The sequence below is a fragment of the Pinus tabuliformis genome, chromosome 2_1 (genome assembly GCF_031772625.1).
Source record: "Pinus tabuliformis cultivar Carrire ecotype Pingquan chromosome 2_1, CPIR1, whole genome shotgun sequence".
Taxonomy (NCBI): domain Eukaryota; kingdom Viridiplantae; phylum Streptophyta; class Pinopsida; order Pinales; family Pinaceae; genus Pinus; species Pinus tabuliformis.
The window spans coordinates 532,643,582-532,715,670 of record NC_142299.1 but is presented as its reverse complement, the minus strand read 5'-3'; the positions used below and the strand labels follow the sequence as shown (position 1 = coordinate 532,715,670).

At 36.1% G+C, this 72,089-nt stretch overlaps 1 protein-coding gene and 2 pseudogenes across 1 annotated transcript; 2 read left to right on the top strand and 1 right to left on the bottom strand.

The window, feature by feature from the left end:
- Positions 1-15,707: 15,707 nt before the first annotated feature.
- On the top strand, positions 15,708-16,692 carry LOC149201353 (putative serine/threonine-protein kinase WNK11 pseudogene; annotated as a pseudogene).
- An 8,748-nt stretch (positions 16,693-25,440) lies between these two features.
- Positions 25,441-26,256, bottom strand: LOC149201352 (uncharacterized). Its single transcript, XM_089401255.1, has one exon. It carries the CDS (start codon positions 26,254-26,256, stop codon positions 25,441-25,443), a length of 816 nt encoding a protein of 271 aa, XP_089257381.1.
- A 35,816-nt stretch (positions 26,257-62,072) lies between these two features.
- Positions 62,073-62,934, top strand: LOC149201351 (putative serine/threonine-protein kinase WNK11 pseudogene; annotated as a pseudogene).
- Positions 62,935-72,089: the final 9,155 nt, after the last annotated feature.

Here is a 72,089-nt window from a genome sequence, read left to right as displayed (position 1 = left end):
AAGCATATTAATAAAATAAATACCTTACAATCAATTGCTTTTCCCTGAGTTAGTTGTAATAGTTCCTCTTATCTCACAAGCATATGCATAACCAATTGCAAAGAATAGGAACATGTTTAGTTTTTCAAATTGATAACCTTTACATCATAAATTATTGATATAAAAAATACATCTTTTGCATTTTTTTTAATGAAATAGACTCAAATTTGTATTTTATTAACATATTTTGAAATTAAATTATACATTTTTTGCCTCCATCTATATGAAACCCATGGGGCTTAGGTATGATGTGGATGGATATTTTAAATTGTATACATTGGTTAAATAACATCATACATGCTTTTGTACCTAATATTTTTCATTGAACTTTTTAGATGATTTCCAATTAGATTGACAACTTTAAAATTTTTCACTAGATAGATTGCTAAAACTTCAAAATCATTATTAGTTTGATGGTCTAGACCTCAAGAAAATTGTATTTTATGATTTCCTTGAGGTCCTTGAAGGGTCCCCCTAATCTCATTATCCCCCTACATGCCTCAAAATCTTATAATGTGAAGTTATGCCACATATTTTGACTGAATGAAGTTTCTGGATTTAGATTTGGAGAGGGCAGTACATCCACCCCATCCAAGATCATGACATACATGATACAATAAGCTAATATTGTCGTAGACAAAATTTCTTTACAATTACAATAAAATAAGTAATGAACAAAAAAATCATGCATAAGTTATATCATGAGCTAAGACTCATGAACAATGGGAAAATGTCCTTAGGGGTTTCACCCAATTCCAAATTGACCTAGATCATGTAAAAATTAATATAATTGTATTTCAATAATAAAAAAACGTTACAAGATTAAATGACTTATCCATACTCATCAATACATCCAAGTTATACCATACATATCTTAACAAACAATATATGAATGTACACCTACATCATCGTAAAATACAAATTAACTACGAAAAAAATATGATAACTAGTTTGATAACTAGCATTTTTGTTCAATCTATAAAAATAATATCTTGTTCAATTTATAAAAAATAAATAGAATTGTTTCACATCAACATTAATGATCTTTTCTTTCACTATTCCTTAATTTTTCTAATTTAAAATTATACTTTTCCAACTAATTATATTCATAAAACATCTAAAAACTTATAATAATAATAATATCCCAATAAAATTAAACACACTTATTTGAAAAACAAAAAAACCACTTACATATACTATTACTAAAATTCATAAATTACAAAAATATAAATAAATATTTTCAATTTTAATCATTTAAATAATTTTATAAAAATATACCCTTCAACGCATTGTTAACCATTATCAAACCAAAACAATACAATACGTTGGAAAAGCTCATAACGAAAGAATCACTTTGAATGTGTGATTGTTTTTCCGTTATGGAATATCCAGGCCCGGTAATTATCCAAACAAATATTTTATGAATATGCATCTTTTCCAATACTTTTATGATATAGATTTAAATATATAATTTATTAAAATATATTTATTTTTTTCCCAAATATATATGCAATATATTTTATTTTAGGTTTAGATTAGAAGTGGATATATATTATTTATTTAATATATCTTTTTTTGGTTTATTTAATATATATATATATATATATAATTTTCTATTTCATAATAAAATTATTATTAAATTTAATGTTTATTATATATTAAATTTAATGTTTATTATATATTTTAATTTATGCATGTAAATAAGATTTAGAAATTCAGTATTTATAATTTCTAATTATTATTATTATTTTTTTTTTTTATAATTTTAAATAATATAATAAAAACATTTCCTTTTACCATAATTATTAAAACACATTATTTTGTGTATATGTACGTAGGATTTAGAAATTGGTTACCCAGTATATTATTATTAATTTTTTCTATAAAATTTTAAGTAATATTAAAATAATTTATTTATATGATTAATTAATAATTATTTTATATTTTATATTTTAAAATTTATATAAACCATTTTTAATTTTAATAGATATTATTAAAAAAAGTTATTTTAATTAAAAATATTATTTTTTTCTCCAAATCATAAACCTTTAATATTTCAAAAGAATATTAAAGAAATATGAACATGGAAATAATTAGGGAATTGAAGCAACCTAAATTTTAAAATTAAATTAAATTAATTATAAAAAAATAAAAATAAAATGTGGAACAAAAGTTAGGAAATTTCCCTATTTGCTCTTATGCTTTTTATGAAGAGAAAAGAAAAGTCATCATACTTCTTATTTGTTCTTGTGATATGGGATTTGGAATTAATATATAAAATCGAAATGAAAATAACTCAGGCTTCTTAAGGATTTCTGCTTTACCATGAGTATGACTGTTAACACTGACAAAACAAAAGTTATGATTATCAAATCCAAGAAGGACACTTACGCTAATTTTATGTATGACAATAATAACTTGGAGGAAGTGTATTCTTACAAGTACCTAGGAATTGATATTCATCACAAGCTCAACTGGAACCATAGCATTGAGAAAAGGATTAATGGGGGGTGGAAAGCTTACTTTGGTCTTGAAAATAATTGTAAAATAAAAAACCTTGTAATGTGGGATAAAAAGAAGTTCCTCTTTGAAACTTTAGTCACTCCTGTTATCTTATATGGCTGTGAGGTTTGGGGTTGCAGCATCTCTAGAGAATCATGGAGAAAGATTGAGCAAATCCAGAAGCGTTTTATAACTTATAACCTGAAAATTAAAAGTAATACACCCTATCCTATTCTCCTTATAGAAGCAGGTCTTTCCCCTATTGAGAACCTAGCTATGCTTAGGTTTCTGTTGTACAAGCACAAAATCAGTAACATAGACGATCATAGACTTCCTAAGCTAGCTTTAAATTCTAGCTAAAACCACCTAAGGCTCAATCGAGGGTGGCATAAAGACACAAGGGCCTGGTTAAACTATTGGGAGATCAAAGAAAATGATGCATTGCAAAACATAAATAACATTAAAGATATTGTTTTTTTTTTCTCAATTGGACTAATTCTATTAAGCAAAATATGGTACAAGAGGATACATTCATGAGAAACAGAAAACAAGCAACCGGAAATGATAGGACTATCAACCTCGGTTCCGGAGAAGGTGTAAAACAAACAAGGAGCTACAACATGAGGCTGGGAGCCAGAAGAAACATTGACTTCTACCCTGAGAGGGTAGAGGCCTCAACACGAATCTTTTTCCCTTTCCTTTTTTTAAATTCGAACCAACCATTTTGGGGTGGATGAGCCATAACAATTTGAAGATTGGGGCTCTCGTCAGGGGAGCCCTCCTTTTCTGAATCAGAGGACGCGGACAAATGGCCGCATTTCTGAGCAGTGGCTGTGTCGGAGGAAGGCACCGGACCATCAGTGGAAGGAACCACGAAGTTAGGGGCCTGATTCTGTTCTTCATCACTATCTTCATCTTCAGAGCTGGAGGAATCCGAATCCACAATTGGAGGTGGAGAGCAAGGCGCCCATCGTTTGGATTTGGGCTTGGAGACGTTGGCCTTATTCCTTTTTGCCGGACGAGATGGGCAGGTGTTCTGTAAATGCCCAGATTGGTGGCAATGGCGGCAACAAAATGCGGTATTCTCGTAATCCAATGTCTGGGTCCAGACAAAGTCATTTATCTTGAGATTGATCTGTTTTGGAAGTCCTTTGCTTAAGTCTAACTCCACACATATTCTTGCATATGAGTAGAGACCTTTGGATTCCCGCCATAAATCTCCGCTAATGAAGGTACCCAAGGTATTGCCTATAGCTCTAAAGACACGAGTATTCCATAGGTGGGTCGGTAAGTTTGGAAGCCTGATCCATACAGGGGTCTTGGTAATGACAACAGTAGCTGGATCAAAATCAGGGAACCAAGGAGTCATGAAGAGCCCTGCAGTTCCCATGAACCAAGGACCCTATTCTAAGGCCTTTTCATAATGCTTACTGTTATCAAATAGAACAATGAAGTACCCTTTTGAACAAAAAAGGATCTTACAATGATGTGTCTAGTTTGCATGGATCCATGCATAGAGGTCCTGAGATCGCGGCCACAGTCCATTAAATCTGCAAATGATGGCTCTTTCTGCAAGTTCTTGAAGTTGGGTTGCCAGATCTTCATGGGCGAGTTCAGCAAAAGGAACTTCTTCAATCTTGCCAACCAAGAAGGCCTTAGATTTAAGGGCTTCCAGGGGTTTGGGGTTCTCAGAGTGGACTGCATCTTTGTATGAGAAGGGCCGAGCAGATGATGACTATCCCGCTGCACCTCCTCTCAGACGAAGGGTTACCACCACAGAACTGTTCCTGGAAATGCTATAAGAAGAGAGGGGAAGAGGGTCTTCAAGTTGTTTACCTTGAAAGAGAAGTCATTGAAAGCTTGATGGGATCCCCATCCTGCGTTCTAGATTCAGTTTGAGTTCTTGCACCAGATCTGAAGGTCTGACCCATTGCATGATGGTTCTGCCTGTAGGCTAAGAAATTTGGATCTGAAAGGGATCAGAGATGAGCCTTGACCCCTTGCCAAGGCTTCTTATGCTTCCCAGATCAGATCTGTCGTGGCTATTTCCCATCCGGGGAGTCGGACTTGCAAGATCCTGTCCGATCTGTTTGTTGAGAAATTTCTTGACATCTCGTTTAGGCATTTCGTCAAACAGTTCGCATGCGATTTCAACATCGCCGACAGAAGGAAGCGCTGGGTGATTTTCTTGAAAACCAGAGAAAGCCACTTAACAGCGCCCTGAGTGATCAGACGGGAGGCTGGATCGACGATCCTCAAGAACCAGGTATTGCTGCTCCCTCTGTTATCAGCGGCAGCCGCTGCCGCTCTGACAGCGGCGGGTGCAAGGCGTCCAAGCTGCGGGCGCTCATATGGGGTGCTTGTAGGAATTTACAAGGTAAGTTCCTCAGAAAGAACACCAAAAGGACACCGCTCACAACCAGATCACAGATCAATACACCAGTATTTTTAACGTGGTTAAAACCCTCAAAGAGGGAAACAGTCCACGGCCTGCGCCAACGTGGCTACTACAGGCAATTTATTAATCAAAGAATGAAAATTTACATAAGATTCTCTCATGCACGGATTACCCGAACAATGACCCTCCATGCGCTTTAAATAGAACTCATGGACCAATCGGGTGTCAAGCCACGGATCAAGTGTCGGTAATACCGAGGAGAGAGTGAATCGTCGGATCACTACATATCGTGACCGTCGGATTGTAAGTTACAAAATGTACAACGGTAAAGAAACACACTTTACCTAACTCTATACCTAACTCTACACTAGACCAAGTTGAACTTAACTATATCCTATGTGTCGGAATATCCTAACATCCCCCCTTAAGAACAACTTGGGATAGGATTGAAGGATTTACAAATATGACACAATAGGAGAAGGAAGGAGGCACTAGAGCCTATCCCCCCTTAGTGACAACTTCCTGAACTCCAAGCATATATCGAAGTTTAGTGAACTTCGCCTCTGTGAGAGCCTTTGTGAAGATGTCTGCAACCTGATCATCTGTTGAACAATATTGCACTTCAAGAACATGGTCATGAATGAGCTTTCTGATGAAGTGCATGTGTAGTTCAATGTGTTTGCTGCGCTGATGCTGGACTGGATCTTTGCATAGCTGAATGGCACTTTGATTATCACACCAAAGTGTGGTTGGATGCTGCTGCTCAAAGCCAAACTCTGATAGGATCTGACGAAGCCACAAGGCTTCCTTACTAGCTTCCACGGCACCACGATACTCTGCTTCTGCTGACGAAAGAGAAATGGCAGCCTGTTTCTTACAAGCCCATGTAATAGGTCCTGAACCAAGAGTGAAGACATAACCGACAGTAGACTTCCGATCATCAGGGTCACCAGCCCAATCAGAATCAGTGAAACCAACTAATAGAGGAGCTGCTTTGGCACTGTAATGAATCCCAAACTGTACTGTACCTCGAACATAACGAAGTATTCTTTTAGCTGCTTTCCAATGACTTTCACGGGGTTTTGCATAAAACGAGCAACAAGGCCAACAACAAAGGAAAGGTCAGGACGAGTATGGGTTAAATACAAGAGTTTTCCTACAAGTTGACGGTATAAGGTAGCATCAACTTCAGGAGAAGTACAAGAGACTGAAAGTTTGACTCCAGACTGAAAGGGAGAAGGGGCTGGCTTACAGTCTTCCATGTGAAAATGACGAAGAATATCACAAGCATACTTGGACTGGGAAAGGGAAATACCCTCCTTGGATTGCAAGACTTGAAGACCGAGAAAATAGTGTAAGTGTCCTAAGTCTGTCATTTCAAATTTTTTTTTAAGGCTGGACTTCACATGGTTTATAAGGTTGGGATCACTACCAGTAAGAATAAGATCATCAACATAAAGAACAAGGATGATAAGAGAGTTGCCCACTTTCTTGGTGTAGACAGTATTGTCAGAATAACACCTAGAAAAGCCAGATTCTAAAAGAAAGCTATCCATTTTGGCATACCAAGCCCGAGGAGCTTGCTTGAGACCATAAAGAGATTTCTTAAGTCGACATACAAGGCTGGAGTCTGTTTGGATGAAGCCAATGGGTTGTTCCATATAGATTTCTTCATGCAAGTCCCCATGCAAGAAGGCAGATTTAACATCCATCTGATGGACTTCCCATTTTAAAGAGGCAGCAAGGGAAAGAACAAGGCGGATAGAGTTCATTTTGGCAACAGGGGAGAAGGTTTCAGTGTAGTCAATGCCTTCAACCTGTGAAAAGCCCTTAGCAACAAGACGAGCTTTATTTTTATCAACTTTCCCATCTGGTCCATACTTGGTTCTGTAAACCCATTTACATCTAACAAGTTTGCGTCCCTTTGGTAGAGGAACAAGATCCCATGTATCATTTGTCAACAATGAATGATATTCTTCATTCATAGCTGCTTCCCAATGTGGATGGCCTGAAGCTTCTGCAAAAGTGTCAGGATCATGATTTACTGGAGCTTGAGCCAGTAAAGAAGAGGCTCTTTCAAACTGAGAACGTGTACGTCGCTGATCTGTAGGATCACCGGCAAGATCACCTGCTGCATCCCGAGTAGCACGGACCCATCTTGGAAGTTGAGGATCCTGAGAAGGTGGGGTAGGATTGTCATCCTCACTTTCATCATCTGAAGAAGAAATGTTTTCAAAAGTAGAAGAGATAGGAAGAGGTGGCACATCCGCCGGACTAGGCTCGCAGGCCGATTTATTTTCATCAAATTTTACATCTCTTCTAATGATAACATTTTTGGACTTAAATGGAATAAGTCTATAACCTTTTACATCTTCAGAATATCCAACAAAAGTACATTTCTCACTCTTAGGTTCTAAAGCTTTATGCTTTTCATCTGGAATATGGGCCCATGCTTCACTTCCAAAAACACGAAAGTGACTTACATCTGGTTTAATGGAACTCCAAGCTTCTTCTGGAGTGATATTCTTTAGAACCTTAGTAGGAGTGCGATTTATTATATAATTTGCACAATTAATTGCTTCGGCCCAAAAACTAAGACTGAGTCCTTTAGATTGCAGCATACAATTAGCCATTTCCTTTAAGGTGCGATTTTTCCTTTCAGCTACACCATTTTGTTGTGGAGTGTATGGAACAGTATGTTGCATTTGAATTCCATTTTCGGTGCAAAAGTTGATGAATGTGTTTTTAACATATTCTCCACCATTATCAATTCTTAGCTTAAGAATTTGATGTCCAGATTGTTTTTCAACAAAGGCTTTGAAGGCCAAAAATGTGTTAAATACTTCGCTCTTGAGTTTTAAGAAGTATACCCAAGTGCGTCTGGAGAAATCATCAATGAAAGTTAAGAAATACTTGCAGCCAGAGAATGAAGCAACAGGAAGTGGACCACATAAATCACTGTGCACAAGCTGTAAAGGGGCTGAGGCGTGCCAAGAGGCACGTTTTTCAAAACTGTCCCGATGATGTTTTCCGAGTACACATCCGGAACAAACACCATCTCTGCAAGATACCATAGGAAGACCTGTCACCATATTTTCTTTACATAGATGCTGAAGGGAGCGATAGTTTAAGTGACCAAATCGCTCATGCCAAAGTTTGCTCACTTCATCATTATGAGCAACAAATACTGAGGGAAGATTTGATGACCCAAAGTTGTGAAACTTATACAACCTTGTGGAATCATCAGCAATACCAGTAGCTAGAATCTGTTTAGGATCTCTTAGATCCTTGATTACAACATCATGAGGTGAAAATTCAACAATTTTACCTTCACCTGAATGAGTTATCTGATATACAGATAGAAGGTTGCAGGATAAGGTTGGAACACATAATACATCATTAAACTGACCATTGTCTAGATGAACAGTTCCAGTCCCTACAACATTAAGAGATCTATCATCACCAACATATATATTTTTGGTGTTACAATCATTTAAAGAAGAAAACATGGCTTGGTTTTTGGCCATGTGATAAGAGGCTCCAGAATCAATGAGCCACTCATGAGAATGAGAAGAAGAAGATACATTTAATGCATAACCAGACTGAGATGATTGACAACGACATGCAGAAAGTGCCATTCCTGAAGATGAAGTTGAAGTTGAAGTTGAAGAATGCTCCACATGGATGTTATGTTTCTTCATTGCGGCTTCCAAGGCTTCCATCTTCTTAAAGCATTTAGATTCTAAGTGGCCATCTCGATTACAAAAGTTACAATGTCTATCAGTCTTCTTCCATTTGTTTTTATTGGTCTTATCATTTTGCTGAAATGATCTTTCATTTTGAGGCTGAGTTTGCTTAGGACCCTTGTTTGGTTTAGGACCATTCTTTTTAGGATATGACTTCTTAGGATTCTTTGAATTTGGTTGCTGCTGGGCGGCTAACGCTTTCTTGGAAGAGTTTCCAAGATTAAGAAGACCAAGGTGTAAGAGTTTTTCTTGTTCTCTTATTAAAGAATCACAAAAAGAGTCAAAGGAAGGGGCCTTGTAGTCTTTTCCTTGACAAATGAAAGCTTCCCTTGTAGAATGGAAGGTGGAAACAAATACAGAGTAGGCTGGTCCCAACTTAGTAAGGATGGAATAAATAAGGTTACTATCTTCTTTCTTAACCTTAACACCTTCCAAGAGATATCTAAGGGTCTTGAATTTGGACAAGAAATCTTCAATGCAAGAAAAATTATTAGGATCCAATGTAAGCAACTCATTTTCAAGTTGATGGGCTCTAATTTCATTTTTAATCCCAAAAACTTTAGTGATTTGTTCCAATGCTTCATGAGGAGTCTCAAGTTCTGCAATATGGAATCTAAGATCAGGAGAAATAGACATCCCTATCAAACCACGTGCTTGATCTTGTCTATTTTCCCATTTTGCAGCCTTGTCTTCATCTTTTGGTTTCTTCTCTTGGTCTGTGGCTATTCTGTAGAGACCTTTACTTCTAAGTAAATCTTCCATGTAGGATATCCATTGGAAGTAGTTAGTGCTGTCAAGAATGACTTGGCATGGACTTTCCATTTAAAAAAAAAAACTGAAGCTGAAGATGCTGAAAGTAAGTGTTCCAATGGATAGATCTCGAAAAATTAGGCTGTTTTAAAAAAAACGGCTCTGAAAAAGGCTTCCGAATGAAGAAGTTATGGCTTTTTAAAAAATTGTTGAAGTTGCCGGCAAAGTGCGCGAATGTGCGGAAATGAAAAAATCCGCCCCCACAAAATGGAGACTTGAACCCAAGACCTCTACTCTCTTAAAATAGCTTTGAACCAATTGATCTATACAAAAAATTTGAGAGAGAGAGAGAGAGAGAGAGAGAGGGGGGGGGCCTTGGTTTGCGTGCTTGCCTTGAGAAAGCTCTTTTTCCCTACAAAACACAAAACAAAAAACCCAACATGGACATGCAAAGAAAACGAACCTTATGGCTCGAAGTTAGCTTTAGCAAAAAACTAGATATTTAAAAAAAAAAGAACCTTGCGGCTCAAAGTTAGCTTTAGCCGAAAAACTAAATATTTTTCTCAATGTTTCTGATTTTCCGAGATCACACTAAGGTGCAGGGAAAAGAGCATACGCATGAGAAAAATCCTTCCTTTCTGTTTCTGATTTGCCCAGATCACACAGAGTCGCAGGGCAAAGAGCATACATAGAAATGAAAGGTATAGATCCGGTTAAAAAAAAGCTAAATAAACCGAAACCGAAATAAGCAGAGAGAAAATAACAGTAAACTGCAAATAAACACTGTATACCTCCAGATCTTAAAAAAGACGCAGCTAGGGCTACCGGAAACCTTTTCGCGTGAAACGAAAGGGGTTCCTCACTGGAACAGATGCTCCGAATACAACAGAGCAGTCCTCTCAGCCCGAAAGCAGTCAGAAACAACAGATATAGGAAACAACAGTCGGATGCAGTTCTACCGGCTTCAGATTTGGATCACCAACGGACGCGGCCCTCAAATAGCTTTGATACCATGTAGGAATTTACAGGTTAAGTTCCTCAGAAAGAACACCAAAAGGACACCGCTCACAACCAGATCACAGATCAATACACCAGTATTTTTGACGTGGTTAAAACCCTCAAAGAGGGAGACAGTCCACGGTCTGCGCCAACGTGGCTACTACAGGCAATTTATTAATCAAAGAATGAAAATTTACATAATCTTCTCTCATGCACGGATTACCCAAACAATGACCCTCCATGCGCTTTAAATAGAACTCATGGACCAATCGGGTGTCAAGCCACGGATCAAGTGTCGGTAATACCGAGGAGAGAGTGAACTGTCGGATCACTACATATCGTGACCGTCGGATTGTAAGTTACAAAATGTACAACGATAAAGAAACACACTTTACCTAACTCTATACCTAACTCTACAATAGACCAAGTTGAACTTAACTATATCCTATGTGTCGGAATATCCTAACAGTTCCTGCGGCCCAAGCGGGAGGTGCGAAGCTTGCTGCCTGCGCCACCGCCTTCGAATGGCCGTCGATCCTCCTCCTTCGCCATGTGACCCTGAGAACTGTAGTCGGATGGATCCTTTCCAACATTAAAGATATTGTTACTTCTAAGTTCAAAGAAAAAATGTGGTGTGAGAAAGACTTAGCGGCTAAAAGAAAATTAAGTTATTATAAGAAAGTCATCAACCCCACCCTAGAAGATCAAAAGTATCTCTCTATTTTAACTAGCTCAAAGAAGAAAATTAATATAGCAAAGATTAGAACGAATTCTCATGAGCTTCATAGTGAAACAGGTCGTTGGGCAGTTCCTAAAACGCCATGGACGGAAAGGATTTGCAATATATGTGAGAATAGGAACATCGAGGATGAAAACCACTTCCTCTTAGAGTGCCCCGCGTATAACCACATTAGATCTCAGTTTCACAATCTTTGTTACAATACTGACCTTCCTAGCCTTTTACAATGTCAAAATTATAGTGAGCTCGGGAGGCTTCTCTCCAAGCTTTTTGAGCATATGAATAAAATCTTAAATCAAAATAGATAATTTGTTTCTTTAGGTCCGATAGACCATTATTTGGTCTCAGCGGACGTTAACCATCATCATCATCATCATCATAAATGAAATAGAAAACTTCATCAAATCAATAAACAAACTTACTACTTGTTTTCATTTATATTGGTTTATTATATGTAATTCTTTACAATGAATTTTTCCTTGTGAATTATCATTAATCCCTAAGAAACTTTGATGTATTTGACTCTTATTGTTTATATCTGAGATATTATTTAAATAAATAAATAATTCATGTGTAGTAACTATTTTTTATTTGTTACCTTTTGTTTTTTCCAAATGGAACTATGATCTTATTTATCAAATAAAAATACATTTCTTAAACATACTAAAGTAGAAGGTTTAATTTGACTAGCCAATTCTATATTATCAAAATAGATTGAATTATCTTTCTCACAAAGTTGTAGAGATATGTTCTACATTCTAACCAAATAAAAAGTAGTAAAATTATATAGTTTATTAATCAAATTGTAAATTAAATTAACTTATATTTCACATCTTCAACATTTGTAATGATTAATTTTCTTTAAGAGCTTTCTGTATATTGATGGTTGAAAGCACTTATAACAAGCACCTTAGGAGAGAGATCTACAAAGTCAACTAGATAAACAAGAAGGTCTTATGTATCAAAAATATCCAGAAAGGTGTCCTTAGCCTCTTTTTCCTAATCTTTTGGGAGCCAAAGTATGTTTAACAATGTTCAAGTAAAGTTGTTCTTTTTTCTTGACAACACCATCAAGTTTAGAGTTAGCTTGCTCCCTCTGTTCCTTTGTCTACTAAGTTTCCATGGTAAGTTTGAATTGCATTTCCCTCAGGACCACTAAGTAACCTTCAATACTTTATGTTAATTCCTTAAAGAGATAATGTGAAAAATATAAAAGAATGGATAAATTAATGTCTCTAACCCATTAAAATGGAAGAAACTTCCATATGGGCCATAATCAATGGCCTCACTTGATTAGAAATAGATAGTTGCAAACAAGAGCTAGATAAATAGTCCACAAGACAGAACTATATTTGATCGAAGAGATAAAGAAATCATAAGATGAAATTGAAGTTGATCCAAAAAAGTAGATAAGCGATGGAGAAGATAAAAAAAAACTTCCTCAGTTTATTAATGAATCCAAGAGGCCTTATAGATTTACAAATTCTCCAATTCAAAAACCCTAATCTAGGTATGTATGTCACTAAAAGTTACAAAATAATATAAAATGGATATGCACAAACTCTAGGATAGAAAGAGATGCCTTGCTATGTAACTCACGCGATTAAATGATAGAATAATGTAGGTGCCCCTAGAAGGATGGGACCCCAAGGGGGTGGCACATCTCAAACATTGCATTGCCTAGTTGAGCTGGTTGGTTGAAGGTTGGGCCCTTAAGAGGGTAGCACCCCTTAAACATTGTGTTGCATAGTTGATTTGGTTAGTTAGCTTCATCTTGAATTGAACCGTGCCCCTTAATATCTAGGATTATTGGATGGTTGAATAACTTCTTGGGTTGGATATGTTGACTAATCCCTCTTTGGGCACTGTGTTGGTGGGGATGTCTTTCTTCCTCATAATTCCTCTTAGTTTAAGTGGGAATCATCCTCACTTTCTCTTCATTTTGAAATGGTGTTAGGCTAATGGGATGAAAGGTGCAATGTATGAGGAAACTATTGTTGTGTTGAGTGATTATGATGTTAAGGAATGAATTGCTAGTCCGAAAAATGATGTACTTAGGCTATGAACGCTCCAATGAGATGAAAAATCCTTGGATATAAAACAAAAAAATGCAATGAAGAGAATTTGTGTCAATGAGATAAAAAAATACCGTGTATGTAGGCTATTTGATCAATGTGAGAGTTTTATTTTTACTTAATCTAAAAGCAATGAGCTTGATCAAAGGCTTGGAGAAGTAATATTATCTTTGAAATGTGCAAGAGAAGATGGGGATGAAGGGAGCTCTTCTTTGGCTCAATGGTCTTATGATAATGAGAGTCTCCAACAATCACCACATTACACTACCATATATTCTTTAAGAAAGTGATCCCTAGATACATTGCTAGGGCTTCGACCTCATTATTAGATATATGGCCTAATCCCCAAGTGAATTTTATTTTCTAATTTTCTTGAGGTCCTTGAATGATCCCTCTACACTCATTATCCCCCTGCATGCTTCAACAATCTCACAATGTTAAGCTACATCACATATTTGATTAGATGCAAAGTTGGTTATGTGTTTGCATTTGATTTTATTAAGAGCCCAGATTTAGATATGGACAAGATAATACATCCACTCCATCCAAGATCCTGGCATCCATGCTATTGTAAAGTAATATTGTTGTAGTCAAGCCTTCTTTTTAACTACAATCATATACGAATTTCACAACAAATATTATGCATGAGTACAGTTTTATCATGATCTAAGATTCTTGAAAGGTGGAAAAATATCCTTAGGGATTTCATCCAATTCCAAATCGACCTAGATCATGATTATTTTATTTTTATTTTGTTTATTTATTTATTTTTTATTATCATAGACCTAAACTAATGTGAACTCTCACTTTCTATATCATTATATTTCAATAATTAAAAAAAGTTTGTTACAAGATTAAACGACTTATCCATATCCATCAATACATAGAAGTTATACCATACCTTATCTTAACAAACATTATATGTTTAAATGTATACCTAGGCAATGTACAATACAAATTAACTAAAATTAACCATAAAAAAGTATGACAACTAACATTTTGTTTTACTTTTAAAGAACAAAGAGAGTTGTATCACATCAACATTAATGATCTCTTCTTGTTTTTTTCCACTTTAAGGTTGTGATAAATTCGATTACATTGTTTCATATAACATCTAGAAAATTCTTTGAACTTATAATAATAATGATAACAATAATAATTTATTTTTTAAAATCAAATAGATGTATGAAACTCTTTTCATTGTGAGACAAGGGAGGGGCCTTCACACAATAATTTCACTACTAAAATCTATGAAAATGTAAATAAATATTTTCAATTTTGTAAAAATTTAAAATAATTACACATTTTTCTTTAAATAAAGGCACAATGTAGCTAGTAGATGAAATTGTTTTTTTCACATTGACTTATTTATTATTTAAAATACGTTTTTTAATCCATAAATAAATTCAGCACCCTAAAAATCTCTAAAAACACTCTATTTCTATAAATTAAACAACTTAAACAAATTTTATAAAAAATTCGTCCAAATATTTAATTAAAATTACTAATATATATATATTAAAAAAAACACTATCTCTATATTAAAATAAATTTTATATTTTATTTATTATATATATTAAAAAAAACACTATCTCTATATTAAAATAAATTTTATATTTTATTTATTTATTTTCGGAGCGCAATCTATTCCATCTCTCAGTTAAACTAAACGTCATCTATTTCATCTATTTATTTTATCAAAGCAAATAATTCAATGAAAATCGAAATCTATCCAGGAAGTTGGGAAAAGCTCACGAGTTACTCTGAACGTGTCAATGCTCTTTCAGTTATGGAATATTCAGTCCCCATAATTATCCAAACGGTCAAACGCAACCTCAAGTATATATACACAGTCTGTTATTCACATCCTCAGGGTGCTCTGCCTCTTATCGACGTACATATTTTTTCGGTTAACGAGAACAGACTCAGCGATTTCTGTGGTTACAGATAGACAGGTATGTTTTCTCCATGCTCCTATTTGTTTTTATAAGGTTGCTTTTCTTGATCTGTCTGTTTGGAACTCTGCACTGCAATGGTTCTGCTCAGAGTCTTATTTTTCGAGGATTCTGTTTATCAAAATAGTTTTACGAGATTTCTTTTCTGCCAACAGAATTTGTTTCTGTGTACAACTAGGGTTTTGGATTTCCTGGTTTGATTTAAGATTGCCTGGCAATTTTAATTTTTACACTTCAATTTATTGGGTAGCTTTTCTGAATCTGGCGGCTCTGTTTTTTCAGTACCTCTGGAGCAAAAATGCTGTCAGTGTCGTCAGTAATCCCACTGGAAGCAAAGTCTTCTGCCTTTTCTGTCTGTTCATCTTCCGAATTTAGGGAAAATCTCCATTTCTGTGTCTTCCTATAGCCCTGCAAGGGTTTCTGTTTATTAAATTCAAATTAGAAGAGGAACCTAATTTGGAGTTCTGGGGTTAGGGTTTCCTTTCCTTTACAGGAGGTAGAGAAATGCCTAGTGTAGAATATGACACCTGTGATAAGGACGGGGAACCCTTTGTGGAACTGGACCCCACTGGTAGGTATGGTCGCTATGAAGATTTGCTGGGCCGTGGTGCCATGAAGAAGATTTGCTGGGCCGTGGTGCCATGAAGAAGGTATACCGAGCTTTTGATCAGGAAGAAGGTATTGAGGTTGCTTGGAACAAGGTGCCTCTGCAAAACCTAGATGATGCTTCCATACAGAGGATCTATGCAGAAGTCCGTCTGTTGAAATCTGTGAGGAACAAGAACATAATTATGCTCTACAATGCATGGCTGGATAGAAAGACAAGTCATGTGAATTTCATTACCGAGGTCTGTACCTCAGGTACTCTGAGAGAGTACCGCCAGAAGCACCGTCATGTCTCCATGAAGGCTTTGAAGAATTGGGCACTTCAGATACTGGGAGGATTGCATTATCTTCATAATCATGAGCCTTGTGTAATTCACAGAGATTTAAATTGCAGCAATATTTTTGTGAATGGCAATAGTGGCGTTCTGAAGATTGGGGATCTGGGTCTTGCCACTACACTGGGAAATGATCGTTGTGCACACACTGTCCTCGGTACTCCGGAATTCATGGCCCCAGAATTATATGAGGAGGATTATAATGAGCTTGTAGATATTTATTCTTTCGGCATGTGTTTGCTGGAGATGGTTACTTTAGAAATTCCTTATAGTGAATGCCGTAGCGTTGCTCAAATTTATAAGAAGGTGAGTTGTGATATAAGGCCTGCAGCATTGGAAAAGGTTACAATCAAGAAATGAGACAGTTTATTGAAAAATGCCTGGCGGCAGCACCGGTGAGGCCTTCTGCTGCAGAACTTCTGATGGACCCATTTTTTAAAGGAGTACAAGCATGCAGCCAAGTTGTTTTACTGAACAAGATAGATGGATTTCTGCCTATTTATTTTGCCAATTTACTTTTGAGATCTGCCCATTCTTTCCAGAGTTAATGTGAGGAAAAGTTGTTGTAAATAACAACTAGCAATTGTCCCAAAAGGTACAAAGAGAGGCCGATAGGATTATTAAATTGGAATTGTTGAATTTTTCTAGAAGAGTTAATTGGTTTGTGGAAAATCTTGTTTTATCTATATTACAAGGAACACATTGAATGTCTTATTTCATTTTTGCTATCCTTACTAATATCTTTTCCATGCTTTTTCTTGATCAATTTGATGAAATATTTCATTATACTTTGGTAACATTGACTGGCTAGCTGGACCATGTAACTCTCGCATTTTAATGGACCATGTAACTCTCGCATTTTAATGCAGTAAACGATTTTCGAATCCCCTGGAACTTCATTACTTTGCTCATGATTTATGACCAACCTTGGAACTTCATTACTTTGCTCATGATTTATGATCAACTTTCATCGAACAAAATTATGAAATATTGTGTTTTCTTTTATCAAGGTGGAAAAACCTATCATAATTCAGTTGTCAAACCAGCAATGAGGACAATTATCTTTGGCTGTTAACAATTAACGCATCGCTCTTATTCAAGGAAAACCATGCCCCAACTGGAATAACCTGCTAGTGGTCCGTAAGGGGGCAGACTTTCACACCTGCTAGATGTCTCTGGGTCTTGGGCCTTAGACAAGCAGAAACAGTGTTAGGGCATTGAAACATTGTTATGACAACAATGTGAAACATTTCTTTTTTATCAAACAAAAAAGCAATGAACCTGTTGAAACAAATTGAACCTCTTTTATTAATATATCAAAGCTCAACATGGTATTTACATAGATCTGAACCACCAACCAGCCCATAGTTATACTCAAGAGTGTTTCTCTGGGGCTGTAAGCCATTATAATAAAATTCATCAAGATACAAAAGCTGAAGATTTGAAAGATAACAATCATTTCACCCAACCACCAGTCAGCCTACAATTATACTCAAGTGCATTATAACAAAAATCATCAAAATATCAAAACTCAACCTGTCATTGGTGGAGACTTAAACCTAGATGGAAAAGATAACAATGATAACAATCATTCCACCGAATTAAATAACCACAATCAAGAAAATCCAAAATATTGTTAATCACAGTATCAAATAAAACTCTGATGAATAGATAAATTGGCTCTGGCCCACATTTAAGTCAACTTTATAATAAAACAAAGATGCTTCAAAGCTCAACATGTCTTTGGTAAAGATTTAAATCCACATGGAAAAATAACAATCATTCCACCCAATTAAATAACGACAAATATGTAAATTTAATCAGCCTTACATGATTTATTCGATGGATATAACTATTAACTTAATGTGGATATAACTATTAACTTAATGTGGATATAACTGTTAACTTAATGTGTGATTAAATACTAAATTAATGCATGGAACATAATAGCTGGGTATTCCACACCATGGCAGCACTAGTGCAGTTAAATTGACAGATACACAGAATTAATTGAACACAGGAGCCAACCATGGACTGGTGTGGTCACAGGACTCTGGAAATGAGCCAAAGTTTAGAAATGTACTATGGTTTCCACTTAAAAATTTGTAATCCCGATTATGAGCATGTGGTAGCTTTGCCCAAGGCGCTAGGAGACGGACATATTCCCACCCAAATTAAATTAACCCTTAATACCACAATCCAAAACATTGTTAATGACCGTGTTTGCCCAAGGCGCTAGGAGACGGACATATTCCCACCCAAATTAAATTAACCCTTAATACCACAATCCAAAACATTGTTAATGACCGTGTTTGCCCAAGGCGCTAGGAGACGGACATATTCCCACCCAAATTAAATTAACCCTTAATACCACAATCCAAAACATTGAATTTGATGAATAGATAAATTGGCTGTGGCCCACGCTTTAGTCAACTTTATCGTGAAACAGGGATGCAGATTTTAGCCAAAGCTCCCCCACCATATTTAAAACAGAAAGGAAATTAAGAATGGAGGAGAGAAAACGTTGCAGAAAGCCATGTGCAAAAAGGCGGGTGTTGACAAAGCGGTTGACTAAACATAACTTGGTGGCATGTGCCTGTCTTCACCTTATTTCTAACTGCCCATTCATTTCATCTTTATCTGCATTTAGTGCATATTATCTACTCTCCCTTTTCTGCCTTTATGCACCCATGCCACCTGGAAAGCCAAGCAATAACGACAACGACAATACTCTCCCTTTTCTATTCCTTTGATCTGTCCATCCATCACTGATGATGGTGCACCTTGTTTCTACCCATGATGAATGAAACTCAACTAGCACAAGCATGACATCCTCAACACTCTCTAACAACAAATTTGTCCTAAGGCTCTTTGATGTAGGGGCTTTGAACCCTGGACCTGCAGTAGCAACTGCATCAATCATAGCTTGCCAGGGAATTCACCACTAAAGAAGATTCCCTTTCAAAATGTGCTCTCATTGCAGGAAGGATCTTTGCTGTCACAAGATTTCTCAGGTACTTTGTTCCTGTCTGAAAAATGGGTTCTTTTTTGAGGCACTAGTTTTGTTTTTTTTGGACAGGTTGTTGCTATTTGATCTTCATGACCTCCTCTTTATTGTTTCTCCTGGAAGCATTCAACAACTGTAACAATGTTTTTGATGGTGTGGGGTTCTTTCTACGGAAGACTGTTGTATGCCTGTCCTTTTGGTACTTTTGTAATCTTTTGAAGGGGTAGTGGTTGTTAGAGTCTGGATCACTGAAAGCCTGGAGGCTTAGCCAATGTATACTTTACTTTCTAGCTAGAAATATGAAGTATAAAGATTTGTTTTTCCTTGGAAAACAAAAACATATCTTAACCTCAAAACTAACAGATTACGAATGAGACTGCTATGCTCGCAAGAAGTATGACAAACAATACAATGCAATAACTTGAAAATGCATGGATGGAAGCTTCAATTTATAGTGTTTTCACCTTTGCGGCCTCTTTATCCGTGCCCTGGGAAGGGAGGAAGACTTTTTGGGTCGACTCCCGATTAAATCGGGAGTATAAGGAAAAAATCGCGATTTTTTCCTTTGTGAAAAAGTCGCCAAAAAGTCGGGGGATTAAATCGTTTAGTTCAAAAAATCGTGTTTTTAGGATTAAATCGGGATTTTTTGTAGACTTTTTCCACATTGCATGTGTCATCTATATGATTAAAGTTTTTGTCTCATCCTTTGTCAATGAAAAACACAATTGCCTAATAAACAGACAGTGCTCAGTGTTTCCCAAGTCTAGAATCAAACATAGGTACCTGAAAAGCAGAGAGTTATAGCTCTGTGTTTTTCTTGCCCTATATCAAAAACATCGTCTACCAACTTCAATCGATTTGCCAAGTAGTGAACTTCAAATTATAAAATCAACTTGATCATAAAAACAGAAACATAAAATCATTCTGTAAATTTGAAACCAGAGTTATTAAACACTTTGATTATGAGAAAAGGTTGTTCCAGTGTAAATAGATATAAGTAAAGATAGATATTTATGACATTGCATGCATAGGATCAAACCTACTCTTCATATTTTGTTATTTACGTACCAGTGTATGTAATTATTTAGGTTTCTATTCAACTGAAAAGATGTTCGACTATGTTTTCTGATCTATATAAAATTTCCTTAATTTAATGAAAGATAAAAATCTTGGATGATATAACAGACTGAATGAAAATGCCACATTTCTTTTAACTATTGAAATACAACATAATGCGCTGTTGTTGTGGCCTGTCACTCCAGAATGTAGGTCTAAATATGTTAATGATAAATATGCAATTCAATGCCAAAATACCTTAACCTGTTAGTGAATCCTGATTGTTGGTGTATACACGGTGGATGATGAACAATAGAGAGTCTATTCTCGCTGTGTGTTTGGAAATAGAACCATGAGAGAAACAACATAGTCACTGCATTGGTGGTTTGAGGAATAGATTAAATTAATACATTATATAGTTTATTTCAGTATAGGTAAAGAAGCATCTGAGACAATAAAGCTTATGTAGTCACCAGTGCCACTGATACTAGGAACAAAATTGGTCCAAAAACCATGGACGGGAACAATACAAAGAAACACAGGCATGGCATTTGCGCTTAAAAAATCAGATTAAATTATTACATTGTATTGTTTATTTCAATATCGGTAAAAGAGTAATCCGAGACACAGTACACCCCTTGTAGCCACAACTGATACTATGAACAAAATTGGTCCGAAAACCTTGTACAGATTATTTGATCTTTGAAGTGATTGCACAGATATGCTAGAACTACTAAACACACTGAGGCATAATGCTTATCACGTTAGTAAAAAATGTGTTAACTACTGAATTAGCTACCCATCCAATCATATCAGGTATAATATTATGGCAAAATATATGATATGAAAGGGAAACGAATCAGGGAAAATATAGAGGGGAGAGGAGAATTTTATGCTATAAATTCTCTAGTGATGGATTGCTTCAATAGAGTTAATTAATAAAGCGATTTTTTATGTATTTACGAATTAAAAACCGAGGGATTTTTTATTTTTTATTTTTTTTTTCAGGATGAAAAAACAAACCTACTTTCATCATTAATAATAAAACAAATATATTTTCATCATTTGTAATAGCCAAATATATTTTCATCATTTGTAATAGCCATACCTTTTATGGATGCCAATCCAATCTCCACCTCCGTCCCCAAGCCTACCTCCCACCTCAAATTTCCCAATAGCCAATGCTTTAGCTTCATCATACTAGTCCAAATATGTGTATTTTCCTTCTTTTCCAGAGCCCCTGCATTATGCCAACTAATCATTTAATCAGTTTTTAGATATTTGGCTCTAATAATAAGTTGCCAAATTCCTTCATCTTTTAAATCCTTCCATAGATTTTTCACCAGCAGAGCCCCTGCATTATGCCAACTAATCATTTAGTCAGTTTTTAGATATTTGGCTCTAATAATAAGTTGCCAAATTCCTTCATCGTTTAAATCCTTCCATAGATTTTTCACTAGCAGAGCCACATTGATATGTTTTGGGACTTTGATATCCCAACCGCCATCTTCTATATGTCTTGTCAGCACCTCGAAATGGACCAAGTGAAATTTCTGAGTAATACCATGACCAACCCAATTTTTTTTGTTTATGTATTTATGAATTAAAAACCGAGGGATTTATTTTTTTAATTTTTTTTTCAGGATGAAAAAACAACCTACTTTCATCATTAATAATAAAACAAATATATTTTCATCATTTGTAATAGCCAAATATATTTTCATCATTTGTAATAGCCATACCTTTTATGGATGCCAATCCAATCTCCACCTTCGTCCCCAAGCCTACCTCCCACCTCAAATTTCCCAATAGCCAATGCTTTAGCTTCATCATACTAGTCCAAATATGTGTATTTTCCTTCTTTTCCAGAGCCCCTGCATTATGCCAACTAATCATTTAGTCAGTTTTTAGATATTTGGCTCTAATAATAAGTTGCCAAATTCCTTCATCGTTTAAATCCTTCCATAGATTTTTCACTAGCAGAGCCACATTGAAATGTTTTGGGACTTTGATATCCCAACCGCCATCTTCTATATGTCTTGTCAGCACCTCGAAATGGACCAAGTGAAATTTCTTAGTAATACCATGACCAACCCAATTTTTTTTTGGGCTATTATTGACTAAATATTGTTGATGATCTTTTTGGGAAACTTGAATAAATGCATCCAGTATATGGAGATGTTTAGCATGACCTCTTTAATCAAGATTAGTCTCCCACCCTTCGACAACCACTTGTGAGATCAATGATCTTCTCAAATTTCTTGGTAATCCATAATGACTCTTTACCTCATAACTGTTTGGCTTCAGAAAGAAGCCCAAATAATGAAAGCCATCATCCATATTTATTGATTTGACAGCAAAGATTTTAACAATCTCCAATATCAGTTCATCCTCATGTTTCATAGAAATTAAAGTAGATTTTCCCTTGCTTAATAACAGACCTGATGCCTCCCCGAATCTACTTATAATCTGATAGAAGACTCGCCATTCAGACAATTTAGCCACCCCAACAACTAGAACATCATCAATGAACATAATGTGAGATAATGTGACATTCTGAGATAGTTTGCAGCCTAAAATGTTACCCCTGGAACATGCCTCCAAGATCCTTCTGCTCAAACTTTCAATAACAAGCAAAACTAAAAGGAGAGAAAGTGTGCATCCATGTTTGAGCCCTGTAGAATCCTTAAAAAAATTAGTAGGAATCTCGTTAATAATTACTGCAAAATTCAATGAAGTCACACATGTCATGATCTAATGTACAAGATTGACACCAAATCCTATCCTGTGTCGGATCATCTTCAATAGTTCCCAATCAACACCGTCGTAGGCTTTGATCAAGTCTATCTTCATGATGCTTGCCTCCAATTGAAAAGATTTGATAATGTGGATACACTCTTGAGTGATTGTAGCCACATCATGTATCTGTCAGTTGTCCAAAAAGCCAAATTGTTCTAGAGTCACATGCTTTGATAGAGTTTCTCTGAGCCTGCTGGCAATGATTTTAGAAATCATTTTGTAGGTTGTGTTACATAATGATATGAGTCGAAAGTCAAAAAAGGTTGAGGGTTTCTCAGTATTTGGGATGAGTGCTACGAACATAACATTGGTCACCCCGATATTTTGCATTTTGACCTAGATTCCTCTACCAATTCTATGAGCTCCCTTAACATAATGTCTTGAAAATGTAAGAAGAGCTCCGCCAACCAACCACTTGGTCATGGACTCTTCTACTTTGTCATTGATTTCAGAGTGCCCAACACCTCCTATTCAGTTATTGTCCTCTCCAAATGTGCATTCTCCTCTGCATTTACCATGGAAAAAGATAAATTTATAAACTCTTTCTGGCAATAAAAACAAACTCCTTCTCTGGCCTTATATAAACTACTAAAATAGTGGATCGCTTCCCCTTGAATATCATTTTGTGAAGAAGGTATGCTACCTTCTTCGTCTTTGATGGGAAATATGACATTTTGTTTTTTTCATGTGAGAAACAAATGCATGTGTCATCTATGATTAAAGTTTTCGTCTCTTCCTTTGTCAATGAAAAACACAATTGCCTAATAAACAGACAGTACTCTGTGTTTCCCAGGTCTAGAATCAAACATCGGTACCTAAAAAGCAGAGAGTTATAGCTCTGTGTTTCTCTTTCCCTATATCAAAAACATCGTCTACCAACTTCAATCGATTTTCCAAGTAGTGAACTGCAAATTATAAAATCAACTTGATCATAAAAACAGAAACAGAAAATCATTCTGTAAATTTGAAACCAGAGTTATTAAACACTTTGATTATGAGAAAAGGTTGTTCCAGTGTAAATAGATATAAGTAAAGATAGATATTTATGCCATTGCATGCATAGGATCAAACCTACTCTTCATATTTTGTTATTTACGTACCAGTGTATGTAATTATTTAGGTTTCTATTCAACTGAAAAGATGTTCGACTGTGTTTTCTGATCTATATAAAATTTCCTTAAGCCACATTTCTTTTAACTATTGAAATACAACATAATGTGTTGTTGTTGTGGCCTGTCACTCCAGAATGTAGGTCTAAATATGTTAATGATAAATATGCAATTCAATGCCAAAATACTCTTGATTTATACGTTAACCTGTTAGTGAATCCTGATTCTTGGTGTATACACGGTGGATGATGAACAATAGAGAGTCTCTTCTCGCTGTGTGTTTGGAAATAGAACCATGAGAGAAACAGTATAGTCACTGCATTGGTGCTTTGAGGAATCAGATTAAATTAATACATTATATAGTTTATTTCAGTATAGGTAAAGAAGCATCTGAGACAATAAAGCTTATGTAGTCACCAGTACCACTGATACTAGGAACAAAATTGGTCCAAAAACCATGGACAGGAACAATAGAAAGAAACACAGGCATGGCATTTATGCTTGACAAATCAGATTAAATTATTACATTGTATTGTTTATTTCAATATCAGTAAAAGAGGAATCCGAGACACAGTACACCCCTTGTAGCCACAACTGATACTATGAACAAAATTGGTCCGAAAACCTTGTACAGATTATTTGATCTTTGAAGTGATTGCACAGATATGCTAGAACTACTAAACACACTGAAGCATAATGCTTATCACGTTAGTAAATAATGTGTTAACTACTGAATTAGCTACCCATCCAATCATATCAGGTATAATATTTTGGCAATATATATGATATGAGTTCAGAGGATTGCATTCCTCTCCCAACTGTGTCAACCCATACCAGAATATGCACAAACAACAGAACGACTGGCACCTGGATCAAGAGTTCTTGATCACAAGACAAATTCTCAGTAAATAAATTATATAAGCCCGAAAACACTGGGACAATCCTTGCCTTCTGAAATAAATGGCACGGACCTAAACAAACCTTAGTAATTAACGCCCTTCTGCATCTGATTTTAGGGTAATTTCATGACCCAGTGGTGATTATGAAACAAGGCCTAAAAGTCGAATAATTAGAATTTAGAGATATAAAACATGGTAACTGTAGAGGGCAAGGAGCAAAACCCGCATGCTGGATACTATAAATTTTTATGCAATGGCAGCTGATGATGTTAGCACCAATTATGGTGATAAGGAGAGGGACTGCATTTAGGAGAAGGAAGAGCTAGAGCAGATATTGAAATAAGAGAGCATTAAAGTTTATAATTGATAGCAATAGGGTTTGTGGTTTAGGTGTAGATGTTGGGTTTTCTGTACCTGTTGGATCAGTTATTCTCTCCATCTCCTGCTGAAGATGTTGCGGAGCCGGCTTCCTGCGAGTCTTTGAAGAATCTTCTTGGCACCTGCAACCGCCATCTCTGCGAGCTTTTGCAAATGTTGACATGCTCCAGCTGTGGCAATCTTCTTCCTGCAAGTTTTGCTGGTTGAGAGAGCCAACAATGCAGAAAGGGGTAACTTTTTAGCCACAGTTTGGTTTCTGGGATCCAGCAATTGCACCAGACGGGCCATGCTCTTGTCATCCTTGATGAATTCCTTCCTGTTGGTCTGCACAACGAGAAATGCAGAAAGTGCTTGAGCAGATGCCTCCTGAGATGTGCTTGGCTTGGCTTCCAACATCTTCACCAAAGGGGGAATACACCCTGCTTCACCCAATGCCTTCTTGGTTTCATTGCTGAATGAAAGATTGCAGATAGAGGAAGCAGCCAGTTGCTGGACAGTCGAATGCCCATTTTTCAGAATAGAAGCCAACTGCTTCAGAAACCCTGAAGAAGAAACCAAGGCCTTAGCAGTGCTGACAGAAGCAGAAAGACTATTTATCGCTCTGATGACGAGCTCCTGCGATTTGGGCGTAGTGGGTTCTTCTAAAAGACGTAACAAGGTTTGAATTCTGCCTTCTTTGGCAATCAACTGACACATTTTCTCATCTTGGGAAGCCATTGCATGCAGGCACTCTATTGCATTTTCTTGCGTAGATGGCATACCAGAAGAAACCAGATTGAGCAGAACAGTAATCGCCCCTTCTTTCGCCATCGTTTTCCCTATCTCTTCCACAACGGCCACATTCCTCAGCGCCCTTGCAGCCATGGCCTGTGCAGCCGGGGTTCCCGATTTGCAAATATGAATCAAAACTCAAACCCCACCATAAGCTGCAATTCCCCAAGCATTTTCTGCATTGCTCGTCAGCCCTCCAATGGCCGCCACAGCCTTTTCTTTACACAACGAGCTCCCGGATTCCAGGAGCCGAACCAATGAACCTAAAGCGCCCTCCACAACGAGGATATGCTTGCACCCATCGGTCAAAGAAAGAACAGACACAGCCATGGCCGCAAGCTCCCGAATAACAGCTATATTCGAATCCAACCAATGCACCAAGTAGCCAATATCGCCTTCCCCGGCCACAATAACTGCATTTTTATCATCCTCAGCCAAGAGCTGAACCAGAGATTGCAAAGCATTTCGTTTGAAAAGTCTGTTTCAAATAGGCGTAAAAATCTGCGTTGCCAATCTAGGATCTAGCAAAAATATCCTTGATAAAAAAACATCGCATCTTCTCGCCCAGCACCCCGTCCGGGCATCGAAAGCACTATTGCATTTGAGGATCTCAATACCCCACTTTTTGTCAAAAGATCCAGGTCATGCAAATGCAAGTTCAGTTTAGCGGCCACCATGTCCAGAGCCCTCTGCATCAGAAGCTTCCTGCTGTATGACATCTCACTGCATTGCTCGGCCAAATCTCTAGCCTGCTCGAGACTCGAACGCACGTTGGGCGGTTCCTTGATGAAATCATTTTCTGTCCAGTGAGGAGACAATTCCCTATGGACGCACGCCACATCTCGAGGTCAAGACCTACTGCAAATCGGGTTTCGCTGGATCTTCATGCCACGTGTCAACTTGAAAATGTACCCAAATTCTAGACCATGTGTCAACCTGAGAATAGACCTAAATTTCACGCTACGTGTCAATCTGAGAATGAAAAGGACGACGAAAGGTCTCTTTCAAAAGAAAGGCCTATCGGCCTAATAACACAATGTAGAAGATAAATGAAATTATGTCTATAGATTTATAATGGCTCATTTTGCCACATTATTTTGATATCTCTTAGATTTAGCAATTCGGAAAGATAGATAAATGATTTTAGATGTGTATAGATTTATTGTAGGTTATTTGGCCAGATTTTTTTGCTATCTCTAATATAAAATTATTTGGATTTTATTTTTATTTTTATTTTTTGTGATATGGAAAAGTATTATATCTAGGGTGTTTAAGTAATAAATTTATTGGCATTCAATTATTTTAATTTTGATTGGTTGATAATTTAATTTATTATAAATTTGTCAATTAAAATATTATATGTTGTGTTTAGAATATAATTTTTTAAAATACAGATATTGCATAAATTTTAAAAAATTATTGAAAATCTTGTAGATTATAAGCTCAGATTTTTATATAATGCAATTTAATTCAATATTATAATTATGCATTTGAAAAATGAATCCATTGTTTTGAATCAAGGAATAATCCAAACTTAAAATTAAACATGTAAGAGAGGCTATAGGCTATTTCAACCACCTAATATGAAACATTTAGTAGAAACTCTAAACTATGGCTATGTCTTTGTAGGTAGCAAAAGACTCTTAGAGATTTATGGTGGTGTAAAGTATTAGAATGAGTTAGCATGCAAAGCAAATTTTGAGAAGTGAAATCCATCTCAATGGTGAAAAACATCTCAATGGTTCCAACTGCACACTTGAACTGAGTATTGCATTTAAAGTAATATTTTTGGGACATGGTAAGAATTACTATGTGCCCATTTTATCTTCACAATTATTAGAGTTTCAATTGAATTTAAATTGTAAGTTATTTTTAATTAGATTCTAGTTATTGATAATTTATTCTATTTTTATTACAAGTTTATGTTGATATAATATTTCCCTTTTCATAGTAACATAAGAAAATGATACTTGCTTTCCAAGTATATTTATAAAAGAAATATTTTTAACAATCAATTTCTTTTTATTTGATTAATTGATATATGCCCCCTACATATCACAAACATATACCTAACCCCACCTTTAAATCATCTTTCCATTAATTATCATATGTCGCTATACATATCACAATCATAAGCTTATATACACTTTTAAATCAATTGTTGTTCCCTTAATTAATTGTCATATGCCTTTGTACATATCAGAACCATATACCTAGCCCCACTTTTAAAGAATGGAAACATGGTTCAATTTTGTCAAATTCATATTATAAAATTTCCATATTCAAAATCCATCTTTTGCAATGTGTTCGTTTTGTCTTCCCAAATGATTAGAATTCAATCACACGATTCCAAATGTTTGTTTACTTTATTATATGGTAAATTTAAAAAATTATAAGTTGTTGTTCCCTTAATTAATTGTCATATGCCTTTGTACATATCGGAACCATATACCTAGACCCACTTTTAAAGAATGGAAACATGGTTCAATTTTCTCAAATTCATATTATAAAATTTCCATATTCAAAATGCATCTTTTGCAATGTGTTCATTTTGTCTTCCCAAATGATTAGAATTCAATCACACGATTCCAAATGTTTTTTTACTTTATTATATGGTAAATTAAAAAAATTATAAGTTGTTGTTCCCTTAATTAATTGTCATATGACTTTGTACATATCAGAACCATATACCTAGCCCCACTTTTAAAGAATGGAAACATGGTTCAATTTTCTCAAATTCATATTATAAAATTTCCATATTCAAAATGCATCTTTTGCAATGTGTTCATTTTGTCTTCCCAAATGATTAGAATTCAATCACACGATTCCAAATGTTTTTTTACTTTATTATATGGTAAATTTAAAAAATTATAAGTTGCTAATAATGTTAATATTTATCCTTTTGTTTCTATGCAATGATTTGAATTCAACCAAAAGCTCTGTTAGTTGTGAGAGCCCCCTTATATCACAAGCATATGCATAACCAATTGCAACATATAGGAACATGTTTAATTTTCAAATTGATAGCTTTTACATCATGATGATGATGATGGTTAATATCTGCTGAGACCAAACATTGGTCTATCGGACCTAAAGAAACAATTTATTTATTTTGATTTAAGATTTTATTCCTATGCTCAAAAAGCTTGGAGAGAAGCCTCCCGAGCTCACTATAATTTTGACATTGTAAAAGGCTAGGAAGGTCAGTATCGTAACAAAGATTGTGAAACTAAGATCTAATGTGGTTGTATGCGGAGCACTCTAAGAGGAAGTGGTTTTCATCCTTGATATTCCTATTCTCACATATATGGCAGATCCTTTCCATCCATGGCATTTTAGGAACTGCCCAATGACCTGTTTCACTATGGAGCTCATGAGAATTTGTTCTAATCTTTGGTATATTAATTTTCTTCTTTGAGCTAGTTAAAATAGAGAGATACTTTTGATCTTCTAGGGTGGGGTTGATGACCTTCTTATAATAACTTAATTTTCTTTTAGCCGCTAAATCTTTCTCACACCACATTTTTTCTTTGAACTTAGAAGTAACAATATCTTTAATGTTATTTATGTTTTGCAATGCATCATTCTCGTTGATCTCCCAATAGTTTAACCAGGTCCTTGTGTCTTTATGCCACCCTCGATTAAGCCTTGGGTGGTTTTGGCTGGAATTTAAAGCTAGCTTAGGAAGTCTATGATCGTCTATGTTATTGAGTTTGTGCTTGTACACCAGAAACCTAATCATAGCTATGCTCTCAATAGAGGAAAGACTTGCTTCTATAAGGAGAATAAGATAGGGTGTATTACTTTTAATTTTCAGGTTATAAGTTATAAAACACTTCTGGATTTGCTCAATCTTTCTCCATGATTCTCTGGGGATGTTGCACCCCAAACCTCACAGCCATATAAGATAACAGGAGTGACTAAAGTTTCAAAGGTGAACTTCTTTTTATCCCACATTACGAGGTTTGCTATTTTACAATTATTTTCAAGACCAAAATAAGCTTTCCACCCCCCATTAATCCTTTTCTCAATGCTATGGTTCCAGTTGAGCTTGTGATGAATATCAATTCCTAGGTACTTGTAAGAATACACTTCCTCCAAGTTATTATTGTCATACATAAAATTAGCGTAAGTGTCCTTCTTGGATTTGATAATCATAACTTTTGTTTTTTCAGTGTTAACAGTCATACCCATGGTAGAGCAGAAATCCTTAAGAATTCTGAGTTGCTTATCAAGATCATATGGGCACCTTGCGAAAAGAACAATATCGTCAGCATAGAGAAGAAGGATGACGACTATCGTAGCTAAGATCATGCCATCACATCCTGCTTCCTCTAAATAGCCTTCGAGTTTATCGATGTAAATGGAAAATAGGGTAGGGGAGAGGGGGCAACCTTGTTTAACTCCGATGTTACACTGAATATCTTTCGACCACCCCTCATTGCTATTTAGTTTGGCAATTACATTCTCGTATAACCTTATAGCGGCAGCGCTCAACTCGAGAGGAACCTTTAGCTCTTCTAATCTATTCCAAAGGTTGTATCTAGGAACCGTATCTATCTACATACATTGTTAAAACTTCAAATTAATCTCATAAGTTGCTCATTTCCAAAAACATCTTTTGCATTATTTTTAGTGAAATGGGCTCAAATTTGTATTTTGTGAATGTATTTTGAAATTAAAATATACATTTTTTGCCTCCATCTGTATGCAACCCATCTGGGGCTTAGGTATGATGTGGATGGATGTTTTAAATTGTATACATTGGTTAAAAAAAATCACATATGCTTTCGTACCTAATATTTGTTCATTGAAATTTCTAGATGATTTCCAATTAGATTCATAATGTTAAACTTTTTCTCTACATACATTGTTAAAACTTCAAATTAATCTCATAACCTATTCATCAAACAAAATTTATTTTATGATTTCCTTGAAGTACTTGAATAGTGGCACGTGGCCCAAACCATTGTGGCCGAACTCTTCTTTATACCAAGCACACGAGAGAAAGTCAATTTAAAGCTCCTTTATCTTTCTCGTAGCAACTTTCAATAGCCACCTTATGACCGTGGCATATAACCTCAAACTCAGACCTTGGCACTTTTCTTTACGAGCACACCTTCAAACCTTTCGAGAAGGTTAAAGAATTAGGTCATATGTATATGGCCCACTCTCTCAGTATTTTCGTTGGCCATTCTCTTTATGCCTTCCACGTGAGCCTAAATCTACGTCAACTTGCTTATGTTCTTCTTTCAACCCTTCTGCTTACAGGATCTTAATCATAATGGACCAACTTCGATTATGCTACAGTCTAGCATTATCACCACAATTCTACAGTGAATTCTAATTTCCTAAACAATGTCACTCTGATTAAATTGATTTGTTGGTTATGATCCAAAGGATTTTCGCCCCTATGTACTGTATTTAAATTGTGTTCTCGGTTGCTCTCCCTCCTGAGCTTTAAACAATGGCTCTGCAACCTCTGCGTACTATTGTGCACACACTCTAAGTGCAATCCATCCCAAGCTCAAGTGTAACACCTGTGACACATATACACTTAAGTATAAACTATAAGGCTCTTTTAAACGTAATCAACAAAGGTTTCAACGCATTCAATTCAAAACACTCAAACATAATGGTTTTTTCTATTGACAAACACACATATTCTGTACAAAATTACATGAGACCTCTCATTGGATTGATTTACAATATAATTGGCCCTCTTGGCCTTATGGCCATATTTGGCATTACTTTGCTAGCTCTCTTGACACTCCTCACTCACTTACTTCTTCTACATCATCCCTTTCTTCTCATTTTACATAATTATAAGAAAGAGGATTCTGAACTGCAATTAGTTTAGAGCCACAAAATCCTCAACACAACTCTATTTTAGGATCCTCTAGATCCACAAGCCATCAAAGAGATCTAGCTAAGTCAAAAAAATCTCTCTAACTCACTCAACATTCTCGATATCTCTTCGTAAAAGTAGATCTAATTACAATATTCACAATTTCTCTATATTTCCTTAAGACATAAAAAATACAAATAATTAAACAATGACATTCAATAAGGGAACCAACTTCCTTGTTAAATGGCAGACCCTTAAGTCTAGTCAAAATTCATATTGACTTGGAGGTAAGATGCTCATGCATCATTACTCCTAAGGTGAAAAAAAAATTCATGGTCTCCTGACCACGTGCTTTCATATGCTGATGAAGTCATCTTAGGTTCCAAAATTTAGTTTGTAGATTCCTATCTACTCTATTGATTTTTTGATGGTATGTTGTCTTTAGTTCTATAGCCTTCCACACTTTATGTTGCTGCCCCATTGCTTTGTTGATGCAAAGTTCTTCAATAAATTGCATTTCTTGTTGCCTGTCTTCCTTTGTCTGCAATGCCCTCTCGTGTATGTCTTCCTCAATAGCATCCACAATTCATCAACCAATTTATCAACCTTTGTCTTTGGATTAACTTCACTATTTTCATTGTCTTCAAGATATTTCACATCCTCCTTTATCAAAAGAGTTATACAATTCTTGTCAATCCACTGATACATTTTGTAGTCCTCTCCTCATTTTTTTTAATGCTATTACCTCTAACCCTGTTGTTACAAGTTGAATATGCAGTCTTTGGCTTTTTATCCTCTCCTATAGGAAATTCAAATTCTCATACAATTCAACAATATCACTTTGAATTGTACCTATATCCTCCATGCAATATCTATCACTTGGATTTTCTTCCAGCCATTCCTCCAAAAGTTTTGCTCATCTTCATCTATGTGTTCTTCCTTTGAGATGAGATTTTCAATTAGTATTGAAATATCCTTGAGCATGTCTTCATGAAGTAATTCTCCACCTTTTGATGTTGGCTCATCTTTTACGCTTGTGTAATTTTGATGAGATGATGTTGCTTCATCCTCTAAAATTGATCTAGGTGGCTCTAGAGAAGCGCAAAAATTGAAGTCTTTTGATCTCATCAAAACCAAGAACAAATCGAAAATCTCATTGTCCTGATTCCAACAGTGCAGATGACGCCTCAATCCAACTTAGTATGTGCAAGTTATGGCCAGTCAAATATCTGGTCAAACTAGACCTAATGATAGGGTTTAGTAGAGTGCCAACTAAATTTGGAGCATAGCTAACTTTGGCAGTCTAGCTATATTTGATGACATTTCGCTAAATTTGGTAGTCTAGCTATATTTGATGACATTTCGCTAAATTTGGCAACAAAAAACTACGTGACAAATTCAGTAGACCTACCAACATTGACCCTGCTAGATTTGAAAATAGGAGGCCGGTGGGGATTGAACCTGCGCCAGTCAGCTAGCCGACCTGCCAACGATAGCACCAAAATACACCACCAACAATTAATGATGCCTAATGCCCAATGGTCATACTTTACAAGGAACCAGTGGGAGTTGAACCTAGGCTAGTTGGAAGCAACAAATAAATACAAACCAACGTTATAACAACGATGAAATTACGTGTAGCCATTCTGACGGTTCACTCCAAACGACAGACAAACAATTGACATGGTAAAAAAAAAAATAGTTCTCCAATTTTTTTAAAATGATAGCTAACAATTACGGGCTTTGTTACATGATGAATCCAAACATTAACAAATAATCAACATATTGCTAGCAGACAATTTTTATATTAAGCTTGATGAGGGTTTTACTTAAGAAAAATGGTTATAAAACAAACAAACAGCGGGACTCGACCTCGATTGGGCTGTGAGATAGCTAGGGTGCTTACCATTGGACCGTGGGTAGGAATTTGGTAAGTTCATCCCCCCCCCCCAAGATTTAAACTTTTTTACTTGTCTAGAGCCAGAAGAGGAGGCCACGAGTGGAAACAAAGCATAGTGTGAAATAATGAGCAATGGAACCACGAATAGGTGGAAGTCGGAGACGACGAAAACATGATGCACCGAGTTCCAAAGAAGAACCCTAAGTAGAAGAATATTTTATATTCCTTGGAGGCCCATATTTGTAGGTGTCATAATGGGGTCAAGATTATACTCATCTAAAATGAGTTTTTGCAAGAATTGTGGTGGTGTAGTCCGTTTTGGTATTTGAGTAGCCGATTTTCAAGCCATTGTTAGATTGGGTGGTATAAAGATGCATTATGGCCATTTACTTGTTTTTCTTTTAGAAAAAGGATGGATGTATATTTGTAGGTTCTGGTGATTGTTATATGTTGTAGCAGGGCAATGAGATATGAAGTTTTACAGAAAATTCATCGCTTTAGCATTTTCATGAAAACCAAGGTGGTGCAGTGCTAAAATAGGGTTGACACTTCATCATAAAGTAATCATGTTTATTGCCATTGTTCTTAGAATTGCGAGATGATTTTGATGATGATGAGTATGATTTGATGATGAGTAAGAGGATATGTTTCCACTTATGTGAGAATATCCATTTATGCCACTTTTGTGAGAAGTCATCTCTTTGTCTTGTTAAAGGAGAGAACTTTGTGAGTGAGAGTTCTTTAAAGGAGAGCGTCTCTTTGTAAGAGAGACATCACCACTCTAGATGAGGGATTTATCCTTGTGTTGAGGAAGATCTACCATGTACTCATTATCTTGTTGAGACTAATGAAGTGGCCTCCCTACTATTGAACTAGGGCCCGAAGACATATTCCACATTGGACAAACTTTGTTATCATGTCTTGTGTTATGATTTCATCTTGGTTATTTGATTCATGTTTATTTTGATGGATTGGTGAAGTATTGTTGTTCATGTTTCACATGCAAATATAAGTGTTTGTAAAATGTCTCGCAATGAATTATTCACATTTTTTTTGGATCAAGTGGTATCACAATGGTCTTACCATTTTTCTAGAGATTGTGAATGTCATCATGGGAAAAGGATTGAAGTGAGAAATACTTGAAGAGTTGGAAGAGATTAACCATTGCATTCATGCAAAAAATGCAAAGCTTAGCAGTCTTCTACAAGATACAGAGGAAGAAAACTGGAAATTGGGGCTTATGTTAGAACAAACTGTGGGGTAGCAAATGGGAGAATGTTCGAATACAAAAGGAAATCTTTCCAAAGAAGATGACCAAGCATCACTGATAGGATCAAAGGTAAAATAAACTCCTTATTAGGATTTTATTTCTATTGGAAGCATTGAGATAACTATTTCAGGCACCAACATGAGACTCCTCACAAAGATAGGGTATAAAGGAGGAGGATATAGTAAGGGCGAAGGAATTACTCAACCAATGGAGGTTGTAAGAAGGCCTCAATTTGTAGGATTGAGGTATATTGAAGGAGAGTGTTTAGAGGTAGAAGAAGCAAGAGATTCCTCAAACAAAGAATCCAAGCCATTGTCAATACCATCTTAGAGAAGGGGTGGCACATTACTTTTCGAGAATGGTACCTCCAACAAGAGATCCAAGAAAAGGACAAGGTATAAACCTTCTTCTTGGAATCGCAGCAAGGAAATTCCTAAAAGGTATGATCCCCACATGTATGCTAGTGTTCCATTCAATTATGAGCAGACAAGAAATATTAGGAAAAATTTATGGCGTACAAAACCATGTACATTTTTTGGTTTGAATAATCATGTTGTTACCAAGTGTTGGAAAAGAATGGAAACCAAGAAAAAACTAAGACATGAAGTCCCTTCTCCACATCAAGAGAAAAATAAGGTTAGGAAATTATGGAGGAGGAAGAACCATTGCAACCATTGTAACAAGCATGGACATAATATAGCTACATGTTGCGAGCTCCATCCAGAGTTGTGTCCCAAGAAGCTATATCCAGAGTTGGAATCCCTTTTAAATAGCTTCTCCTGACCACCATTGTAAATCACATGTTGAAAATTTGTTTGTAAAAGTGATGAATGCATAACATCACTTGTCTATGCAACATATTGATACTTTGGCCTTTTACTCAGCTAGCATGGGATAAGGTTTTTGTTGTAAATCAATGTAAACTTGACCATGAGTGTGTCATAAACCCTTGGCAAGTATGGGGTTTTGTTTGGGTCTTGCTTTGGTCTTGTAATTGAATATGTATTAGTAGCTACATGTTTGCATATGGATACAAGTGTTGGTTTCAACACTTCGAGCTCTAAAGTACAAAGGTGAAGGAGAAGAAAGTGTGGCCTTTCAGAGACATTTGTTATGCAGATTAGATTACAGTCATGTTTATAATTTTGGAGTACCAAAATATCCTCAGTGGGAGGAATGATCTAGGTGGCTCTGGAGAACCTCAAAATTGAAGTCTTTGGATCTCATCGAAACTAGGACTAGATTGAAAATCTCGTCATCCTAATTTGAATGGCAAAGACGACACCTCAATTCGACGCCATAAGAGGAAGTTGCGACCAAAACCAGAGCATAGAGTGAAATAGGAAGCAACGGAACTGTGAATAGTTGGAGCTTGGAGACAGTGGAACCATGACGTCCCCAGTTCCAGAGAAAAACCTGAGAAAATAAATCTTTGAGGAATCTTTTAGATTCCCTAGAGGCCCAAATTTGCAAGTGTCAGAATGGGGTCAATTTTATACTCATCTGAACCGATTTTTGACAAGGATCATGATGGCACAATCCATTTTGGCATTTGAGTAGCTGATTTCAAGGCCATCATTAGATTGGGAGGCATAAAGATGCATTGTGACCATTTACTTGTGTTTCTTTCAGAAAAAGAATGTTTGTAGATTTACAAGTTCTGGTGATTATTGTACATTGCAACAGGGCAGCAAGATCTAAATCTTTGCAAGAAATTCATCGCTTTAGCCTTCACATGAAAACTGAGGTGGCACAGTGTTGAAAGAGGGTCATGTTGACACTTTATCAGAAAATAGTCATGTTTATAGCCATTGGTCTCAGAATTGCAAGATGATTTTGATGATGATAAGTGTGACTTGAATCTGACTAGCAGATTCAAGATGACCTGTTGCCAATTATGTGAGAGTGTCCATTTATGCGACTTTTGTGAGAAGTCGTTTCTTTGTCTTATTAAAGGAGAAGACTCTGTGAGTGAGAGTTCTTTTTAGGAGATACATTACCACTCAATATGAGGGATCTATCCTTGTGTTGAGGAAGATCTTCCATGTACTCATGGTCTTGTTGAGACTAATGAAGCAACCTCCCCACTATTTACCCAGGGCCCAAAGACGTAGTTGTAGCAACCTTGGTGAAAATTCCATGTAATAAAAGTTAATAAAGGAAAAAATAATAACCATGGTTGATGGGAGACTTATTCCAAGCTAAATGTTGGGAAAAACATCCTAGTGTGGGTGTTCACTAGTTTATTATGGTTAAGGAAATTGAAAAAGACAATGGATAAGGCTTTGGAAAGGAAAAATGGCATCTTTAGCACATTTATTTATGAAAATATTAGAAATTAGGAGAAAAGGAAGGTGAAAGGTCATAGGTTGCATGTGAGGAGTAAGTTGAAGGAAAATAATGGAAAATGAAGAAAATAGAGGCCTAATTGATAAAAAGGCTTATGAAGATCAGTTTGTAACCTTTTGCCAGTTCAGTTTTGGAGCTCTCTCATTATTCTCTCTCTCTCTCACTCTTGGACAGTTAGAGTTTTCTTGGAGCACATTGGCATTGGATCAAGAAAGGAAAAAGGCAAGAGGAAGCAGAGATCAAGCAACTACAACATTATTCTTTATAGGTATCAATTTGCATGTGTATTTTCCTTGCTAGATTTGGGGTGCATGGTATTGCATGTGGTTTTTTTGCTGTTATGGAATGGGTTTTGCTAGGTGTGACAATGTTTTCAGCTTAGCCTTGCAATTTTCAGATAGGCATGGTGTTATGGGGTTATCATGATTTGGTTGAGATGGATTTCCAGATGGATTCGACACTGAGTGAGGTGGATCTCCGAATGATAGAACACATGGCATAATAGTCCCTAAACCATACTATGGATCACGGTAAATCGACTGGCCTAGTAACCCCTGAGCCTGACTATGGGTTGATGTAAATCCAGGATTGTGTTGCCTCGTTGGGCCTAAGAATCCTTGTCAGTGAATGGTAGGATATATGATAATCCAAGAGGTGGATTTCTCTTCGTTGGGATTAGTAATCCTGGGTTTTGGATTTGTGGTAAAGCTTGGAGAGTAAGTCTCAGTTTAGGGCCTAGTGATTCGGTGTGGATTGTGGTAAAGCCTGAGAGAATAGGAGGTAAGAGAATTCCTCACGATGTAGGTGGAGAGATTCAGTAGCATCCATGCTTGTTTGGCCTAGTGATAAGGTGGAGATCACGGTAAATCCTATTATTTCATGTTTATTATGTTGACCTAGTGATCTGGGATGGATTATGGTAAATCCTAGCTTCTATTGATGAGGGTGAGGTGGTTTAGCCTCAGAATGACCTAGTTGGTTCTTTTGGTTTGAGTCCTACATTCATGCTTGGAATATGGCACGAGGGTGAATTGCTAAAGAGAGATTTGGCTCAACCATTCCATGGTCAGGTGGACCATGGTAGTCCCATCTCGGGTTTGGATTTTTCATCATCATTATAAGGTTATTTCTCCTTGTATTTCTATGAGCATTATACTAGTTTATATGTGGATGATATGGTTGTGTTTTCCTTGGTATTTCTGTTGCTATAATGCTGCTTATGTATATGTTTTATGACAATAGCTATGTATGGATTTCATCATGTTTTTACTTGTAAATGAATGAAAAATGTATCTATGACCTAATAGATGATAAAGCAACAAATGACATAAGGGGACAATGCTTCATAGTGATTCTCAAATAAGTATGAGACTCCTATGCTTAAATCAGTTTATAACACCTATATATTACATATTTGTGATATGTTTGACAAAATGCCTTTCATAGCTAGTAGGGGTCTAGTTAAGGGCTTGTTCAAGTACTTAAGGGCTTGTTCAAGTACTTTCGAAAGATAGATATTTTAGGCTAGTTCTTCCTGTCGCAGATGGAATTCCATTTCGAGTCTAGTTGCAGTTGATCCATCTTGGCAATGTATCTATAGGTTTCTTTTAAATTGAAAAGACGTGCTGAATTTTTGCCCCACCTGATTTTGTCCTCAGCGGAGTCAAGGAGCATTTGTCATTTTTGAAGTTCTGAAGAAAGATCATACCAGGATTGAGGATTACTATGGGGAGCCCAATTCTTTTGATCCAACTAGATTCTCTATTTGTCCTCTTTTCGGATTCCAATATTGGCTTACTTTAGTCTTCCCTATATTTTGCATGTCGGTCTTGATTTGATGGTATTGATCTTGATCCAGTTATGACCTTTGTTTCCAAGCGTCTTCCTAGAAGAGAGCCTTGTTTCCATTGCAAATCTCCCAGAAACTATGTTTTTGAATGCTATCCTTGTTCTCCCAGGCTTGATTCCAAATAATTGACCCTTTGATATTTCCATTTAGCTTGATGATTTTCTCTTGCGAAAGGGAATGGGTGTACTTATCTTTACATAGGATTCCCCAAGGGGAGTTGGAATATAATCCATCTCCATAAGGTTTTGGCACCCAGGGCTTCCCCAAAAGGTCTGTGTATCTTAAACCAAGGCCTCCATAATTTTTAGGCTTGCAAATATTTTACCATGCAAAGAGAGCCCATTTCTACTTAACCTCTCCACCTCTCCATAAGAATTCCTCTACATGTTTTTGATTTTGTTTGAAATCACTTTGGGGGCAGCCAAAGCCAAATACAAGTAGAGCGGGATGGCCTGAAGAACATATTTAACAAGGACAGGATGATTTGCTAGATTGAGAGATCTGAAGGTCCAATTGGCAATTTTTTTCTCCAACTTATTGATCAGGTCTTCCCAAATAGCCTTGGAGAGTAGCATGTCTGTTAGGGGAACCCCTAGGTAGTTGGAGGGGAGGGTGCTAATGGGGAAGTCCAGAAAACTAGTGATGTTTTTGAAGATCGGCAACAGGGTGTTAAAGAAGACCAACTTGGATTTTAGGGTTGATAGTGGTACCGGAGGACACAGAGAAGTCAGAACAAATGGACTTAAAGGAGGATGCTTCTCTGGTTATCGAGAGTCCCATGAGAAGGGTGTCATCCATGAATTGTTGGTGCATGGAGGGGGGAGCATAGGCATAAGGCTGGAGCCCTTAGAGCTTGTTAGAGTGCAAAGCAACATAAATAGAGTGGGTAAGTGATCCGAATTTAAGCAGGAATGCAACAGATTACAGAGATAACCATAAATACAAAGATAAGATAACCATAAAAATAGATATGCCGCGGAAATAATACTTCATTTCATTAATGGAGAATACTGAAATATGCTTACAAATAGAAATAACCCAACTAGGGCGATGGTAGCTTATCTCTGAGAAGAGATGTGTCGGCTACATGCCTTTGAACTTTTTCGAACTGTGTTACAATGAGGCTCGAGGGCCTATTTATTGTTGAGAAACAATGGAAAACCCTTCACATTCCAAAACCTAACCCTAGAAGATGAAACGCCAAATTGTCGGCCCCGTTTTTGGGTAAGTTGGTACATCAACTTCCCGGGGTCGCGAATTGGTCGTACTATCTCCGTTGGACGCGCATGATAGCCCGTTGGAAAGATCTCTCCGAGGAATACGACGGAAAAGATGATTTTTATCAGAAAAATCGTTGGTGGTAGATTTCCCAAAAAACGTCGTTTAGGGCCTCAAAACGGCTCTGGAAGTTTAGGACCCGAAAAACTGCTAAAAATAGTAAATTGTGCTATAATTAAGGAAACTGAAACAAACTGTAAGAAGCACTAGAGGGGATCCAAGTGGAATTAGCGGGTGGCCACCAATATTCACTTGGATCAGTAAGACCTTCAACCATGATGACAAAGAGGAAGCGAGAGATAGGATCTCCTTGTCTGATGCCCCTGGTAGGATTGATGGGTTACGAAGGGGAACCATTCACGAGGATGGAGAAAAATACTCTCGACACCATTACCATGATCCATTTGATGCTATCTTTGTGGAACCCAAATGTTTCCAGAACTTGTCTCATATACTCCTAGTTGATTCTGTTGAAGGCTTTGGACATGTCCAATTGAACTATCATACTAGGTTTTTTTGAGTTTTGTGAGAGTGGATGAACTGATGAGAAAATATGATACTATCCAGGATTTTTCTACCTTCCACGCAACCAGATTGGTGATGAGAGGTAAGGAGAGGCAAGATGGATTTTATCCAATTGATGAGGACTTTGGAGATGATTTTGTAAATGACATTGCAAAGGGCTATAGGATTGAATTTGTTATGGGAGTCAACGGTTTTGCCTTTGGGCATCAAGGTAAGGAAAGTGGAGTTCAGGGATTTTAGGACATACTTTTGAATCCAAGACTCTTCCACAAGGGCATGGACTTCTAGTTTGAGTATGGGCCAACAAGGTTTGTAGAAGTCAATGGTGAAATCGTCCGGACCATGGGCTTTACCATTAGGCATTCTCATTATCACATATTCAACTTCCAGGAGGGACACTTTTCTCAGGAGCATTTTGTTATGCTCTTCAGTGAGGATTTTGGGGATATGGTTGGTGATCTTTTTAATTTTCTTAACTTGGTCATCCCTTGGCTCTTTGAGAATAGAGCCAAAGTAATGAGTGAGTTCAACTTCCAACTCCACATGGGAGTGAATGAGATGACCCTCTCGGTTCTTCAGAGCCAAAATTATGTTGTTCCTCCTATGCTGTATCATTGATTTATGAAAAAAAAACAATATTCTTTTCCCCATATTTCAGCCAATTGATTCTAAATTTTTGTTGGCACAACTTCTCTTCCTGGATGAATCTTTCCTCCTAGCTTTGTTGTAATCTTTGTTCCTCTTTCTTTTTGCTCTCCGTAAGCTCTTATTTAATTATATTTTGTTGGAGAAGTTCCAATTTGTGATCCATTTTTCTTAATATATATATATATATATATATATATATATATATATATTCATGATGATGTTGCCGAATGATTCTCTATTCCATTTTTTGATTTCCTCTTTGATATATTTTAGCTTTTGTTGGAATTTATACATTTTGTTGCCTAATCTGGTGGGAGGATTTGACCACCATTGTTTCATTTTTTCCATGAAGTTTGGGTGATCCAACCAGAAGGCTTCGAATCTGAAAGGTTTATTTTTTTGGCCATTGGAAATTTGATTCTTGAGAGAGATAGTCCAATGATCTGAGCCTGCTTGTGGGAGAATTCTTGCCTTTGTTTCCCAAGAGGTGAGATAAGTTTCCTCTGATAAAAGGAAGTGGTCTAACCATGAGGCTATTTGACAGTCTCCTCCTCTTCTATTATTCCAGGTAAAAATGCCATTGTTGGTAGGTATGTCTACAAGGTTGAGGTTTTCTATGGTAGTAAAGAAATCCCCAGAGTCCTTATTGAGCTTCCGGATACCATCTCTCTTCTTAGCTAGATTAGTTATCATATTAAAGTCACCTGCTATGATTTTGAAAGGAAAGTTTATAGGATCAAAGAGGATGGAGATGCATTGGAGCATTTTATTTCGATCTATAACCTTGTCCGGGGCATAGACATTTGTTATGCTGATACTCTCATTGGTGCCTATGATACTCAAGACCATAGTTATGGAATGATGAGTGGCCAAGGAGGATATGAGTTCAGACTTGGAGTCTTTCCATAGGGTCATTATTCCTCTCGACGAACCTGTTGTCGAGTTGGATAATATGTTGTAAGGCTTGAAACGAGAGTTTAGAAGGATAGGGGGTATACCGACTCGAGTTTGGTTTCTTGAATTAGAAGGATATCCAGATTATCAGAAATAATTATGTTTTTCAAGATTCGTTTTTTCCCAAGACGATTCAGTCCTCTAATATTCCAAGAAATGCAATTCATTGACATGGAGAGGGATTAAGGGCCATAGCTTTTACCTTTCCTTCATTGATTAGCTTGTCTCCCAGTTCTTGGAGGAGCTGACTGGTGGTCTTTTTGCCTCTTTTCCAGCTTGGGCCTTTGAGGTTGAGTCCTCCTACTAGAATATTTGCTAAGATTCCTTTTGATGTTGTACTTTCTTAAATGGGGTGGAGTGCTCTAAGTTTTAAATCCTCTCGGAGGAGATAAGAACCTTTAATTTTTGTAGCTAGTGTTCTGGTATGGCTTTAATTACATTTAATTTCCATGCCTCTGTAATTATTGCTAAATCTATCCCTTCCATAGCTTCTTCTATGGCACTTTCCTCCGGTGTTACTTTTTTCGCCATTTGCTCTATTTCTATATCATTTTGTGCATGCTCCTCCCCATTATTCATATAGACTGTGTCCCTATCTTCGTATTCTCTGTCGGATTGGTTCAGTCCTTCTTCTCCTGCTTCATCTCCTATTAGGTAGTTGGGATCCTTTTGTTCCTCAGTGATGTTTAGTGCCTCGAACCAGTTTTGACTTGACTCTTTGTATTGATTCTTCTTGGGGATCACCTTTTTCCTGTTATTCTTATTCCCGAAGATGACTTTAGTGAAGCCTTCATTGTCTTTTTTTTTCTTGTCTGTTCTGGAGATTGAGGGGTTTTGTTAAGAGGACAGTCTCAGAAGAGATACACATGCTCGTGGCACTTACTGCATCTGAAGGGGATATGTTCATAGACTATACTTTGAAGCTAGAATTCATCCCTGAATATTAATTTAGTTTCTTATGGAAGGGCTCTAGAGACATTAATGTATACACAAATATGGGCATAGGAAACATAATGTCATGTTCTAGTACCTTCAGAAATTTTTATATACTCGCCCAGCTTGTATCCTATAGTTTGTAAGACCGAAGGATCCCAGTAATCAGTTGGTAAGGAGTAAAGGTGAACCTAGACTAGAACTCTTGTAGGAGGTCAAAGATGATTGTGAAGAATACTTTGGATCCCAACTAAAGTTTTATTTCTCCCTTGGGTGCCCATTTTCTTTGAATCCACCAATTCAAGGCTCTTTCAGTTGGCCATATGCCCATAAAATTGCATATTACTACATGTTATTACATGTATTGTCTGTAGATTGATACTCCTGAGTCCTAGATTTCCAGTTTCGTATTTTCTTTGCTATGGGGTTGCAGTTGTTCTTTTTTTTCCTCTATTCTTGCATCTGTTCCTAAGATTTTGTTGGATTTTTGTCTATTAGGGAATGCATCTCAGGGGCCTTTCCATTTCTTATTCGAATATATTTTCTTTTCTCTTTCTCTATTCCTTTATTCCTCTGAGGTAGTTCCTTTTGATGAGAGCGTATTGTTCCTTCGTTATCTGAGTTTCCTCTTGTCAAGCAGAAGGCCAATCTGGAGGAAAAATTTGTGAAAAACAAGTCCTGTTTTGGAGGCCTACCAGTGACCATATCCTTGAAGGAATGGGTGCCAAGGTTCTGAAGCAGTTCCACCATGACGGCCAGGGGACAACGTGACCTTGACCAGCCACACCAGGGGAGGCTATGAGGAGTGTGAACACAAATTAGGTCACCTTCATTGCGGACGCCTCATCATTTCTAGCTCAATTTTCTTTCTATTCCTCACCCTTTTGTACTTGTTATTATGTGGCCTAAATAGTTTTTATCTCATTTTTATTTACATGGTTTAATGTTGGTTATATGACTGGTTATTATCATAGTTATTTCATGTATTTACTTGTAAATGAAAGGATAATGGATGTAATACCTAATTGATGTCCAAAAAAAATAAAGGAAGAGGGTGGTGATCCTTCTTGTTAAGTCTCATATGAGTTATCAGTCATTTATGTTATGTCTTATATTCATTTCGTGTAGATTGCATTGATGCCAAGTGTTTGACAGAATGTTAGTCTCAGTTGGTGATGGTCAGGCCTAGTCCTAGAGTTAGATTTGATTTGTAAGTCTTCTCATCATGTAATTTATGGATTCTGAAAGCTACATGGTTTTTTGGGCAGTGACCTAGATTCTGGGATTGAAAAGTGGCACAAATCTGGGGTTCACAAGTATAGGTTTGAGGAGAAAAGTCCCTAGATGCATGCATGCCTTGTTGTGCAAGCGTTTGGAGCCTCCCAGATGAACCCTTGTCCATATCAAGGGAGAATCCAGGGGTTTAATCATATAAAATTCACTAGGACCAAGGGGATGGTCAGGGGAATGATTGGGATGAATTATGGGAGTCTTGTAGCAGGTGAAAAAGGTAGGGTATGGTGTGTTTCCATCGGTTCCACCTCCTTAACTGACACACAGGGATTCAAATCATGTCATAGTAACTTCTCGTCGCATATTTACCCTGGTTGGTCGATTACTTGGGTAGTTGTGGGAGGAAGGTCATTCCCTCAGACTAGATGGGTTGTGTGTTGGTCATGCATTCACATTGATTGCATATGTGTTTCTTATGTTGTAAGACCTTGTTCTTATTACATTTGCAAGGTGTTGATCATGGTTGTAGTGAGGTCATGGGAATTTGATGGTGTTGTTGTGGAGTGTGTTGTCATGAGTGTATGCTTGATTATGCATTGTTATGCACGTTAGTATTCACATGTGGTCAAGTGTACATTGCTGTGATGGTTTTTTTTATGCATGTGGTCATGGTATGTGTAGTTGATATGGTCATGCATTGATGACTTGACTCTGGCTAGAATGATGGTTATATGGTTATATGGTTATGTTTTATATTTCTATATGTTGTCATGATTATGTTTTGTAGGTTTTAACCCTGTACATAAATTACCTGCATACGAATTCTAAAAATAAAAAATAAAAAATGGCGAGAGCATAAAAATAAAACAAATATACACAAAGGTTTTCCCCTAGATCCCAAAACTAGGACTACCGGATTGATTTTTCGTTATATTCCTTTCAATGTTACAATACATATATGTATATATATATATATATCTATATATATACTTGCCGAAGCATCCATAAACCCCAATCCATAAACCATCTATTAGAACATAACCGTAGTTCCCTTGACTGGATCCATAAAATACCATGGGAAGAAAACCATCATGCCTAAAACCATCTGCGAAAAACATGCACAAAACCATAGGTAGGTTTGACCACCTAATATAGGGTCCAAAAAAAAATTTCGCCAGGGTGCTGCCACAGACCTCGTAGACTGATGCCGCCCCCCTCAAACCCCTCGACAGAGGGGGTTTTTGCCCCCTATTGACCTCCCCCCTCCGCTGCGCCCGACACAACGAAGTGGGGGTTGGCTGCCCCCCCTCAAACCCCCACAACAAAAGGGGGGTTGGGATGGAAGGAATATAACACACACCCAACATGTTTTACATGTATTACGCTGATTTTTTGATCCCGTAGATGAGGTATCCTCTCTGAATTATGCTAAGGTACATTGGTTCATTGTGATTTAGTTTAGCTGACATGATATACCTTGCAAGAATAATATCAAGATGACTAGCAAGATGGTAGACTACAATTCCCGAGACCCCCCATGGATAAGATGAGTAAAGTGGTGTTAGGAACTCTTCTGATTTGGCAGACACACTGAGAATCTTAAAGGTAGAAATAAGGAGTTGTAAGTTAGACAATGACAAAATCATACAAGCACATGAGAAAAAAGCAGAGTCAAATACAATGATACTTCAGAGTTTTTCAGAATTGCAGTGACAGGGACCACTTTGGATCAACCATGAGCAGGAGGAAAAAAGTAATGGGGAATATGGAAATAGGTTTCATGGTGAGTACAGATCAGATAGAGAGGACATGATCAAAGATAATAGGTACTTGGACACTCTGGGTAGGAGGGGTGATAGACACATGTACTATTCTAGTTTAGGCTCAAATAGGAATTATAATCATCATCATTATCATCCTTACAGGGGGCGTGACAAGGGATATTTTCCAGATAATTTTAAGAAAGAAAAGACACCTACATTTGATGGACATATGAAGAAATCGTAGGATGAAAGGCATGGTTGCTTTGTGTGAGGAATTTATTTAGGTTGCATGATTATTCATAGAAAATGAAAGCAAAGATAACCATTTTCAATCTTAAAGGGAAAGAAAATATATGGTGGGAGGATGTGAATAATGTTAAAGGTATTTGAGAGGATAAATTGACTTGGAATGAGTTTGAGAGGTTTTTCAAGAAGAAGTATTTTTAGAAAGGTACTGTGATGATAGAGCTAAGGAGTTTTATGAGTTGCATATGGGTTCCATGACAGATGATGAGTATACTAGCATGTTCTTGGAGTTGTTGAGATATGCGCCTTACCTCAAGGAGGAGAATGCCAAGGTTAAGAGATTCATTAGCGGATTACCAATAGTATACAGAGACCACATTGAGTTCAATGCACTTAGATCGTTGGACGAGGCCATTTGAAAGTTGAAACATTGTTATGAGCAATTGAAGCACAAAGTTGAGCCTAAGCATCACTCAAACGAAAATGAGAAGGTTAAAGGAAAATGGACACAAAAGTGGGAAGACCTCAAGATACAAGTGAGAAACATGTGCTCCCTTACAAGAAGTTTAATACAGTTGAGAAGGGACATGGAGAGCAACAGATTAGAGGTGATGGTAGAACACCGTTGCAGTGTTGGATATGTGGCAAGGATCATCGTAAGAGGGATTGTACACAGTATCAGGATGGTAGATCCCAGATCTATAGTGCTCAGGAGGTGCATATAGTTGGGGATGTTGGTCATAACATTCCTCAGATTTACACTATTGTAGACAACAAGCATGCAGATCATCAACAATCTATCATTGATATGGACGCTAAGCTTTGTGATCAAGTTGTTTCTATTTTGATTGATCCATGATCTAATTATAGTGATATTAACCCCGACATAGTGGATAAGTATGGTTTGAGAAAATAAGTGCATGCAGAATCTTGGTTTGTACAGTTGGCTACAGGCACAAAGAAGAGATTTCACCTTTTGGTTAGAGCTTGCGCATTTGAGTTAAATGGTATGCCTACAACAACACATTTGAATGTATTTCCATTTGGATCGTATAACATGATTTTGGGTATGGATTGTGTAGTATACCTAGGGGGGATATTATGGGGTACAAAGGGAGGTACCCAAGGGAAAAATGTAATAATGTGATAGGCCATAGATAATAAATAAAGTGGTTAACCGACATCATGTAAGGGACCACAAGTAGTTAACAATAATGTGATAAGCCCATTGTATTATATATATGGTATTGAGAGACCCATGGTATTGTATGTATAAAGCCTATATAGAGGCTAGAGACTCCCTATGAAGAGATGTGAAGGATTATTGTATTGGAAAACATATGGCTTGTGGAGTGTTCTCCTTCCTTAAGGGGTGATTGTATGGTGTTAAACTACCTAAAGGGTTTTGACTAATAAAGAGAAGCATTTCTATATTTAGATCTTGTTATTTATGGGCATATTTCTATTTTTATATATTTGCAGGTCAAATCTATTATAGGTGGTAGGCTTCATACATACAATACCATGGGTCTCTCAATACCATATATCTAATACAATGGGCTTATCACATTATTGTTAATTACTTGTGGTCCATTACATGATGCGGGTTAACCACTTTATTTATTAACTATGGCCTATTACATTATTACATTACTCCCTTGGGTACCTCCCTCTGTACCCCATAATAACCCCCCTAGGCATACTACAAAGACCTTCTTCCATATGCCCCATTAGTTTCATCCTCATGCCCATGGCTGATCCGAAACGACCCTTGTCACTGCAATTCTGACAAACTCTTAAGAAGGATAGCATTAACCTCTTCTTGCTTCTCTTGTGCCTGTATGATCTGGTCATTATCTGCCTTACAACTCCTTATCTCTTCCTTTAAATTTCTCAATGTAATTGCCAAATCGGAAGGATTCCCAACACCATACCGCTCTTCAGATTCATAGGGAGAGTCCTTGTAGTCAACCATCTTGCTAGCCATTTGATATTTCTTCCTGTAATGCATAATATTTCAGATAAACAAAATCACAGTAAATCAATGCACCTTAGTATAGCTCGGGGAGGATACCTTGTCTACAAGATTACCAAATCAACATGATACATGTATAAGATAATCATAACAACATATAGACATAAGCAAATAAATGTATCAACACATAAACATCACTCTACTTAGGGTCCGTTCATCCATGCAAGGCCATATAAACAATGCATGATATGACCTCATGCATGACAACCACCATTAATCCATTGTACACATTTCCACATGCAACCAACAGTATGCATAAGCAATGCCTAATCGATTACACATACACATAAACACATGTAGTCGAACATAAGCAATGAGTTCTTGTAATCAACCTACAAGACTGATACATGTAGTCAAAGTATTCAAGAATGTAACCTAGCCTACAAGGATGTAAGTAGGTGACATAAAATCAACATGTAAGTGACACATAACCATATGAAACCAGCCACATACTCATGACAATTACATTTCATGAAATCAATATCAAATTCTCCATGATAACCATACTACAACCATAGTCAATCATCAAGCATATGCAACGAGCACATGAAGGGCAAGTGTAAGAGGCACACATGCAATTGACATGCATGCATGACCAACACACACTAGCCATTCAGTCCAAGAGTTGAAGTGCTCTGAAACGACATTTAGGAACAACCTAGTCCCACATCCACCCAAGTAACCATGCCCACCGGGGTAAACATGAGACGAGAGGATACTATGATCTTATTCGACCTCCTATGTGACCTTAAGGAAGTGGAATCGACGAAAATTCACACAAAATCATCCAACATCATCAAAAAAACCCTCAGGAGACAAGTCAACCGCTCAGATATCATGTCCCTGGGTCTCTTTGTTGTTCTAGATCTCATAGGCCATAGTCGTTCTCATGCTATGGGAAAGGGAGCGACTAGAAACCCAAAGTCACTTGCACATGCTTGCCTTCCAGCGATCAGAGACAAAAGTTGTCAGTTCTATGCCAGCGACCCCGGTCACTGCCCATAATGGTATGATAGCTTAGAATCAGTAAAAATACAGGGAAACAATGATGTAAAAGCAATAAGCTGAAAAAGACCATAACCAAACCCTACCAGGCATGGCATGCATTTCTCCAAACATATCATCAACATGTAACCTAGAAGTGTAAACAACAAAATTAAGTGTAGGGACCTCATACTTATCTGAGAATTGCTATGAACCATTGTTTCCTCATGTCATTTGCTGCATTATCATCTATTAGGTCATAGACACATTATCCATTCCTATACAAGTAAGAACATGCTAAGAGCCATACATAGCTGCTGTCATAAAATATACATATAACCAGCATAATAGGAACAAAAATACCATAAACATATCAGCCATCAAAATCCACATAAGTAATAGTACATTTCCACATGAAAATCAAGGGAATGAATTTCTCATTAATGAAGCAATAAACCAACCGAAGATGGGACTACCACGTTCCATCCGACCATAGATTGGTTGAGCCAAGTATCTCTTCATCCAATCACCCCCGTGCCATATTCTAAGCATGAATGTGGGACTCATAGAACACATCAAAAACACCGATCAACATGGATTCCACCGGAGTTCTCCGCCTACACCGTGAGGTATTTGAGTGCCTCCTAGTCTCTCAGGATTTACTATGCATCCATAGTCTGATCTAGGGATCATTAGGCCCTACACCAAGACATACTCTCTAGGATTTACCGTGCATCCCATCTCGGGATCACTAGGGCTAATGAAGAGAAAACACACCTCTTGGCTTTATCGTATATCTCGCCATTCACCGACAAGGATTCCTAGGCCCACCAAGGCACACAATATGGATTTACCACAACCCACATTCCGATTCAGGGGTTACTAGGCCAGTGGCTTCGTTATCCTCAGTCTGGTTTAGGGAACACTCAGGCCATGTGTTTGTCAATTCAGAGATCTACCCCACTCATCTTCAAATCCAATCTAGCCATCTCACATAAACCATATGAGGGAACCCATCTCATCAAAGCTATCAGGAAATGACAAGGTTAGGTTGAAAATACTGTTGCACCTGGAAAAACCCATGCCATGGTAGAAAAGAGCGACATGCAATCCCATGCATGCCAAATCTAGCAAGGAAAATACACATGCAACTCGTTACCTGCAATGAAGCTTGTCGTAGCTGCTTGATCCTTCCTTTCCCTGCTTGATCTTTGCTTCCTCTTGCCTTCTATGCCTTTCTTGCTTCGATGCCAAAGTGCTCCAAGAAAAACTCTAATTGTCCAAGAGTATGAGAGAGAGAGAGAGAGTAATGAGAGAGCTCCAACATTGAACCAACAAAGCCATGAATTGGTCCACAGAAGCCCTTTTATGAGTGAGGCTTCTATTTTCTTCATTTTCTATTATTTTCCTTCATTTTTCTCCTCACATGCAACCTGCGACCTTTCACCTCCTTTTCTCCTAATTTCCATTATTTTCATAAATAATTATGCCAAAAATTCCATTTTTCCTTTCCAAAGCCTTAGCCATTGGCTTTTCCAATTTCCTTAGCCATAAACAACCAAATGAACACACCCTAGGATGTCTGGCCCAACATTCAACTTGGAATACATGTCCCATCAACCATGGTTATTATTTTTAACTTTTATTACATGGAATTTTCACCAAGGCTATTACAATCATCGAGGGTATATGGAAGGTGGTGCACCTCTATTATGGCATGCGACTTGGTTATTGTGGCAATTTGTTGGATGATGCTTGAGCTCAGATAGCAGTGTGAACCTCTGTGTTTGACATCTTGCCTTGGACTGGGGGTGCTTCCGCCGCCGGTGCCCCCTCCCAACGTCATGGTAATTGAATTGGTTGCTTTCTTTTATTGCGTGTGGCCTCAAGCTTCTCTGAGAGGGATAAGGGTTTGGTGCATAGTAACTGGATCAAACTTGCGAGATTTGTTGTGGGTGGCCGGGTATTCAAGCTTTTAGCTCTCATCTATATCTCACGGTAGTAGGTTTCCTCTTCTGAATGACTCTCCCATGGGGTTCTGCATTTGTAAAGGTCTCCCGTGGTGGTGGGGTGTCTTCTCTCAGGGATTATGAGCAGTGTTTTGTTTGCGAGGGGTTGGAATCTGTGAGTTGGTGATTAAATGTTTCACCATCGGACTGGGTCTTGGTGTCTAGCAGCTTCCCTGGCTGGACTGGTTAATGCTTTTATGGCGTGGTTGGGGATTTTCCCTGTAGTCATAATTCAGGTGTGGGTTAGTATTTTCTTTCTCATTTTGCCTTTTCCTGGTGCCATTGGCCTTGCTACGATGCATTCATAGTTGGGCAATGCTCGTTCCCTCCCCCCGATTAAGCGAATTTCTGCCAGTCTGGGTGGTCGAGGATCTCACTTGTAAGTGGAAATGGATAAGAGGTATCTCCATGCTCTGGGGGGGTGGTCACATTGTTTGCAAAGGAGGTCGGGCGACTTTCGGGGCTCGTGGTGGTCATGGTGGTTCATCGGTTGGTCGTGGGGGGACATCTCACGGATTTCGATGAGGGGTGGGGGAACACGGAAAAGGGGCGTAGGCAACAAAGGGAAAGTGAGACGACCCAAGTGTGGAGTAACGACGAAATGTCATTGCTGTTTGGATAACTGTCGAGATTTGATCCCGTCTATACTGGACCCGCTGGAAACCTTTGAGAGGGTGCATCATGAAGAACGTGTAGCACTCACTGTTACATTGAACAAGATGCATTACTTCCAATGTCATGTTCAGGAATGAGTCGTGGTGGTATGGTGCAGTAAGAATTTCCTAACAGAGAAAGTGGAGAAGTTGGAGTCATGGATGGTGCACTTCGAAGAGCATGTATAGTGCCCCTTCCACCCTCCTCCTCCTCCAGGGATTGCTCTGAACAATCTTGCTTCTATTACTTCATATGATTGAGCATGGTTATAGGAGTTTTTCTTGTTTTATATGTTTTTTGGTGATTTTGATCTCTAGCTGTTCTTTTGTTTCTTTGTCATATGCTGATCGCAGTAGTCAACAAACCTGGTCGGGGTGAGACTACCTGCATTTTGAAACCGATGTACCTCTTTTTTAATGAACGAATAGAATTTTGACTTAATTTTTTTTATATAGCTTTTAATATTATATTAATTTAAAATTATATTAAAGTATGTTTAATTTAGATGCATGTTTAATATATATAAATTTAAAATTATTATTATTATTTAAAATTATCAATTGCTTTTTGCATGAGAGTCAGTATTAAGCAACTTTATATTACACTTATTTTAATAGTTAATGTGAAGAAATTTTTGTTATAAATAACTATAACACAATCTAGAAGATAAATGATATTAGATGTGTATAGCTTTATAAGGAGCTATTTGGCCATGTTATTTTGATCTCTTAGATCTTGCAATTTGAAAAGGTAGATAAATGATATTACACTTGTACATACTTATAGTGGGCTATTTGGCCAAATTATTTTGATATCTTTTAGATTTTGCAATTTGGAAAGCTATGGATACGTATCATGTTTAGTGGATGTTTGAATAGTGGGTGAAAAATAAAATTATTTGGTTATTTTTTAGTTTTTGTATTATGGAATTTTTTTGTAATATGAAAAAATCTTTGAGATAAAATTATTTGGATGTTTCTTAGTTTTGACAATATTGCAAATTATTTTATATACAACATTATGGGTATTAAATTTATTGGCATTCAATTATTTTATATTTGATTTGTTGGTAATTTATTTTTTATAAATTGGAAAATTAGTCAATTAAATATTATATATTTTGTTTAGAATATAAAAATTTAAAATATTGATATTGTATAAATTTTAGAAAATTATTGAAAATCTTGTAGATTATAAGGTGAGATTTTTATATAATGTAATCTAATTCAACATTATAATTATGCATTTGGAAATTGAATCCATTGTTTAGAATCAAGACATAATCCAAAATTAAAATAAGGCATGTAGGAGAGGCTAAGCTACTTCAACCACCTAATATGAAACATTTAGTAAAAACTCTAAAATATGGCTATGTCGTTCATAGGTAGCATAAGGAATTTAGACATTTTTGGTGGTGTGAAGTATTAGAATGACATCTTAAAGCAAGAGTTAACACGCAAAACAAATTTTGAGAAGTTAAAAAGAACTCAATGGTTCCAACTACCTACTTGAACTGAGTATTGCGGCGCAACACATGTTACACACTTTTTTAACTTTCACATACAACCACCAATTTATATTAAAACAGCCTTTATGGTTTAAAGTAATATTTTTTTGACATGGTTAGACTTACTATGTACCCATTTTGCCTCCACAATTATTAGAATTTAAGTTGAATTTCCAAATGCTCTTTTTAATGAGATTCTTGTTGTGTAATACATTTACAAAATTATAAGTTATTTTTAATTAGATTTTAGTTGTGTAATACATATACAAAATTATAAGTTATTGATAATTGATTCAAGTTATTTTTAATTAGATTCTAGTTATGTAATAAATATACACAATTATAAGTTATTGATGATTGATTCTATTTTATTATAAGTTTATGTTGATGTAATATTTCCCTTTTCATAATAACATAAGACACTGACACTTGTTTTTAAGCATATTTATATAATAAATATTTTACAATCAATTGTTTCTCTTTGATTAATAGCTATATACCCCCTTACATATCACAACCATATGACTACCCCACTTTTAAATTGTCTTTCCCTTAATTAATATGCATATGCCCCTATAAATATCACAACCATATACCTATATACACCTTTAAATCAACTGTCTTTCCCTTATTAATTGTCATATGCCCTGTACATATCAAAATCATATATGTTTCCCCATTTTTAAAGGATGGAAACATAATTTAGTTTTCTCAAATTCATATTATAAAATTTCCATATTCAAAATGCATCTTTTGCAATGTACTCATTTTGTCTTCTACAATGATTAGAATTCAATCACTAGATTCTAGATGTCTTCTAAATTTCCATATTAAGTTGCTAATAATGTTAATATTTGTCTTTTTGTTTCTATGTAATTATTAGAATTCAACCATTACCTTTGTTCTTTGATACATGGTAAATTTAAAAAACTATAAATTGCTAGCAACTCTAATATTTATCCTTTATTTCTATTCCAAATGTATGTAAATATAATCTTTTTCTTTAACAACATAGGACACTATCCATATTTAATTTTCAAGCATATTAATAAAATAAATACCTTACAATCAATTGCTTTTCCCTGAGTTAGTTGTAATAGTTCCTCTTATCTCAGAAGCATATGCATAACCAATTGCAAAGAATAAGAACATGTTTAGTTTTTCAAATTGATCACCTTTATAAACTATAAAATTACAAAAATATAAATAAATATTTTCAATTTTAATCATTTAAATAATTTTATAAAAATATACCTTTCAACGCATTGTTAACCATTATCAAACCAAACAATACAATACGTTGGAAAAGCTCATAACGAAAGAATCACTTTGAATGTGTGATTATTTTTCAGTTATGCAATATCCAGACCCGGTAATTATCCAAACAAATATTTTATGAATATGCGTCTTTTCCAATACTTTTATGATATAGATTTAAATATATAATTTATTAAAATATTAAATTTGTTTCCAAATATATGCAATATATTTTATTTTAGGTTAGATTAGAAGTGGATATATATTATTTATTTACTATATATTTTTTTGGGTTTATTTAATAATATATATATGATTTTCTATTTTATAATATAATTATTATTAAATTTAATGTTTATTATATATTTTAATTTATGCATGTAAATAAGATTTAGAAATTCAGTATTCATAATTTCTAATTATTATTATTTTTTATTTTTTTATAAAATTTTAAATAATATAATAAAAACATTTACTTTTATCATAATTATTAAAATACATTATTTTGTGTATATGTACGTAGGATTTAGAAATTCGCTACCCAGTATATTATTATTAATTTTTTCTCTTAATAATTATTTTATATTTTATATTTTAAAATTTATATAAATAATTTTTTAATTTTAATATATATTATTAAAAAAATTATTTTAATTAAAAAAATTATTTTTTTTCTCCAAATCATAAACCTTTAATACTTCAAAAGAATATTAAAGAAATATGAACATGGAAATAATTAGGGAATTGAAGCAACTTAAATTTTAAAATTAAATTAAATTAATTATAAAAAAATTAAAAATAAAATGTGGAACAAAAGTTAGGAAATATCCCTATTTGCTCTTGTGCTTTTTATGAAGAGAAAAGAAAAGTCATCATACTTCTTATTTGTTCTTGTGATATGAGATTTGGAATTAATATATAAAATCGAAATGAAAATAATATGATTATATGAATGAAATAGAAAACTTCATCAAATCAATAAACAAACTTACTACTTGTTTCCATTTATATTGGTTTATTATATGTAATTCTTTACAATGAATTTTTCCTTGTGAATTATCATTAATCCTTAAGAAACTTTGATGTATTTGAATTTTATTGTTTATATCTCAGATATTATTTAAATAAATAAATAATTCATGTGTAGTAACTATTTTTTATTTGTTCCCCGGATGCGGGTGTCTAAGGCTGCTTTCATTGGGATGGGACTGGAGTGGGCTGAGCAAAGCCGCCACCTGCCAACCCTGTACAGCGGAGCCAGATCCATGTGGAGGGAGGATCACAAGCAGGTGGGTTTAACTTGGTTTAAGGGAATGTCTGCTGGTGACATTAATACTCTGTTCACCTCCGCACGCGTTGCCTTGTTTCGGCTCTCGGCTCCCATGAATGACACAGTTATGGTGGGAGGGTCTCGAGGCAGGGAAGGTGCATATTAACCAGACTCCACCATGGGTTTATTTTGCTGCTCCTTGTGTTGTGTTGGTTGGGCTCTGGCTCAGCTAGCTCGAAGCCTTCATCTACTTCTCCGACTCCCGCTGCTGCTTTGCACTCCTGTCCGATAGCTTGTGTGTTTGGTCTGAGACATATCTCTCCGGTGGTTTGTTCTGTAATCCATAAAGGCGTTGTCTCTGCTGTCATGCCTCGACTCCGCCAAAGAATTCTCAGCCGCAGAGGCACCTCTCGGGGCGCTCCTTCTCGCCCTTCTTCCGGTGATGCTACTTCGAGTCAGCACCCTCGCTCTTGTAGTGGAAGAGGGAGCATTTTGAGGCCCATCAATTTCTTGAACCCAGCTCCCCAGGTTCCTTGTCTTCGCCCTCCTTCGGCTCTGCAATCTTTACATTCAACTGCTCCCTGAACTGTCTTCGGATCATTGCCCATGTATCTGTGCTCTTTCTCAAGGAAGCCCAAGAAGAGGGTGAATCCAGTGTTCTTCGGGAGGACCAGGGAACAGTTCCGATGCCAATTGCAGGTTCCTCGCGAGACATGGAAACGCTGGCCAGCAACGTCAATGACACAATGATGGAGCCTGCGCCCCCGGTTTCGACTGCGAATGAGGAGGCCCAAGCCCAGGACCTGGCTGACGGTGGATGGTGCAGGATCGTGGAGGAGACTCCTGAAGTTTAAACCAAGCTTTGCAGCTTCTTTTCAGGTTATGCGGCCCAATAGCGAGGGCTTTTTGTCAATACTGTCAATCTTTTTTATCTGCTGTTGTGTCGAGGTCAATCATGTTTGTTTTTTTGTAAATCTGGTAAGCTCAGGAAGGCTAAATTGTGTTCCTCTGGATCCCCTGCGCGGGACTGCAAAACATGGTCTTGTCCAACATCTATGCTCTAAACACTTTCTGTTTCATGCTGCCTTCCCTTCTGGACAGCTGGTTCTTTTTGCTCGTCATGTTGTAATTTTACACTTTTAATGTGAATAATAGAAATAGTCTTATTTAGAAAAAAAAAAAATATATATTTTTTATTTGTTACCTTTTGTTTTTTCCAAATCAAACTATGATCTTATTTATCAAATAAAAATACATTTCTTAAACATACTAAAGTAGAAGGTTTAATTTGACTAGCCAATTCTATATTATCAAAATAGATTGAATTATCTTTCTCACAAATTTGTAGAGATATGTTCTACAATCTAACCAAATAAAAAGTAGTAAAATTATATAGTTTATTAATCAAATAGTAAATTAAATTAACTTATATTTCACATCTTCAACATTTGCAATGATTAATTTTCTTTAAGAGCTTTCTATATATTGATGGTTGAAAGCACTTCTAACAAGCACCTTAGGAGAGAGATCTACAAAGTCAACTAGATAAACAAGAAGGTCTTATGTATCAAAAATATCAAGAAAGGTGTCCTTAGCCTCTTTTTCCTAATCTTTTGGGAGCCAAAGTATGTTTAACAATGTTCAAGTAAAGTTGTTCTTTTTTCCTGACAACGCCATCAAGTTTAGAGTTAGCTTGCTCCCTCCGTTCCTTTGTCTACTAAGTTTCCATGGTAAGTTTGAATTGCATTTCCCTAAGGACCACTAAGTAACCTTCAATACTTTATGTGAATTTCTTAAAGAGAAAATGTGAAAAATATAAAAGAATGGATAAATTAATGTCTCTAACCCATTAAAATGGAAGAAACTTCCATATGGGCCATAATCAATGGCTTCACTTGATTAGAAATAGATAGTTGCAAACAAGAGCTAGATAAATAGTCCACAAGACAGAACTATATTTGATCGAAGAGATAAAGAAATCATAAGATGAAGTTGAAGTTGATCCAAAAAAGTAGATAAGCAATGGAGAAGATAAAAAAAAAATTCCTCAGTTTATTAATGAATCCAAGAGGCCTTATAGACTTACAAATTCTCCAATTCAAAAACCCTAATCTAGGTATGTATGTCACTAAAAGTTACAAAATAATATAAAATGGATATGCACAAACTCCAGGATAGAAAGAGATGCCTTTATATGTAACTCACATGATTAAATGATAGAATAATGTAGGTGCCCCTAGAAGGATGGGACCCCAAGGGGGTGGCACATCTCAAACATTGGATTGCCTAGTTGAGTTGGTTGGTTGAAGGTTGGGCCCTTAAGAGGGTAGCACCCCTTAAACATTGTGTTGCATAGTTGATTTGGTTAGTTAGCTTCATCTTGAATTGAACCATACCCCTTAATATCTAGGCTTATTGGATGGTTGAATAACTTCTTGGGTTGGATATGTTGACTAATCCCTCTTTGGGCACTGTGTTGGTGGGGATGTCTTTCTTCCTCATAATTCCTCTTAGTTTAAGTGGAAATCATCCTCACTTTCTCTTCATTTTGAAATGGTGTTAGGCAAATGGGATGAAAGGTGCAATGTATGAGGAAACTCACCTTTCAATGTATGAGGAAACTATTGTTGTGTTGAGTGATTATGATGTTAAGGAATGAATTTCTAGTCCGAAAAATGATGTACTTAGGCTATGAATGCTCCAATGAGATGAAAAATCCTTGGGTATTAAATAAAAAAATGCAAAGAAGAGAATTTGTGTCAATGAGATTAAAAAATACAGTGTATGTAGGCTATTTGATCAATGTGAGAGTTTTATTTCTACTTAATCTAAAAGCAATGAGCTTGATCAAAGGCTTGGAGGAGTAAGATTATCTTTGAAATGTGCAAGCGAAGGTGGGGATGAAGGGAGCTCTTCTTTGGCTCAATGGTCTTATAATAATGAGAGTCTCCAACAATCACCACATCACACTACCATATATTCTTTAAGAAAGTGATTCCTAGATACATTGCTAGGGCTTCGACCTCATTATTAGATATATGGCCTAATCCCCAAGTGAATTTTATTTTCTAATTTCCTTGAGGTCCTTGAATGATCCCTCTACACTCATTATCCCCCTGCATGCTTCAACAATCTCATAATGTTAAGCTACATCACATATTTGATTAGATGCAAAGTTGGTTATGTGTTTGCATTTGATTTTATTAAGAGCCCAGATTTAGATATGGACAAGATAATACATCCACTCCATCCAAGATCCTGGCATCCATGCTATTGTAAAGTAATATTGCTGTAGTCAAGCCTTCTTTTTAACTACAATCATATAAGAATTTCAGAACAAATATTATGCATGAGTACAATTTTATCATGATCTAAGATTCTTGAAAGGTGGAAAAATATCCTTAGGGATTTCATCCAATTCCAAATCGACCTAGATCATGATTTTTTTTTTTTTTTTTTAATCATATACCTAAGCTAATGTGAACTCTCACTTTCTATATCATTATATTTCAATAATTAAAAAAAGTTTGTTACAAGATTAAACGACTTATCCATATCCATCAATACATAGAAGTTATACCATACCTTATCTTAACAAACATTATATGTTTAAATGTACACCTAGGCAATGTACAATACAAATTAACTAAAATTAACCATAAAAAAATATGACAACTAACATTTTGTTCAACTTTTAAAGAACAAAGAGAGTTGTATCACATCAACATTAATGATCTCTTCTTGTTTTTTTCCACTTTAAGGTTGTGATAAATTCGATTACATTGTATTCATATAACATCTAGAAAATTCTATTAACTTATAATAATAATGATAACAATAATAATTTATTTTTTAAAATCAAATAGATGTATGAAACTCTTTTCATTGTGAGACAAGGGAGGGGCCTTCACACAACAATTTCAAGTCTACTAAAATCTATAAAAGTGTAAATAAATATTTTCAATTTTGTAAAAATTTAAATAATTTAAAATAATTACACATTTTTCTCTAAATAAAGGCACAATGTAGCTAGTAGATGAAATTGTTTTTTTCAGATTGACTTATTTATTATTTAAAATACGTTTTTTAATCCATAAATAAATTCAGCACCATAAAAATCTCTAGAAACACTCCATTTCTATAAATTAAACAACTTAAACAAATTTTATAAAAAATTCTTCCAAATTTTTAATTAAAATTACTTATATATATATATATATATACTAAAAAAACACTATCTCTCGATTAAACTAATTTTTATTTATTTATTTTAGGAGAACAATCTATTCCATCTATATCTATATATTCTAAAAAAACACACACATATATATATATATAGATATATATATATATATATATACTCTAGAAAAACACTATCTCTCAATTCAACTAAATTTTATTTATTTATTTTAAGAGAGCAATCTATTTCATCTATATCTATATATTCTTAAAAAAACACTATCTCTCGATTAAACTAAATTTTATTTATTTTATGAGAGCAATCTAGAGCAATCTATTCCATCTCTCAGTTAAACTAAATGTCATCTATTTCATCTATTTGTTTTATCAAAGAAAATAATTCAATGAAAATCAAAATCTATCACCAACCTAGCAATAAACCACATAAAAAACAAAGCAATCCAGGAAGTTGGGAAAAGCTCATAACCAACGAGTTACTCTGAACGTGTCAATGCTCTTTCAGTTATGGAATATTCAGTCCCCATAATTATCCAGACAGATATTTATGCGTAGCTGGTATTTCTGGGTCAAACGCAACCTCAAGTATATATATACACGTCTGTTATTCACATCCTCAGGGTGCTCTGCCTGTTATCGACCTAAATATTTTTTCGGTTAACGAGAACAGACTCAGCGATTTCTGTGGTTACAGATAGACAGGTATGTTTTCTCCATGCTCCTATTTGTTTTTATAAGGTTGCTTTTCTTGATCTCTGTGTTTGGAACTCTGCACTGCAATGGTTCTGCTCAGAGTCTTATTTTTCGAGGATTCTGTTTATCAAAATAGTTTTACGAGATTTCTTTTCTACCAACAGAATTTGTTTCTGTGTAGAACTAGGGTTTTGGATTTCCTGGTTTGATTTAAGATTGCCTGGCAATTTTAATTTTTACACTTCAATTTATTGGGTAGCTTTCTGAATCTGGCGGCTCTGTTTTTTCAGTATCTCTGGAGCGAAAATGCTGTCAGTGTCGTCAGTAATCCCACAGGAAGCAAAGTCTTCTGTCTTTGCTGTCTGTTCGTCTTCCGAATTTAGGGAAAATCTCCATTTCTGTGTCTTCCTATAGCCCTGCAAGGGTTTCTGTTTATTAAATTCAAATTAGAAGAGGAACCGAATTTGGAGTTCTGGGGCTAGGGTTTTCTTTACAGGAGGTAGAGAAATGCCTAGTGTAGAATATGACACCTGTGATAAGGACAGGGAACCTTTTGTGGAACTGGATCCCACTGGTAGGTATGGTCGCTATGAAGATTTGCTGGGCCAAGAAGGTATACCGAGCTTTTGATCAGAAAGAAGGTATTGAGGTTGCTTGGAACAAGGTGCCTCTGCAAAACCTAGATGATGCTTCCATACAGAGGATCTATGCAGAAGTCCGTCTGTTGAAATCTCTGAGGAACAAGAACATAATTATGCTCTACAATGCATGGCTGGATAGAAAGACAAGTCATGTGAATTTCATTACCGAGGTCTGTACCTCAGGTACTCTGAGAGAGTACCGCCAGAAGCACCGTCATGTCTCCATGAAGGCTTTGAAGAATTGGGCACTTCAGATACTGGGAGGATTGCATTATCTTCATAATCATGACCCTTGTGTAATTCACAGAGATTTAAATTGCAGCAATATTTTTGTGAATGGCAATAGTGGCGTTCTGAAGATTGGGGATCTGGGTCTTGCCACTACACTGGGAAATGATCGTTGTGCACACACTGTCCTCGGTACTCTGGAATTCATGGCCCCAGAATTATATGAGGAGGATTATAATGAGCTTGTAGATATTTATTCTTTCGGCATGTGTTTGCTGGAGATGGTTACTTTAGAAATTCCTTATAGTGAATGCCGTAGCGTTGCTCAAATTTATAAGAAGGTGAGTTCTGATATAAGGCCTGCAGCATTGGAAAAGGTTACCAATCAAGAAATGAAACAGTTTATTGAAAAATGCCTGGCGGCAGCACCGGTGAGGCCTTCTGCTGCAGAACTTCTGATGGACCCATTTTTTAAAGGAGTACAAGCATGCACCTATTAGATGCCAAGTTGTTTTACTGAACAAGATAGATGGATTTCTGCCTATTTACTTTTGAGATCTGCCCACATTCTTTCCATAGTTAATGTGAGGAAAAGTTGTTATAAATAACAATAACACAATCTACAAGCTAAATGAAATTATGTCTATAGATTTATAATGGCTCATTTTGCCACATTATTTGATATCTCCTAGATTTAGCAATTCGGAAAGATAGATAAATGATTTTAGATGTGTATAGATTTATGGTAGGTTATTTGGCCAGATTTTTTTTTGCCTAATATAAAATTATTTGGATTTTATTTTTATTTTTATTTTTTGTGATATGGAAAAGTATTATATTTAGGGTGTTTAAGTATTAAATTTATTGGCATTCAATTATTTTAATTTTGATTGGTTGATAATTTAATTTATTATAAATTTGTCAATTAAAATATCATATATCATATGTTGTGTTTAGAATATAATTTTTAAATAACTGATATTGCATAAATTTTAGAAAATTATTGAAAATCTTGTAGAAGGAATAATCCAAACTTCAAATTAAACATGTAAGAGAGGCTATAAGCTATTTCAACCACCTAATATGAAACATTGAGTAGAAACTCTAAACTATGGCTATGTCTTTGTAGGTAGCAAAAGACTCTTAGAGATTTATGGTGGTGTAAAGTATTAGAATGAGTTAGCATGCAAAGCAAATTTTGAGAAGTGAAAAACATCTCAATGGTTCCAACTGCACACTTGAACTGAGTATTGCATTTAAAGTAATATTTTTGGGACATGGTAAGTTATTTTTAATTAGATTCTAGTTATTGATAATTGATTCTATTTTTATTACAAGTTTATGTTGATATAATATTTCCCTTTTCATAATAACATAAGAAAATGATACTTGCTTTCCAAGTATATTTATAAAAGAAATATTTTACAATCAATTTCTTTTATTTGATTAATTGCTATATGCCCCGTACATATCACAAACATATACCTAACCCCACCTTTAAATCATCTTTCCCTTCATTAATTATCATATGTCGCTATACATATCACAATCATATGCTTATATACACTTTTAAATCAATTGTTGTTCCCTAAATTAATTGTCATATGCCTTTGTACATATCACAACCATATACCTAGCCCCACTTTTAAAGAATGGAAACATGGTTCAATTTTCTCAAATTCATATTATAAAATTTCCATATTCAAAATGCATCTTTTGCAATGTGTTCATTTTGTCTTCCCAAATGATTAGAATTCAATCACACGATTCCAAATGTTTTTGTACTTTATTATATGGTAAATTTAAAAAATTATAAGTTGCTAATAATGCTAATATTTATCCTTTTGTTTCTATGCAATGATTTGAATTCAACCAAAAGCTCTGTTAGTTGTGATAGCCCCCCTTATATCACAAGCATATGCATAACCAATTGCAACATATAGGAACATGTTTAATTTTCAAATTGATAGCTTTTACATGATGATGATGATGATGGTTAATGTCTGCTGAGACCAAACATTGGTCTATCGAACCTAAAGAAACAATTTATTTATTTTGATTTAAGATTTTATTCCTATGCTCAAAAAGCTTGGAGAGAAGCCTCCCGAGCTCACTATAATTTTGACATTGTAAAAGGCTAGGAAGGTCAGTATCGTAACAAAGATTGTGAAACTGAGATCTAATGTGGTTGTATGCGGAGCACTCTAAGAGGAAGTGGTTTTCATCCTTGATGTTCCTATTCTCACATATATGGCAGATCCTTTCCATCCATGGCGTTTTAGGAACTGCCCAACGACCTGTTTCACTATGGAGCTCATGAGAATTCGTTCTAATCTTTGCTATATTAATTTTCTTCTTTGAGCTAGTTAAAATAGAGAGATACTTTTGATCTTCTAGGGTGGGGTTGATGACCTTCTTATAATAACTTAATTTTCTTTTAGCCGCTAAATCTTTCTCACACCACATTTTTTCTTTGAACTTAGAAGTAACAATATCTTTAATGTTATTTATGTTTTGCAATGCATCATTCTCGTTGATCTCCCAATAGTTTAACCAGGCCCTTGTGTCTTTATGCCACCCCTGATTAAGCCTTGGGTGGTTTTGGCTGGAATTTAAAGCTAGCTTAGGAAGTCTATGATCGTCTATGTTATTGAGTTTGTGCTTGTACAACAGAAACCTAATCATAGCTAGGCTCTCAATAGGGGAAAGACTTGCTTCTATAAGGAGAATAGGATAGGGTGTATTACTTTTAATTTTCAGGTTATAAGTTATAAAACACTTCTGGATTTGCTCAATCTTTCTCCATGATTCTCTGGGGATGCTGCACCCCAAACCTCACAGCCATATAAGATAACAGGAGTGACTAAAGTTTCAAAGATGAACTTCTTTTTATCCCACATTACGAGGTTTGCTATTTTACAATTATTTTCAAGACCAAAATAAGCTTTCCACCCCCCATTAATCCTTTTCTCAATGCTATGGTTCCAGTTGAGCTTGTGATGAATATCAATTCCTAGGTACTTGTAAGAATACACTTCCTCCAAGTTATTATTGTCATACATAAAATTAGCGTAAGTGTCCTTCTTGGATTTGATAATCATAAATTTTTTTTTTTTTCAGTGTTAACAGTCATACCCATGGTAGAGCAGAAATCCTTAAGAAGTCTGAGTTGCTTATCAAGATCATATGGGCACCTTGCGAAAAGAACAATATCGTCAGCATAGAGAAGAAGGATGACGACTATCCCAGCTAAGATCATGCCATCACATCCTGCTTCCTCTAAATAGCCTTCGAGTTTATCGATGTAAATGGAAAATAGGGTAGGGGAGAGGGGGCAACCTTGTTTAACTCCGATGTTACACTTAATATCTTTCGACCACCCCTCATTGCTCTTTAGTTTGGCAATTACATTCTCGTATAACCTTATAGCGGCAACGCTCAACTCGAGAGGAACCTTTAGCTCTTCTAATCTATTCCAAAGGTTGTATCTAGGAACCGTATCTATCTACATACATTGTTAAAACTTCAAATTAATCTCATAAGTTGCTCATATCCAAAAACATCTTTTGCATTTTTTTTAGTGAAATGGGCTCAAATTTGTATTTTGTGAATGTATTTTGAAATTAAAATATACATTTTTTGCCTCCATCTGTATGCAACCCATCTGGGGCTTAGGTATGATGTGGATGGATGTTTTAAATTGTATACATTGGTTAAAAAAATCACATATGCTTTCGTACCTAATATTTGTTCATTGAAATTTCTAGATGATTTCCAATTAGATTAATAATGTTAAACTTTTTCTCTACATGTACATTGTTAAAACTTCAAATTAATATCATAACCTAATCATCAAACAAAAATTATTTTATGATTTCCTTGAAGTACTTGAATAGTGGCACGTGGCCCAAACCATTGTGGCCGAACTCTTCTTTATACCAAGCACGCGAGAGAAAGTCAATTTAAAGCTCCTTTATTTTTCTCGTAGCAACTTTCAATAGCCACCTTATGACCGTGGCATATAACCTCAAACTCAGACCTTGGCACTTTTCTTTACGAGCACACCTTCAAACCTTTCGAGAAGGTTAAAGAATTACGTCATATGTATATGGCCCACTCTCTCTGTATTTTCGTTGGCCATTCTCTTTATGCCTTCCACGTGAGCCTAAATCTACGTCATCTTGCTTATGTTCTTCTTTCAACCCTTCTGCTTACAGGATCTTAATCATAATGGACCAACTTCGATTATGCTACAGTCCAGCATGATCACCACAATTCTACAGTGAATTCTAATTTCCTAAACAATGTCACTCTGATTAAATTGATTTGTTGGTTATGATCCAAAGGATTTTCGCCCCTATGTACTGTATTTAAATTGTGTTCTCGGTTGCTCTCCCTCCTGAGCTTTAAACAATGGCTCTGCAACCTCTGCGTACTATTGTGCACACACTCTAAGTGCAATCCATCCCAAGCTCAAGTGTAACACCTGTGACACATATACACTTAAGTATAAACTATAAGGCTCTTTTAAACATAATCAGCAAAGATTTCAACACATTCAATTCAAAACACTCAAACATAATGGTTTTTCTATTGACAAACACACATATTCTGTACAAAATTACATGAGACCTCTCATTGGCTTGATTTACAATATAATTGGCCCTCTTGGCCTTATGGCCATATTTGGCATTACTTTGCTAGCTCTCTTGACACTCCTCTCTCACTTACTTCTTCTACATCATCCCTTTCTTCTCATTTTACATAATTATAAGAAAGAGGATTCTGAACTGCAATTAGTTTAGAGCCACAAAATCCTCAACACACCTCTATTTTAGGATCCTCTAGATCCACCAGTCCTCAAAGAGATCTAGCTAAGTCAAAAATATCTCTAACTCACTCAACATTCTCGATATCTCTTCGTAAAAGTAGATCTAATTACAATATTCACAATTTCTCTATATTTCCTTAAGACATAAAAAATACAAATAATTAAACAATGACATTCAATAAGGGAACCAACTTCCTTGTTAAATGGCAGACCCTTAAGTCTAGTCAAAATTCATTTTGACTTGGAGGTAAGATGCTCATGCATCATTACTCCTAATGTGAAAAAAAATTTCATGGTCTCCTGACCACGTGCTTTCATATGCTGATGAAGTCATCTTAGGTTCCAAAATTTAGTTTGTAGATGCCTATCTACTCTATTGATTTTTTGATGGTATGTTGTCTTTAGTTCTATAGCCTTCCACACTTTATGTTGCTGCCCCATTGCTTTGTTGATGCAAAGTTCTTCAATAAATTGCATTTCTTGTTGCCTGTCTTCCTTTGTCTGCAGTGCCCTCTCGTGTATGTCTTCCTCAATAGCATCCACAATTCATCAATCAATTTATCAACCTTTGTCTTTGGATTAACTTCACTATTTTCATTGTCTTCAAGATGTTTCACATCCTCCTTTATCAAAAGAGTTATACAATTCTTGTCAATCCACTGATACATTTTGTAGTCCTCTCCTCATTTTTTTTAATGCTATTACCTCTAACCTTGTTGTTACAAGTTGAATATGCAGTCTTTGGCTTTTTATCCTCTCCTATAGGAAATTCAAATGCTCATACAATTCAACAAAATCACTTTGAATTGTACCTATGTCCTCCATGCAATATCTATCACTTGGATTTTCTGCCAGCCACTCCTCCAAAAGTTTTGCTCATCTTCATCTATGTGTTCTTCCTTTGACATGAGATTTTCAATTAGTATTGAAATATCCTTGAGCATGTCTTCATGAAGTAATTCTCCACCTTTTGATGTTGTCTCATCTTTTACGCTTGTGTAATTTTGATGAGATGATGTTGCTTCATCCTCTAAAACTGATCTAGGTGGCTCTAGAGAAGCGCAAAAATTGAAGTCTTTTGATCTCATCAAAACCAAGAACAAATCGAAAATCTCATTGTCCTGATTCCAACGGTGCAGATGACGCCTCAATCCAACTTCGTATGTGCAAGTTATGGCCAGTCAAATATCTGGTCAAACTAGACCTAATGATAGGGTTTAGTAGAGTGCCAACTAAATTTGGAGCATAGCTAACTTTGGCAGTCTAGCTATATTTGATGACATTTCGCTAAATTTGGCAGTCTAGCTATATTTGATGACATTTCGCTAAATTTGGCAACAAAAAACTACGTGACAAATTCAGTAGACCTGCCAACATTGACCCTGCTAGATTTGAAAATAGGAGACCGGTGGGGATTGAACCTGCGTCAGTCAGCTAGCCGACCTGCCAACGATAGCCCCAAAATACACCACCAACAATTAATGATGCCCAATGCCCAATGGTCATACTTGACAAGGAACCAGTGGGAGTTGAACCCAGGCCAGTTGGCAGCAACAAATAAATACAAACCAACGTTATAACAACGATGAAATTACGTGTAGCCATTCTGACGGTTCACTCCAAACGACAGACAAACAATTGACATGGTTAAAAAAAAATAGTTCTCCAATTTTTTTTAAATGATAGCTAACAATTACGGGCTTTGTTACATGATGAATCCAAACATTGACAAATAATCAACATATTGCTAGCAGACAATTTTTATATTAAGCTTGATGAGGGTTTTACTTAAGAAAAATGGTTATAAAACAAACAAACAGCGGGACTCGACCTCGATTGGGCTGTGAGATAGCTAGGGCGCTTACCATTGGACCGTGGGTAGGACTTTGGTAAGTTCACCCCCCCCCCCCCCCAAGATTTAAACTTTTTTACTTGTCTAGAGCCAGAAGAGGAGGCCACGAGTGGAAACAAAGCATAGTGTGAAATAATGAGCAATGGAACCACAAATAGGTGGAAGTCGGAGACAACGAAAACATGATGCACCGAGTTCCAGAGCAGAACCCTAAGTAGAAGAATCTTTTATATTCCTTGGAGGCCCATATTTGTAGGTGTCATAATGGGGTCAAGATTATACTCATCTAAACTGAGTTTTTGCAAGAATTGTGGTGGTGTAGTCTGTTTTGGTATTTGAGTAGCCGATTTTCAAGCCATTGTTAGATTGGGTGGTATAAAGATGCATTATGGCCATTTACTTGTTTTTCTTTTAGAAAAAGGATGGATGTATATTTGTAGGTTCTGGTGATTGTTATATGTTGTAGCAGGGCAATGAGATCTGAAGTTTTACAGAAAATTCATCGCTTTAGCATTTGCATGAAAACCAAGGTGGTGCAGTGCTAAAATAGGGTTGACACTTCATCATAAAGTAATCATGTTTACTGCCATTGGTCTTAGAATTGCGAGATGATTTTGATGATGATGAGTATGATTTGATGATGAGTAAGAGGATATGTTTCCACTTATGTGAGAATATCCATTTATGCCACTTTTGTGAGAAGTCATTTCTTTGTCTTGTTAAAGGAGAGAACTTTGTGAGTGAGAGTTCTTTATAGGAGAGCGTCTCTTTGTAAGAGAGACATCACCACTCTAGATGAGGGATTTATCCTTGTGTTGAGGAAGATCTACCATGTACTCATTATCTTGTTGAGACTAATGAAGTGGCCTCCCTATTATTGAACTAGGGCCCGAAGACATATTCCACATTGGACAAACTTTGTTATCATGTCTTGTGTTATGATTTCATCTTGGTTATTTGATTCATGTTTATTTTGATGGATTGGTGAAGTATTGTTGTTCATGTTTCACATGCAAATATAAGTGTTTGTAAAATGTCTCGCAATGAATTATTCACATTTTTTTTGGATCAAGTGGTATCACAATGGTCTTACCATTTTTCTAGAGATTGTGAATGTCATCATGGGCAAAGGATTGAAGTGAGAAATACTTGAAGAGTTGGAAGAGATTAACCATTGCATTCATGCAAAAAATGCAAAGCTTAGCAGTCTTCTACAAGATACAGAGGAAGAAAACTGGAAATTGGGGCTTATGTTAGAACAAACTGTGGGGTAACAAATGGGAGAATGTTCCACTACAAAAGGAAAGCTTTCCAAAGAAGATGACCAAGCATCACTGACAGGATCAAAGGTAAAATAAACTCCTTATTAGGATTTTATTTCTATTGGAAGCATTGAGATAACTATTTCAGGCACCAACATGAGACTCCTCACAAAGATAGGGTATAAAGGAGGAGGACATAGTAAGGGCCAAGGAATTACTCAACCATTGGAGGTTGTAAGAAGGCCTCAATTTGTAGGATTGAGGTATATTGAAGGAGAGTGTTTAGAGGTAGAAGAAGCAAGAGATTCCTCAAACAAAGAATCCAAGCCATTGTCAATACCATCTTAGAGAAGGGGTGGCACATTACTTTTCGAGAATGGTACCTCCAACAAGAGATCCAAGAAAAGGACAAGGTATAAACCTTCTTCTTGGAACCGCAGCAAGGAAATTCCTAAAAGGTATGATCCCCACATGTATGCTAGTGTTCCATTCAATTATGAGCAAACAAGAAATATTAGGCAAAATTTATGGCGTACAAAACCATGTACATTTTGTGGTTTGAATAATCATGCTGTTACCAAGTGTTGGAAAAGAATGGAAACCAAGAAAAAACCAAGACATGAAGGCCCTTCTCCACATCAAGAGAAAAATAAGGTCAGGAAATTATGGAGGAGGAAGAACCATTGCAACCATTGTAACAAGCATGGACATAATATAGCTACATGTTGGGAGCTCCATCCAGAGTTGTGTCCCAAGAAGCTATATCCAGAGTTGGAATCCCTTTTAAATAGCTTGTCCTGACCACCATTGTAAATCACATGTTGAAAATTTGTTTGTAAAAGTGATGAATGCATAACATCACTTGTCTATGCAACATATTGATACTTTGGCCTTTTACTCAGCTAGCATGGGATAAGGTTTTTGTTGTAAATCAATGTAAACTTGACCATGAGTGTGTCATAAACCCTTGGCAAGTATGGGGTTTTGTTTGGGTCTTGCTTTGGTCTTGTAATTGAATATGTATTAGTAGCTACATGTTTGCATATGGATACAAGTGTTGGTTTCAACACTTCGAGCTCTAAAGTACAAAGGTGAAGGAGAAGAAAGTGTGGCCTTTCAGAGACATTTGTTATGCAGATTAGATTACAGTCATGTTTATACTTTTGGAGTACCAAAATATCCTCAGTGGGAGGAATGATCTAGGTGGCTCTGGAGAACCTCAAAAATTGAAGTCTTTGGATCTCATCGAAACTAGGACTAGATTGAAAACCTCGTCATCCTAATTTGAATGGCAAAGACGACACCTCAATTCGACGCCATAAGAGGAAGTTGCGACCAAAACCAGAGCATAGAGTGAAATAGGAAGCAACAGAACTGTGAACAGTTGGAGCTTGGAGACAGTGGAACCATGACGTCCCCAGTTCCAGGGAAAAACCTGAGAAAATAAATCTTTGAGGAATCTTTCAGATTCCCTAGAGGCCCAAATTTGCAGGTGTCAGAATGGGGTCAATTTTATACTCATCTGAACCGATTTTTGACAAGGATCATGATGGCGCAATCCATTTTGGCATTTGAGTAGCTGATTTCAAGGCCATCATTAGATTGGGAGGCATAAAGATGCATTGTGACCATTTACTTGTTTTTCTTTAAGAAAAAGAATGTTTGTAGATTTACAAGTTCTGGTGATTATTGTACGTTGCAACAGGGCAG

Excerpts from the sequence above, each read along its gene's own strand:
- LOC149201352 (XM_089401255.1), bottom strand. The coding sequence starts at position 26,256 with ATGGCTGCAAGGGCGCTGAGGAATGTGGCCGTTGTGGAAGAGATAGGG.